The 72089-nt window shown below is 35.6% G+C and overlaps 4 protein-coding genes and 1 non-coding gene across 5 annotated transcripts in view; 2 read left to right on the top strand and 3 right to left on the bottom strand.

Moving 5' to 3' along the window:
• Positions 1 to 28100: 28100 nt before the first annotated feature.
• On the top strand, positions 28101 to 42176 carry LOC131660027 (uncharacterized). Its single transcript, XM_058929142.1, has 13 exons — positions 28101 to 28525; positions 28625 to 28704; positions 28787 to 28870; positions 28980 to 29111; positions 29233 to 29319; positions 40034 to 40087; positions 40262 to 40352; positions 40433 to 40503; positions 40591 to 40660; positions 41038 to 41090; positions 41263 to 41356; positions 41573 to 41670; positions 41840 to 42176. Exons 1-13 carry the CDS (start codon positions 28204 to 28206, stop codon positions 41948 to 41950), a joined length of 1347 nt encoding a protein of 448 aa, XP_058785125.1. The 5' UTR covers positions 28101 to 28203; the 3' UTR covers positions 41951 to 42176.
• TRNAD-GUC (transfer RNA aspartic acid (anticodon GUC)) lies at positions 38843 to 38914 on the bottom strand. Its single transcript has one exon. It is a non-coding gene; the product is annotated as a tRNA-Asp (tRNA).
• Positions 42177 to 43314: 1138 nt separating the features above from the next.
• Positions 43315 to 46128, bottom strand: LOC131654728 (protein PEROXIN-4). Its single transcript, XM_058924673.1, has 5 exons — positions 45909 to 46128; positions 45253 to 45372; positions 45016 to 45144; positions 43880 to 44009; positions 43315 to 43651 (listed from the first exon to the last, which is right to left on the bottom strand). Exons 1-5 carry the CDS (start codon positions 45912 to 45914, stop codon positions 43563 to 43565), a joined length of 474 nt encoding a protein of 157 aa, XP_058780656.1. The 5' UTR covers positions 45915 to 46128; the 3' UTR covers positions 43315 to 43562.
• A 5663-nt stretch (positions 46129 to 51791) lies between these two features.
• LOC131660026 (TOM1-like protein 9) lies at positions 51792 to 59857 on the bottom strand. The gene is made up of 10 exons (XM_058929141.1): positions 59388 to 59857; positions 58361 to 58439; positions 57945 to 58043; positions 57734 to 57847; positions 55948 to 56108; positions 54904 to 54985; positions 54683 to 54768; positions 54341 to 54538; positions 53093 to 53547; positions 51792 to 52859 (listed from the first exon to the last, which is right to left on the bottom strand). The coding sequence occupies exons 1-10, from the start codon at positions 59486 to 59488 to the stop codon at positions 52267 to 52269; spliced, it is 1968 nt and encodes a 655-aa protein (XP_058785124.1). The 5' UTR covers positions 59489 to 59857; the 3' UTR covers positions 51792 to 52266.
• Positions 59858 to 70641: 10784 nt separating this feature from the next.
• The window catches only part of LOC131660025 (uncharacterized), a 3475-nt gene continuing 2027 nt past the window's right edge, over positions 70642 to 72089 (top strand). Inside the window, exon 1 of the mRNA XM_058929140.1 lies at positions 70642 to 71273. Coding sequence (XP_058785123.1) covers positions 70895 to 71273 — 379 coding nt within the window. The 5' untranslated portion in view covers positions 70642 to 70894. The remainder of the gene's footprint in view (positions 71274 to 72089) is intronic.

The following is a 72089-nucleotide window of genomic DNA, read 5'->3' as shown; positions in this document are numbered from 1 at the left end:
ATCCATTTCATCACCGGGATCCATCACCGAAAATGTATGCCAATGAATGCAACATATAACATGCTTACAACATCACCAATCCGATGTAACACATCGTTTCATTATCATCACCAATTCATCACCGATAAGCATGCATAAGTCTAGCATTCATACAAATATATCACACGCATACATTCACCACAATCCACATGTTAATATTAACAACATATTAACATTCATAAATTATCAATCATCACCACGATTATTCATCGTTACATTTATCATCATTGCACACAATGTAATAAATTATCAAACAACTCAACAGCATAATCACAAAACATGTATCATCTACGACATGTTATATAACAAAATCACTCGTTGGATATCATAATCCCATCACCAACATAAATACATGCATCAATAATCATATATATATATATATAAGCATATATACATATACCATATTTCAATTCATCAACAATTAAATCGAGTTTTAAAAATAAAGTCGGCCACTGCCCATTTTATCACTTTATCAAATAAAGCATCTAATTAGCTTCGCAACGCCCAAAACGGCACACAAATCGGATACTCGGATCAAAAGTTATGGGTTTTTAAAAATAAAACATTTTTAGAAAAATGCTGCAGAACCCGGGTTGTCCCTACGTGGGAACCGGTTCCTGGCAGCTTCCAAAACACGCCTCTGATTTTTACTATGGGGAACCGGGTTGTACCTACATGGGAACCGGTTCCCAGCTGCCCAGAATCCATTCTTCTCTGTTTTTACAAGGGGGAACCGGTTCGTCCCACATGGGAACCGGTTCCTACGTACCTGCACAGCCAAATTCACCATTTTGACAGCATTTACCTTATCCCATTCCCCCAATTTCAGATACATACGAACATAGCACACAAATACCATTGATTTTCACACAATTACACATTTCAAACAAGTTATTGACATGTATTAACATCATATATCACAAGTATCAACAGAATCATGTCAATTCATACTAGATTATCAAAACCTAACAAAATTCCCAACCCGACACGTACGATTGAATTACACAATAATCCTAATCAATCTTACCACCTACAATCACATAAGGAATACTAACCCGAAGAATCCCCCCTTACCTTAGAGTCGAATCTTCGAAGTTCTCCTTCCCTTCAGGCTCTTCTCACTTTCACGTGTTCTTCAGTTCCAAAATCTGTTTCTACTGCTTCTACTTCCTCTTTTCCCATTTCCTTTATTTTATGAAAATAAAATAAAATATTCTTAATGGGCTTGCTTAGTTAGCACCCCCTTACTGCTAACCACCACTCTAGGCCCAAAGCCAATATTTCATCATTTTCCAAATAATTCCAAATAAAATTACTAAAATTCCAATTATTTAATTCAAATCCAAATTAAATTAATAAACTGAAATTATGGGGTGTTACACATATCACCTTCCAAATATGACTTGCGAATTTTCTCGTATTTCCACTGTTTAAACCATTTTTCACGCCTTTCTTCTTAAACCCATGAAAACTCTTTATTATTTTTCTTCAATTTTTGAATGACGAATAAACGTCATTATTAACTTATAGCTCAAATAAAGAGGGCAAATTTTGGGGTGCAACAATCGAGAAAGTTTAAAAGTGTGCAAACCGTGAGCCTTGGAGGACGACTCTGTGCTTTTTACTCGAGTGGGAGGACCTGGATAGCTTCAGAGCACCTTCAAGAACGCGTTGCAAGGCTTTGAATGCTTTGAATCCTTACCAATCTCCAAAACCGAATTGATATTATTGAAGAAGTTTTAGCTCTTTGATTAGGGTTCTTCTGGCTGCAGAACATGAACTAGGGGTCTGGGATTGGTTGTGTTCTTATAAATGATTGAATTAGGGTAACAAAACTGAATGAATCTTGTTAAATCTTTGAATTGAAATTTGGAGAAATTTGATTTATGGAACTTTCAAAATTAACCAATTTTCAATCTAATCTTGCCAATACTTGATTTGCACGAAATTGTATCAATTTGGAGTGTGATTTGGTGATTAAATTTGATTCAAATCAAATCTCTAATTGAATATTTGAATTTCACATGATTTATATAAATTAATCATCACTTTTAAATGATTAAAAATTCATATAAAAATCAAATAATATTCAAAAATTCGTGGCAATTAAATTTGGAGTCTTGGATAACTCGAGGATCAAGATTGGATCATAAAAAGTTGGGGCCCTTTGCAAGGAAATCCATTTTGAAGCCTTTTGTTTTACATTTTTCCTTTTAAAATTTCCCAACTTTGACAAGGCATATCTCTCTCAATTTTTAAGATATGGAGGAGTTCTAGGACTTTTTGGAAACCTCAAGATGTTCTCTACAAGCCACTTTGGAAGTTTTTTTCCATTTGAGGATTTTATCTTGATGATATTGCCTTTGACAAAAAACTGCTTTTGGTTGACTTTCAAAAAGGACCTATAATCTTTTGATCCATATCTCTCAAATGAAGCATTTTTGGACTTGGCTTGTGAGAGACAAAATTGTAGAGAATTCAATTTCCTTCAAAATGAGCTTTTGAATTTGTTGATTTCTGATCTTTTCTTGATGAATCATGATCAATCCTTGATCAAATGATGAATGATACTTCAAAACAAAGTTGTTGACAAAAAATCAGGAGTTTTGACTGTACTTTGACCACAGTTGACTTTTAGGTCAAACTAGTCGACTATTGACTTTTTGAGCAATTGAGCGGTCAATCCTTGGAATTGAAACCTGAATTTAGTCACGGAGATAGTTTGAAACATCATAAGCCAAATGAAATGCATTGGAGCCTTTGATTCATTGGTTTTCTTCAGAGAAATCAAAACCCTAATTCCTTGAGCTATTGTTTAGGAGGGGGTGTCTTTGAGCATTGCACTTTGATAAGAGCTTGAAAAGAGAAATGGAATGGGCAAATTTTAGGGTATGACACCTGCAAAGAGTTAGCTTCCAAAAATTCAACTTTTAAAAGATAAATTTCACTTAAGGTCAGTCTCAGTCAATAAAGAAACCAATTCCCCAGTAGAGTCCACTTTAGGTCAATCATCCAAACAAATCCCCCAGTAGAGTCAATCTTCAAACCTGGGTCTTTAATTCATCAATCCATGCTTAACAAAAGCACAATCCTCAGTAGAGTCAATCTTTAGGATAATCCTCAACAGAGTCAAAATCCCCTGAGTCAGAGATCCCACACTAGTAGATCTTTCCCTTTATTCAGAGTCAGCCACAACCTTGGGCTTTGTACAAGGCATATAATAGAGTTTCCCCAGTGAGTCCTTCACCATCAAGTAGCCACAACCTTGGGCTTTGTACAAGGCAGATAAACCACAGTTCTTGTGTCAAAAGATTCCTAACCTTTAGGATCTTTTCCCCATAGAGTCATCCATACTCAATTTTCTCAACAGTCAGCCACAATCTTGGGCTTCATACAAGGCAGAAAATAATGTCTTCCCTAGCTAAGAGTCAGTCATAACCTTGGGCTTCATACAAGGCACAAAATAACAACTCTCCAGCTAGAGTCAGCCTCAATTCTGGGCTTCGTACAAAACACAAAACTTCTTAGTTTAAGTTAATCCCCAGTAAAGTCATCTCCTAAAGTCATTAAAAACAATCAAAAGCTTCAAGCTTGGGCCTCATACAAGCCAGCTAAAAAATCAAATCTTTCAAACAGTAGATAGACATAGCTTATCTCTATAGAGAGATATTTCTCCTATCTCACCACATTCAAACAAACAAACATTTCAATTTCAATTTCAATTTCAAACATTCTCCTATTTAGGACTTTGAAAGGCATGCTCTAAGGAAAACACACCCAGACTTGTACACTTTCCCTAATTTGGATGAGAATCTTTCTTTCATTCAAGAGACACGCGACTGGCATACTTGCAAACACACAAGTAAGGACCCTCTCTTTAATGAAATGAATTCTGCTTTTCTATCACTCTTTTAAATGTTTGTGGTGGAATAGTAGAAATACCTCTCTGTAAAGATGATTTCATGTCTCTTTACTGTAAACAGAGATTTAATTCAAGCTTCAACCTTGAGCTTCAAGCAAGGCACCAAAAATAATTAATTTCCCTAATTAGTTCTCCGAACTACAAAAATCTCTGACTTCCATTAGGGATATGTAGGCATGAGGTTCACAAGGAATCTCAGCGAGCTAATAAAAAACCAAAAATAGTCTGTCTGTCTGTCTTTTTAATTCAATTCAATTCCTTCTCCTGACACAAAGGAGAAACTTTCCCAATCATTAGCAACAAACACAAACACATAGACACAGAGAAGGTTCCCGTACAGTACTACGGATATGTAGGGTGCTTAAAACCTTCCCTATGTATAACCGACCTCCCGGACTCCAGAATTTCTAGTCTAGGTGAATTCCCACACTTAGAAAACTCCTAGGGTTTATTTGAGATCTTTTTACCCTTCCTCCTCGTAGGATAATTAAAAAGTTCGTGTGTTATCGTAGGAAGAACTGAAATAAAATTCATCCCGTCACGGGCGCATTCTCCTTCCAAATTCCGCGTGAAGGGTCTAGCGTGTCGTCCTCCCAAGTGAAACGGGGAGGTAAAAAAAACGACACCACAGGTGGCATCTTTAATCTCACTTCATATGTTCTTTTGATGGCATCTCTAAGCCCATCCCTGACACAAGCGCAAATTTCTGGGTATTCTAGTGTTCAATCCTCTTCCACCTTCAAATATCGATTGGCATACAAACCATTCTACATCTTCAGGTTTAAGAAGATTGAACAGGGGCAGCTGTCATACCCCAAAATTTTCCCACTATATTTCAAGCTTCAATTCCCAAGATTACTCAGTCAATTGCTCAGATAGTCAACAGTCAACAGTCAACTAGTTTGACCTAAAAGTCAATTGTGGTCAAAGTACAGTCAAAATTCCTGATTTTTTGTCAACATCCTCATTTTAAAGCATCATTCATCATTTGATCAAGGATTGATCATGATTCATCAAGGAGAGTTCAGAAATCAACAAAACTCAAAGTTTCTAAATTAGGGTTTTTGACCAAAAAGTCAACTGAACTTTGACCAGCCATAACTTTCACATGGAACATCAGAAATTTTCCATTCAAAGCTCATTTTGAAGGAAATTAAATTCTATACAACTTTATCTCTCACATGCCAAGGCTAAAAATGCTTCATTTAAAAATGCTTCATTTTGAAAGTCAACCAAAAGCAGTTTTTTGTCAAAGCCCGTATCATTAATATAAAATCTTCAAATGGAAAAAAGGTTCCAAAGTGGCTTATAGAGGATATCTTGAGCTTTCCAAAAAGTCCTAGAACTCCTTCATATCTTAAAAATTGAGAGAGATATCCCTTGTCAAAGTTGGACCACTTTTAGAGAAAAATGTGAAACAAAAGAGCTTCAAAATGAATTTCTTTGCAAAGAGGACCAACTTTTTATGATCCAATATTGATCCTCAAGTTATCCAAGGTTTCAAATCTAGTTGCCACGAATTTTTGGATTTTTATTTGATTTTATATGAATTTTTAATCATGTAAAAGTGATAATTAATTTATATAAATCATGTAAAATTCAAATATTCAATTAGAGATCTTATCCTAATCAAATCCAATCACCATTCACACCATAATACCAATCAAATTTCGTGCATATATAATTTGGAATAATTGAATCAAATATTGGACAAAATTAGAAAGATTAGGAACCATATTTCAAATCATATTTTCTCTAATGAAAATCAAAGATTCAAGTGGATTTTCTCTATAATTGCTAACCTAGTTCGTTCTATCATAAATAGAGGACAAGTGCAGACCCCTAGAGAAGTTTTTGCAGCATCTGAAACCTTGCCCGAGCTCTCTAAAGATCAAGAAAATCTCAAGATCGTTTTTGGAGTTTGAGGCCGATTGAAAGCATTGTGAGTGTTCCAAACGATTCCCAGGAGATCATTAAAGCTGTACCAATCATCACGAGCCCCTGAAGCCTCAAGAACACGAGCCAATACCCTACGGTTTGTCAATTTTTTGTTTGAATCGAATTATATTATTCATGCATCATTGGTGTCATTTGATTGTGTATTATTGTTCATAACAATGTATAGATTGTTTCTGGAAGTTTAATTGGACTTTTGTGCGTGTTTACTACCAATTGCCATTTTAGGGTTCATACCTTAATTTTAGGGATTTTCGATTTAGAAAGGTTTGGACTGTGATATTGACATAGGTGTGTTCGTGTGAATGAGGTGATCATGAATATGGTTTTAGATTTTATTTTCTGTGTATGCAATTTTGGCTAGTCGCAGGTGTTGTAGTGACGGTTCAACAACCGTAGCTAAAAGTTCCAGGGGCTAAAACGACGGCCCAAGGTTGAAGATGACCTCGTGTCATCACGCGATTGGCCGATTTCAAAGAGAAAAGTGCGCGTCCCTCTTTTTAAATCCAGACGGATCTGACGTGCTCTCGCCCACGTGCATAGGATGCGCCCCCTCATATCAACCCTCAGATCTTCGCTCCATTCCATCCAATGTCTCTGGATGCGCAGGTCCGCCATGGACCCTCAGAAGCCAGTCACACCTGATCAGAGCTAAGTTTTTCCAAATTTTTTTATTTTTAATTACATAATCCTTTTATTTATTTATTTATTTTCTCTTCCTTTTTATTTTATTAATTGTTTTCTCTAAAAAAATTATATTTACTAAGAATGTTATTTTTTTATAATTATTTATTTTTTATCGAAAACTCGACTTTTTTCCATAATTCTGTCGATAATTGTTTTAAATACTAAAAATTCAGATTTTTGCATATGTTGTTAATCAATTAATTAATTAGGAATAATCTGGTAATTATTTAATTATTACATTTAATCGAATATTCGACTTTCTTAAACTTTTAATAGTCATTGAAAATATTAAATTATTTATTTTACATAATTTGCTTAAATCAATTATTTTAAATTAGGGTTTGTTAAATAGATCTTTATTGCACTAACCTTTCTCTTCTTCATTCTTAATTTTCAGGATTGATCAAGGATCATGAAGGTTCAAGCCAGTTGATTATTTTAAACTAATTATTCTCTTTTTTTTCTTTTGCCTTTATTTTTCTGCCCATAGGTGTTTATTGTAATAGCGTAGGAATTTATTTTCTGCCTTTTATTTCGCCATAATATTAATTGTCGTGGTTAGTAATCCTAGGGAGTGCAAGTCTGTTAATTGAATTAGCATCACTAAATTACAAGATAAATACTTGAATTTAACCACGTGATTGTGCTACACACACACCTTTGGGGTAACCTCTCTTGTTGCCTTGTTTGTTGTTGCCTTATTATCTGCTGCCTTTAATTATGATTCTGAATGGTCATGTCCCTCGATTCCGAGGATACCTAAGCAAAATAGATGTTGCCTTCAGTTCATTATCATCATCAGTTTTGTCCCTCGAGGTTGCCTTATAAATGATTATCGTCCCCATTGCTAAGGTATCCTCGCATGTTGCCTATAAATGACTATTATGTCCTTCCCTAAGACTACCTGCCCCCTTTATGGCAGGGACAGTCTTGTGGCGAACGATATTTTCCACGACCCTTTTCAAATCCAATGAAAGGACTACCTGCCCTCTTTATGGTATGGATAGCCCTTTCCCATTCAAGTCTAAAAGAACAATTTTTCTAACTTAAGGGTAATTGCTTTTTAATTGCTTGCTCTGGTTTAAATTCAAACTTTCTTTCACACTATCTTTTCAAAACAATTCAAAAAGGCTACGCTTATTTACAAGCTAAAGTCCTTATTCAAAACTTTTCTTATTCACACACGACACTCCAAACATTTTGAAAACAAAGTGAGCTAAGCAATTAAGAGCCCATGGATAACCATGGATACAAATGGTGCTTACACCTTCCCTTTGTATAACCTACCCCCGAACTCAAAGTCTTTTAAAAATGTTTTTTTTGTTCTTTTAGCCTTTCCAATTGGATAAAATAAAAGTCGGTGGCGACTCTTGCTATCTGCAACATTTCAAAAAGTCAGTTCTCCCACCGTATTACACTGACCATGATGATCAGAGGTTGGAGTGAATTTGCTTTTATATTTGTTTTTGGAAAAGATGGGGAAGCAAAGGATTCCCACAAGCGGCGTCTCTGATCGTACCCGATCAGACTGGATCGTCAATGGCCTTCAACAACTGGACTTCGAATGAATGGAGGGGTGTACCTGCAATGTACTCTGATGCCAAAGTGAGAAGACAGAGCAATCGGAGTGCAAGTACAAGGTAAGAGTGAGAATGAATGAAGTTACTTGACCCTATAGTGAAAAAGGGTATTTATAACCCCCAGCACTGGGGCAAGATCCCCACATTAGACTGGATGCCTAGGCCCGAAATGAAGATTGCTAGGATTCTACGTGTGTACTGGAGACCAGCATGTAGTCTCCATCCTGGGTCAACCTGTAACACCCTTCTAAACCCCCGCGGAAAATAGAATAATATTCAGAGTAAACATGAAATACAAGGATGTCACAACTTCTTTAACATAAAATACCATAGTCATTTGTCATGCTACACGAGGAACCATTTAACATAATTACAATTCATGTTCAACACAGCGGACAATAATCCATAACATTTCATATTCATTATCCATGCAAGTTATTCTAAAACAATCATAAAACAACAAGACCGACATAATAATTCGTCTCTAAACTAGCGTTCCCCAGTGTTACAATCAGAGCATGACTCGACACGAACTACGGGCTAGCCTATAAGCTATCTTCACCCAATCAAGACGCCGCTACATCCTTAATCTGAAATCATCAAAGTAAGGGTGAGTTTCATTCGAATTAATAAGCATTATGCAATCATAAGCAATAAAATCTCATAGTAATTATCATCCACTCAATCATACATATAATCAGAATTATTACAACAAGTAAACATCAATCCAACAATATTGGCCATCGACCCACAACTCATCAATTATACCAATGATCAAGTTATATTAACAACATATTCTTAATACATCAATCATATAAACACACCAAGGCATAACACTGAATTCCATCCAATCATGTTATAACCAATGCATATGATTAAACTGACACTATGCATGTGGTACCATACATGGGATATACCCATCCAACTGATATCCTCATCACTGAGATACAGTTTAACCAGCACCGATTCCACACACAGGGAATCATGCTCACCAAAATATCCAACACCGATTCCACACACTGGGAATCATGCTCACCAAAATATCCAGCACCGATTCCACACACTGGGAATCATGCTCACCAAAATATCCAGCACAGATTCCACACACTGGGAATCATGCTCACCAAAATATCCAGCACCGATTCCACACACTGGGAATCATGCTCACCAAAATATCCAGCACCGATTCCACACACTGGGAATCATGCTCACCAAAATATCCAGCACAGATTCCACACACTGGGAATCATGCTCACCAAAATATCCAGCACCGATTCCACACACTGGGAATCATGCTCACCAAAATATCCAGCACCGATTCCACACACTGGGAATCATGCTCACCAAAATATCCAGCACCGATTCCCCACACTGGGAATCATGCCCACCGTTTTGATCCACTTTCATCACCGGGATCCATCACCAAAAATGTATGCCAATGAATGCAACATATAACATGCTTACAACATCACCAATCCGATGTAACACATCGTCTCATTATCATCACCAAATCATCACCAATAAGCATGTATATATTCTTAGCATTCATACAAACATATCACACATACATTCACCACAGTTCACATGTTAATATTAACAGTATATTAACATTCATAATTCATCAATCATCACCACGTTCATACATCGTTACATCTAACATCATTGCACACAATGTAACCAATTATCAAAACAACCCAACAACATAATCACAAAATATGTATTCATTTACGACATGTTATAAACCAACATCACCCAATAAATATCACAATCTCATCACCAATACAGAACATGCATCAATAGTCATATATATAAGCACATATACATATACTATCTTTCAATTCATTAATAATTAAATCGAGTTTAAAAAGTAAAGTTGGCTATTGCCCATTTTATCAATTCATCAGATAAAGCATCTCATTAGCTTCACAACGCCCAAAACGGCACATAAATCGGATACTCGGATCAAAAGTTATGAGTTTTCAAAGATAAAACATTTTTAGAAAAATGCTGCAGGAACGGGGTTGTCCCTACGTGGGAACCGGTTCCTGGCAGCTTCAAAGTCTCGTCTCTGGTTTTTACTATGGGGAACCGGGTTGTCCCTACATGGGAACCGGTTCCCAGCTACCCAGAACCCATATTTCTCTGTTTTTACAAGGGGGAACCGGTTCGTCCCACATGGGAACCGGTTCCTACGTACCTGCACAGCAAAAATCACCATTTTGACAGCTTTTACCCTATCCCATAACCCCAATTTCAGGTACATACGAACATAGCACACAAATATCATTGTTTTTCACACAATTACACATTTCAAATAGGTTATTGACATGTATTAACATCATATGTCACAAGTATCAACAGAATCATGTCAATTCATACAAGATTATCAAAACCTAACAAAATTCCCAACCCGACACGTACGATTGAACTAGACCACAATCCTAATCAATCATACTACCTACAATCGCATAAGGAATACTAACCCGAAGAATCCCCCCTTACCTCAGAGTCGAATCTTCGAAGGTTCTCTTCCCCTTTGGCTCTTCTCACTTTCACGTGTTCTCCTTTCTTCAGACTCAGTTCCTGCTTCTCCTTCCTCTTTTCCCCAAATTCCTTATTTTATGAAAAATAAAATAAATATTATAATGGGCTTGCTTAGTCAACACCCCCTCTTCTGCTAATCACCACTCTAGGCCCAAATGTCAATATTTCACCATTTTCCAAATAATTCCAAATAAAAATACTAAAATTCCAATTATTTAATTTAAATCCAAATTAAATTAATAAACTGAAATTATGGGGTGTTACAACTCTCCCCCACTAAAAGAGTTTTCGTCCTCGAAAACATACTTCAAGTAAAGTCCCAGATAAGAGTACTTCATTTGACTCTCCCATTCTCCGTTAACACCTTCTTGGTCGAGTCTCAAAATTCATCTGACATAACCAACACCAGCATATCTCATGCATTCAATCTCCGCCCTTACTTCGCATCTGACCATCCCAGGGTATACCACTCGCTATACTCCAACGATTAACGACAATGAAACTTCGAGGTGCGATCCATACAACACGCTCAACAACTGAATAATACCATTACACAATCCATGGTATGATCGCAACTGATCAACACTGTAGTAATGGATTCCATTTACTCACGTACCAACCTTAGGCACACTCTTGCAATTGAGCGATAAAGTAATACTTACACTTACTCAAAGCAAATTCCCGAGTTACTTCATCTATTAAAAACATTCCCACTATCGGAACAAGCACACATCAGTAGTTATAATTACATAGCTCATCATCCTCAATATACCATTGCTTACAAGATAGCTCAACTGAGTCCCACTCTCCACTAAGAATCAAATCAGCTTCATCCTTCATAGAGTATAATCCCTCATTACATTTAGAAATCTACATAACACCTTACAACATCACAAGATTATTATAGTATCATGTAGCATCAACTCTTCGTCTTAACTTCTCCAAATACATACTCGTTAACTACATTCAACCATAATAGGATATCCATCATCTCGGCAATTATTCAAAAGGGTTCTAATCCTTGGGCACGACATCCTTATGTCTATGAGATTCCAAATTCAACCTATAGATCAACACATATTCTCCATGTAGAACCCCGACATATTAATTCCTCACTGCTCACGAGTAGTACTCATAACACCACTCTACATCATACTTTCGCTGTACGACTACGATTACTCGTCTTAAGTCACCGTCCAATGCTTTGCACTCCTTCATATTCACTTCCTCATAAGTTCCCACAATATGGTGAGTGGTTATTCTCACCTCTCAACCTTCACCACATCTTATACCATTAAGGTAACAAGCAATCTCATACTATCTATATGACTCCGCCTACTATCAACAAGAGATTAAGGGTGATCAAGTCCTCAATTTGTCAATAGATAGCCGACAATCATATTTAAGCATAGACCGTTGTTACTACATAATAGCGTCTTTTCCGAGTTTGCACCCAAACTCATCAACATTGTCATAGTCTAATAATTCTCTATGGTGTCCTTCTTCTAGAATATTCTTTCTCAACTCGGTAACACGCGGAACACAACAGCAACCACCAACCTCATTATACCATCCTCGTCAATTCTGAGTCCGTCATCTTTACCTTGGTAATCCAAAGTCGACTTATCGATCAACTCAGCATCAGCTTTCTGACTTTCTCTATCCTCGTCAGGAATACCATTAGTCAGTTTCAGTATACCCAATCTAACATTAGTAGGAGCACCTTCACATACCAAACTTAATTCTCTGAATTGTTCAATTCAATCCAACTCTTTCACCATCAGCATCGACATTTTTAGAGGCAACCTTGAACCATACAAATAATGTCACTGCAACATCAAAACAAAACCATGGCTGCCAAATCTAAATCATGAGTCAGATAATTCCTTTTCTGCGCTTTCAATCGTCCCGACGCATAAGTTACTACTTACTGATTTTACATCAATACACCATCCAAACCCATCAACGACGCATCACAATATACCACAAATGGTTCCAAAGTCTATTTCACTTTTTCTACTGATTCCTTCATCACTCAAATCCATCAATATTTAAATCATCTTTATCATCTTATTTATTAAGGACATATTCTACTCGACTTCGTTCCGAACAATCGCGGTAATAAGCATTCCTATTTCAACACTGGTCTAGGCCTCTTTATCCAACATCATAATATCTCCTCATAGGACCACTCTACTGTATTTATAACTCTTCCACAAGTTATAACATAATCTCACCTCTTCGTAGTCTCAAACGACACCCTAATCCGATACTCAAGGTTCAAGATATGAATGTTTCCAACCGTTACCCAAGATACAATACCGATACCATGCAACGAAACTCTATACGACATCTCCAAAACTTCTCAATTGGCACATTTAATCTCTAAGATTGCTTCTCAACAAGCCCCCTCATTATTCCTTTATTCTGTTTAACTCTGACACTGACATCCCATGCCGCACCAACGAATAGTCTAGTTCTAAGGACAAGTGTAACCGTAACTTCACCTCTTTCCAACAACACCCTGTCACAATTAAATATGTTACAGCTGCTGCAACCATTTTTATAACAAACTCCATCTCTTTAGTTTTCCGACGCTTCAAACGGAACTCAAATCGGATGTCCAGAACTCCAGTTATGAATTTTCGAAGTTTCATAACGATTCAGCAATCTTCCTGCGATTTGCTTACGGAAATTTTGCTCCAAAACTCATCCTTTTCAAATTAATCTCATTATTAACATCATCTTATCACATCTCTTTGCTTCCAAACTTCTTATAACTTAAACAACACATTTCATCGCTGAAGTTCGATTTCTGCAACATCCTGAAACCAAATTCATGTACGCCATCATCAACCTTCTTATCCTTGAGATCACACTCGTCTCTTTGCATTACTCGCACTTCGAAACTTTCTCAACAACATCGATAACCTCTCCCATCATCTCAATTACTTACTAGTAATCCTACGACAAGGTCTACGACAATACTTCTTTTAATCACTGCTTCAACAACAACCTTTTACATAGGGCTACTCATACAACAACATCGCAGTACGTCAGTAGCACTTGAGGCATCACAACTTCCAAATTCCATTTCTCAGAAATAACCATCATCTACTCCGAGACACTCCGACTGAACAACAACCACGGTCTTCAGTCCATGTCACCTTCGCTTCAGAAAACAATAACTCCACACTCTTGTACTACTGCCCCACGCATCTCTCTAACATCTTGCATCTGAGACATATCCGAGAAGCATGACTTCTCCCCCACTAGTTTCAATCCCACTTCTGCAAGCAAACATTTAGAACACACTGAGTACCGACAGTGTTTCACACACATGTCGCATACCGAAAGGAAATTAACAACAAGACTCTGGTCGCAAGGACCGACAATGCTCTGATACCACTATTGTAACACCCTTCTAAACCCCCGCGGAAAATAGAATAATATTCAGAGTAAACATGAAATACAAGGATGTCACAACTTCTTTAACATAAAATACCATAGTCATTTGTCATGCTACACGAGGAACCATTTAACATAATTACAATTCATGTTCAACACAGCGGACAATAATCCATAACATTTCATATTCATTATCCATGCAAGTTATTCTAAAACAATCATAAAACAACAAGACCGACATAATAATTCGTCTCTAAACTAGCGTTCCCCAGTGTTACAATCAGAGCATGACTCGACACGAACTACGGGCTAGCCTATAAGCTATCTTCACCCAATCAAGACGCCGCTACATCCTTAATCTGAAATCATCAAAGTAAGGGTGAGTTTCATTCGAATTAATAAGCATTATGCAATCATAAGCAATAAAATCTCATAGTAATTATCATCCACTCAATCATACATATAATCAGAATTATTACAACAAGTAAACATCAATCCAACAATATTGGCCATCGACCCACAACTCATCAATTATACCAATGATCAAGTTATATTAACAACATATTCTTAATACATCAATCATATAAACACACCAAGGCATAACACTGAATTCCATCCAATCATGTTATAACCAATGCATATGATTAAACTGACACTATGCATGTGGTACCATACATGGGATATACCCATCCAACTGATATCCTCATCACTGAGATACAGTTTAACCAGCACCGATTCCACACACAGGGAATCATGCTCACCAAAATATCCAACACCGATTCCACACACTGGGAATCATGCTCACCAAAATATCCAGCACCGATTCCACACACTGGGAATCATGCTCACCAAAATATCCAGCACAGATTCCACACACTGGGAATCATGCTCACCAAAATATCCAGCACCGATTCCACACACTGGGAATCATGCTCACCAAAATATCCAGCACCGATTCCACACACTGGGAATCATGCTCACCAAAATATCCAGCACAGATTCCACACACTGGGAATCATGCTCACCAAAATATCCAGCACCGATTCCACACACTGGGAATCATGCTCACCAAAATATCCAGCACCGATTCCACACACTGGGAATCATGCTCACCAAAATATCCAGCACCGATTCCCCACACTGGGAATCATGCCCACCGTTTTGATCCACTTTCATCACCGGGATCCATCACCAAAAATGTATGCCAATGAATGCAACATATAACATGCTTACAACATCACCAATCCGATGTAACACATCGTCTCATTATCATCACCAAATCATCACCAATAAGCATGTATATATTCTTAGCATTCATACAAACATATCACACATACATTCACCACAGTTCACATGTTAATATTAACAGTATATTAACATTCATAATTCATCAATCATCACCACGTTCATACATCGTTACATCTAACATCATTGCACACAATGTAACCAATTATCAAAACAACCCAACAACATAATCACAAAATATGTATTCATTTACGACATGTTATAAACCAACATCACCCAATAAATATCACAATCTCATCACCAATACAGAACATGCATCAATAGTCATATATATAAGCACATATACATATACTATCTTTCAATTCATTAATAATTAAATCGAGTTTAAAAAGTAAAGTTGGCTATTGCCCATTTTATCAATTCATCAGATAAAGCATCTCATTAGCTTCACAACGCCCAAAACGGCACATAAATCGGATACTCGGATCAAAAGTTATGAGTTTTCAAAGATAAAACATTTTTAGAAAAATGCTGCAGGAACGGGGTTGTCCCTACGTGGGAACCGGTTCCTGGCAGCTTCAAAGTCTCGTCTCTGGTTTTTACTATGGGGAACCGGGTTGTCCCTACATGGGAACCGGTTCCCAGCTACCCAGAACCCATATTTCTCTGTTTTTACAAGGGGGAACCGGTTCGTCCCACATGGGAACCGGTTCCTACGTACCTGCACAGCAAAAATCACCATTTTGACAGCTTTTACCCTATCCCATAACCCCAATTTCAGGTACATACGAACATAGCACACAAATATCATTGTTTTTCACACAATTACACATTTCAAATAGGTTATTGACATGTATTAACATCATATGTCACAAGTATCAACAGAATCATGTCAATTCATACAAGATTATCAAAACCTAACAAAATTCCCAACCCGACACGTACGATTGAACTAGACCACAATCCTAATCAATCATACTACCTACAATCGCATAAGGAATACTAACCCGAAGAATCCCCCCTTACCTCAGAGTCGAATCTTCGAAGGTTCTCTTCCCCTTTGGCTCTTCTCACTTTCACGTGTTCTCCTTTCTTCAGACTCAGTTCCTGCTTCTCCTTCCTCTTTTCCCCAAATTCCTTATTTTATGAAAAATAAAATAAATATTATAATGGGCTTGCTTAGTCAACACCCCCTCTTCTGCTAATCACCACTCTAGGCCCAAATGTCAATATTTCACCATTTTCCAAATAATTCCAAATAAAAATACTAAAATTCCAATTATTTAATTTAAATCCAAATTAAATTAATAAACTGAAATTATGGGGTGTTACACAACCGTCCAGAAGTCTCAAGGGAGACGCAGTCTTCTCGAGAGTGCGTAGACTCCGCCCGATTCGGGAGGTTAAAGAACATAAGCAACCCTACGAGGATGAGGGTCCTCGACGGGATGACAAAAGGTAGTGCTCCCTTCATCGCCTGCTCGAGACCCTGAACACGATATTGCTCGGCCCAGTCCAAAACACACACACGCATGCATATATATATATATATATATATATATATATATTAAAAATGTTGTTTTTTATTTTTTTTTATTATAAATCCATTTCTTTTAAAAATATAAATAATAAATTAAGTGTATAATATTTTTAGAATCGATGTTTTGAAAAGATATTCCCTCCATTCCTAAATATAAGACTCCATAGAGTAAATTGGAGAAAACAAGAAAGTTCGTTAGAGTAATAAATTTAAGGCAAAATACTCATTTTAGTCCCTTAACTATAGGACATGGTTCACTTTGATCCATTATCTTTTTTTCGTGTCAAATTGGTCCCTTAATTTTCAAAACAATGCAAACAAGTCACTTCTGTCAACTCCGTTAGTCAAAGTTTGTTAAAAATCTACGTGGCACATTTGACCAACTATTATGAAGGATTTAGCGTCGGAAAAATCGATGCTAAAACTATTTCTTGATTTTATTGTTCATCTTCTTCCCCAAATTTTTCTGCATTTTAATTTTTGATGGCTTATTTGCATATCTAACCCCTACTAACTTAACACATGAAACTAGCAAAAAGAAATCAACACAGATCTAGCAGGCGAAAAGAAATTAACACAGATCTAGCGAAAAATGCAGAATAATATTAATTATTTATGTAGTTTCATCTACAACAAATGCAGCTGCTCCAATAGCTCCGGTATTGGTTTTGAATTCTGTCGTCGTTGCTCGGAGACTTCCGGTTTCAGTTTTGTTTTGATTACCTCAAGCTCAGTCCAACCATCATTTTTGTTCTGACCCATTTTTGTTTTTCTTTTTTGTTTTGAACCTAAACAAACCTAACTCAGTCCAGCCACCATGCTACCGAACCCGACACGACACCATCGCGAATCAACCTTCTGATCACCACCCTACTTTCCTCCCAAAATCCCGTTGTATAAATGTGATTTACCCATTAATTTTTCTTTTGCAAAATTGGTTTTTCACCAAGAAATAGTGAACCTTAGACCATCTCCAACCATGGTTCTTTCATACCGTTCGCCAGCTTGGAGCATTGGAAAATGGAAAAAACATTGCCAACTGGATGGTTCTTTTATTGATTCAGCTACACGTGTATTCAATGACGTGAGTTTGTCATTCTCTGTTTTACTTTCAAATCTACTATCTATTCATTAATAATAGATTGACCAAATTGCCTAAATTACCCTTTCACCAAAATTTATTTGCACTAATAAAAGGTCATTTTTGTAACTAACAAATTAAGTATTCACTCTTTCAACTTTATTGAATGGATGCACCAAGTGTTAGCTTTTCATTGGTCCGAATTAAATAACATCTTCCCTACAACTTTATTGCATGAATGATGACATCACATGTAAGCCATGGATGATGGAAGTCATATTTAAATTTCTTTTACATTTCATTTTCCCACACTTTCTTACTTTCATTTTAATTTTTCTTAATTTATTTATTATCACAAAAAATATTAATAATCTATTTTTAAATTTTAATCTTACTAAAAATTTCAAATTTCTTTCGCATTTCATTTTTCCATACTTTCATTTTAATTTTTCAACATTTATCTATTATCGCAAAAAATATTAATAATCGATCATTTAATTATTATTCCCAAAAATATTTAATTATTTCACGGGCCACTATCAACTCAATATTTAATTTTTTTTAATCGATCATTACACATTTTCTCTATCTTAATTAAAATTTCAAATTTCTCTCACATTTTTTCACACTTTCTTACTTTCATTTTAATTTTTTCTCTATTTATTTATTTATTTATTATCTCACGGGTCACTATCAACATAATGTCTATTTTATTTTAATCAATCATTGTCTTTATTTGAGAGATAATATCTTTATTTTTATTTTTTTCTCCATCTCACGATTTTTTATCATTATTTAATACAATTAAATTTCCATGATTATTGTTTATTTTACATTTGTTTTTAAATATATTTTATATCGCATCAAATTATTTTTTATTTCACGGGTCATTATCAACATAGTAGCTATTTTGTTTTAATCAACAATTACTATTAATTGAGAGATAATTTTTATTTTTAAATGTTAATATTTCATTTTTATTATCTCCATCTTATTGTATTTTTTATATGATTATTTAATATAATTGAATTTATATGATCATTTTTCATTTATAATTAAACCATAGTGATCTATATCATTTTCTTTTAATTGTTGTTGGACCGTCAATTATTAAATTATCTGACCCAATTTTGCTATTGTGTTCTTAACCTATCTTAAACATTTTTTTGTGGATCATTGTTTTCTATATAATTATTGTTAAATTTACAATTAAGTAAATTATTTCATATTTTTCATTTATATTTAAAATTTTACATTTGCATTTGTTAAAATTTTATTTTTTTCTCCAACTCACATGTTCTTTTTTATATGGTTCTTTATTACACACAAAATTAGCACATGAATACGATAATAATGTTTAATCTTAAGGGTCACTTTCAATACAATGCCTATTTTATTTTAAACAATAATGACTTTTATTTGAAAACTAAAGTATTTATTTTCAAATTTCAAAACGATTCCTATGGATATTCGGTTTTCAAAGAATTGGGAGTATAACAGAGCAATCAATAAAACTCAAACTCTATTCAAGTAAAACAATTCCTTTTAATTATGCATATTGCTTATAATTCCTTTTATTTATATTATTCATATCATTACAAAAATACTACATCAGAAAAAAAATCACCCGTGCGGAAGCACGGGTCTCTGACTAGTTTAGATTTAAAAGTGGAGAATCCATTAGTGATGGTTTTGGCTATTAAGGATCTATTCAATAAAACTAGGCAGAGAAGTTGTGATGGAAGCCATGTGGTTCATCTCTCCTATCTTGAGGTTTACAATGAAACTGTCAGGGATTTGCTTTGCCCCGGAAGACCTTTAGTTCTTAGAGAAGATAAACAAGTTCTATTTCTTGTATTTTTAAAATGAAAATTGATAATTCATAAATATTCCTTTTTAAGTTACAGTATATGTGATGATTAGTAGGGACTAGATCTGTAAATGAGCCATCAAAAATTAAAATGTAAAAAAATTTGGGAAAGGAGAAGAACATTAATTAAAATCCAGAAATAGTTTTAGCGTTGGAACCAACGCTAACTCCGTCACAATAGTTGGTCAAATGTGTCACATAGATTTTTAACAGACTTTGGCTAACGGAGCTGACGGAACAGACTTATTTTCATCGTTTTGAAAATTAATGGACCAACTTGGCACGAAAAAAAGATAAGCACCAAAGTGAACCATGACCTATATAGTTAAGGGACCAAATTGAGTATTTTGCCTAAATTTATGGACTATTTTGTATAATTTTACAAGTTTATCTTTAGGAAAGAGAAATAGTTAATTTGTATGTAACTTATTTACTATGGATTATAAAAAAGTAGGTGAATTCTTATCTTACAAACTCAAAAAGTTGGGTAAAATCATCTGTGTAAAATGGTTTGATAACAACAAACAATTATACTATTTAATAAATGAGTTTTTCTAATCTATGCAACATTGCATAGCAATGTTTTAAAAACCGGACCGGACATCAAACCGGTGAGGGTACTGTGTCACTGGTTTATTGGTCGAACCACTGAATCACTGGTCGAATCGCATGACTAAACCGGGTTAAACCGGATAACTCGGTCGTTATAACAAAATTATATAGGTATAAAATCTATCGAACCGAATGATTCAGTCCCTACAAAATATAACTAGTACTTAAATTTTTTGATAACATCATATTATAAAAAAATTTACAAATTCATAATTTAAATTCAAATTTTACACATAGGTATCACACAATCAAATAGTACATAATTATAAAATATAAACAAAAGTTTAATTTTGCAATATAATTTAATTGAATAATTTATAACAAAATAATTCCATTGTCTACTAAATTTAATTTCAATAAAAGAAAAATTATTTCAATGTTGGGATCTCCTTCAATATCAAAATTATCTGTAACGAAATCAACCATATCTACAACCATTTTTTTAATTTTTTAATTTTATTTTTAATTAAAATAGTCAAAATGACATTGTTTTAATTTTTTAAAGTAAAAAAATAAATAAAAAAATTGAAAAATGCATTTAAACCACCGGTTCACAAAAACTGTCGGTTTTTCTGATTTTAGCGGTTTACACCGGTTTTGACCGGTTCACACCGGTTCAATGACATTACCGATCCAGCTATTAAACCAGACCGGTTACCTGGCCGGTTCCCGGTTCGATCGGTCCGACCGGCCGATCCGGTCCGGTTTTTAAAACATTGTTGCATAGGGTAAAGCACAATTAATACACCACTTTTTTAAATATAAATTACCATATTAATTATTATTTATGTTGATCCATTAATTGGGTGAGGAGAGAAAATATAAAAGATTACTTTACAAAAGAAAAATAATTAATATGATAATTTATATAGAAGAAAATAATGTATTAATTACTTTTATCCTATGCAATGTTGCATAGGTTAGAAACACACTTAATAAATAATTAAATATATTAAAATTAAATGATACTATGTGATTGAATAAATGTATATAACCTAACTACCTATTTTTTTAGGTAGAGAAGTTATAAAAAAAACCTAATACAATTAAGAATATGTTTGAAAAGAAAAATTAATTTATTTTGAAAATTGAAAAGATTCATATAAAAAGCCTCGGGTAGGGAACTTTAGTTCTCCCTATTAATATAACTTGCTTAATATATATATATATATATATATATATATATATATATATATATATATATATATAACAAAAAATCGCTCTGGTCAAGGGAGGGCGATTTGGGGATTAGGGTTCTCTTCCATGCGCGGCGATTCACGGCAGCGTCCTGACGGATGGACGGTGGTCAGGCGACATCAAGGCGGGAGACGGTTGTACTCCTGGGATTCTTTTCCACCATCTTTCAATCTGAAACGTGGTAGGGAGGAAAACGTTGTTTCTTTCTACTTCTCTGCTTTTCCGGACAGGTACACGGCCAAGGAGTTTTTCGAGCTGTTTGGGTGCATCGGGGAGGTGGTAGAAGTGTCGATTTCACCAAGAAGAAACAAGTTCGGGAAAAAGTTTGGCTTCGCAAGATTCGTGGAAGTGGAAGACGCTAGGCTATTAGCAGTGAAGTTAGACAATGTCATTGTGGAGGGGAAGAAGATACATGCCAACATTCCTAGGTTCGACAAATTTAAAGATAGAGAAGCGGCGTTTCAGTTCAGGGGGAGGGATAATTTTGGTGCGGTCGAGATTAAAAGTAGAGATCGAGGGATTGGTAGAAGGGAGGGGCTGTCTTACGCAGGGGCAGTGGCAGGAGTGGTGGGAGCTTCAGTTTCTGCTTCAGCTCCGTTAGCTTCTTCGGCGCGACCCTCAGTTTTGTTGAGTCACGTTACGAGTGAGGAAGACAGGAATAGGTTCGCCAATGCTATGGTGGGTGAGATTCTGATCGCGGGGTCGGCGCATAGAATACAAACCATGATGGATGCTGTTGGTTTTCACAGTATTAAGGTGTCGGTGTTAGGGCCGAACCTCTGCTTGCTCGAGGAAACGGAACAAGGGGCTTTGGGGATTCTGTTAGAGGAAGGTGTTTCTTACTGGAAGTGTTGGTTTTCTGCAATCAGGAAATGGACTTCTGATTGCGTTGACTCGGAGAGGACAGTTAAGATTAGAGTGTTCGGTATTCCGTGTTTTGCGTGGAACAATGATTTTCTTATGTCGTTGGCGAATTCATTGGGAACGTTTATCTGTTTGGATGGTAGGACGTGTGAAGGGAATTTTTTTGAGTTTGCTAGGATCACTCTGAAAGTGAAATTTGATTTCGCTTCTCAACAATCAGTGTCGATAGATATTGACGGCGCTCTTTTTACTTTGCTGATCTTGGAAGAACTGGAGTGTCATTCTTTTCCTTCCGTTTCCATTGCTTCTTCTAATTCTATTTCTGAATCTTGGTCGTCGGATTTCGTCGATTCGGAGGAGGCACGGTCCGTTGATTCAAAAGGCAGCAGGGAGGATAATGTGAAGGTTTCTGTTTCTGACCCTATTGAGGAATTTTCGTCCAGACATTCCTTGGCTGGCAGTAATACCAGTCGTTCAGCTTCTGGGCATACTGATTCGGTCGTTAAAAATTCTTTGTTAGAACCTTGTTCCCCATTAGTTGGTGTTCAGCCCGAACTGGGAAGTTATGATAGGGCTCTGATGGCTGCGAAATCGAAGGTTCCCCCTTTGGTGTCTGTAGGTAATTCTCTGGCTGGTGCTGTTCCGTTGGAGGTTGAATATGGTTCTGTTCCGTTGGAACGGGAGTTTGCTCAGTCAGCAGCGATGTCAGAGGCTGGTTTTTCTCAGGGACGGGTTTGTTCAGTGGTTGGCGGAGGAAGTCTCGTGGGCGCTGGTCAGGACAAGGTGTCACCCCACAAGCGGTCAGCAGTGAGCTGCACAGGCCTTGTTGGAAATTCTATCTTTTTGGACAAGTGTGGTAACAGGGAGGTCAATTCTGTTTTGAAATCAAAAAAGATCAAATTGAAGAAAATTTCTGAGTTGGGATCTGTCAAACTTTTGGTAGCTTCTAATAAGTTTAGGAAGATTAAAAGGAAAGCGACACTGCATCATTGTTCTTGTTCTGATTTGCTGGCAGTAAGTAGTGGTAAAACTGATATGTGTTATGGGGATCATGCTGAAAACTCTGTTATTTCAAGGAACAACAAAAAACAATGGGAGTTAGTGGAAGACGAAAGGGGAGGTAAATTGAAGGAGTCAATTATTGCCTTGGGTGTTATAGGTAGGGAGGAAGCTAATTCTAAAAATGTCCCGACAACGGTAGGAGGGGAGGAGAAAACAAACCGGTTTTTATGATTATTGGCACGTTGAACATAAGGGGGGGAGCAAATGCTCTTAAAAGGAGAAGAATTAGTTCTCTTATTAATAAAGGTGGGGCGGATGTTTTCTTGATTCAAGAAACGAAGATTGCCAACATGCATGAGTTTCGTGCTCTTAGTTTTTGGAGCAACACGAATATTGGTTTCTCTTTTTCCAACTCTCTCGGATTATCGGGGGGGCTAATAACGCTTTGGAATAACGATGCTATGGAGGTTATTCACAGTTTCAAGGGGGAAGGATATCTCGGAATAAAAGTGATATGGAAGAGTTTTATTTACTACATTGTGAACGTTTATTCGTCATGTATTTTATCTAAGAAGAAGGAGTTGTGGAGTAAGTTGTTAGAGTTAAAAGAGACCTTCACGGATGGCGAATGGATTATAGGAGGGGATTTCAACGCCGTAAAACATCGTGGCGAGAGGAAAGGGAGAATGCTATATGATGACAATAGTGGTATGAGGTTTTTCGCCGAGTTTGTGGAGAAGAGTGAATTGGTAGACATACCTTGTAAAGGCAAGAAATTCTCGTGGTATAGTGGAGATGGAAGGTCCATGAGTCGCATTGATAGATTTCTTCTTTCGGAAGTGATAGTTGATAGATGGAAGGTTATTGGGCAAAAAATAGAAGATAGAGATTTATCGAATCATTGCCCCGTTTGGCTCGTGATGGACAATCGTGATTGGGGGCCGAAGCCTTTTAGATTCAATAACGAATGGTTCTCTTTTGATTCTTTTATTCCTTTTGTGGAAAAATCTTGGAATGAGATTGAAGTTGAAGGAAGAGGGGACTTCATTTTGAAAGAAAAACTCCGTCGCTTGAAAGATTGTTTGAGGTGGTGGAACAAGAATGTTTTCGGGAAGATTGATTTGATGATGGAGGAGGATGTGAGAGAGATTAATTTGGGGGATGAAAGGTTGGAACAAGATTCTTTTGATTCTTACTCCGATGTTGTTTTAGATAGGAAGAAGGCTTCTAGTAGGTTTTGGTTGAATTTGAGGATAAAAGAAAATATGTTAGCTCAAAAAACCAAATTGAGGTGGTTGAAAGAGGGGGATTGTAATAGTTCTTTTTTCCACAAGGCTATGAAGGAGAGAAGAAGAATTAATCACATTGGCCCTTTAACTTCTTCGGGATTGTTGTTGGAATCGGTGTGTGAGGTTAAGGAGGAGGTTCGTAGTCATTTTTCCAATAAATTTGTGGAAGGGGAGCGGTTAAGGTCGGATTTGGGAGGCATCAATTTCAACAAAATTAATAGCGAAGACGTGAAGGAACTCGAGAAACCTTTTCTTGAGGAGGAAATTAAAGAAGCGATTTGGAATTGCGGTGATTCGAAGAGTCCGGGCCCGGATGGATTCTCCTTTTTGTTCATCAAAAAGTGTTGGAATATTGTCAAAGAAGATTTTGTGCGGTTTTTTAATTGCTTTCACTCCGGCGAGGCTTTATCGAAAGCGGTCATCTCCTCTTTTTTGGTGTTAATCCCGAAGTCTCCTAATCCGGTTTCCTTGGATGACTATAGACCTATTTGTTTAGTAGGTTGTATGTACAAAGCCATAGCGAAGCTCTTGGCCGGAAGATTAAAAAGGGTGTTGAACTCCATTGTTTCTCCTTGTCAAACCGCGTTTGTTCCGGGCCGGCAACTTCTCGACGGTGTGCTAGTGGCAAATGAGGTGGTTGATTATGCTAAAAAAGAAAAGAGGAATTGTCTTCTTTTTAAGGTGGATTTCGAAAAGGCCTATGATAAGGTAAATTGGAATTTTTTAAGATCTATGTTAATTGAGATGGGTTTTGAATCGAAGTGGCTTAGATGGATGGACCTTTTGATTTTTCATAGTAATATGTCCGTCTTGGTCAATGGTAGTCCGACCGATGAATTTGTGGTAGAGAAAGGCTTGAGGCAAGGTGACCCTCTTTCACCTTTCCTTTTTGTGTTAGTTACGGAAGCCTTGGCGGGGTTGGTGAGGAAGTCTACGGAACTAGGGGAATATAGTGGTTTCAAGGTAAATGGAAGATGTGAGGTGGATATTCTACAATTTTCGGACGACACTTTGTTGGTTGGGGAAGGTAGTTGGAAACATGTGTGGGCTATTAAGGCGGTTTTGAAGGCTTTTGAAGAGGTGTCGGGTCTTGGTATAAATTACCACAAGAGCAAACTGATTGGAATTAATACTGATCCTTATTTTTTGGAAGCGGCGGCGCATGTTCTCTCATGTGGGAGGGAAGACAATTCTTTCAAATTCCTTGGCATTAATATTGGTGCTAATCCTAGGAAGTCTTCCTCTTGGGATCCTCTCCTTGCTAAAATGAGGAATCGTTTATCGGGATGGAAAAATCGCTTCTTGAACATTGGAGGTAGATTGACTCTCTTAAAATCTATTCTTTGTTCTTTATCTATTTTCACCATGTCTTTTTACAAGATGCCGAAGAAAGTAGCCAAGGAGTTTTCGCAACTTCAAGGTAACTTTTTGTGGGGTGGTGTGGAGGAAAAAAAAAAGATTCATTGGGTTAGTTGGAAGAAGGTTTGCCTTCCTAAAGATTTGGGAGGATTGGGTATTAAGAATGTGTTGGACTTTAATCTTGCGCTTCTTAATAAATGGAGATGGAGAATTCTTAAAGGTGATGATAATGTTTGGTACAACGTGCTAAGAGCCCGTTATGGAGACATTTCGACGACGGTATTTTGTGGGGATTTGAAGGCGCATTCATCTTTATCCAAATCTTTGTGGTGGAAGGACTTATTCAATATTGGCATGGCGACTAATAGAGATCCAATGGCGAATCTTTGTAAATTCGAGGTTGGTAACGGTTTTTCTATTCCTTTTTGGGAAGGTAGATGGACGGAAGGCAATATCCTAAGTCATGAGTATCCGGACCTTTATTTTTTGTCTTGTTTCAAGAAGGTTTCGGTGGGAGCGATGGGAGGGTGGAACAATGGAGTATGGGGTTGGGGTGATTTCGGTATTAATTCTAGCCTTTTGACTACCGACATTCGTCTTTCTTTGAATTCCTTTCGCTCCTCTCTTCCGTTGATGGCTTCTGGTTCGGATAAGGGAGACAAAGTTGGATGGTTAGGGACCAAAGGAGGTGAGTTTTCGGTAGCTTCTTGTTACATTTTTTACGCTTCTTTTCGTACTCCGTTTGGTCCGTGTAATAAAAATGAAGAGTTGGTGGCCAAAATTTGGAAGTTGGCGGTTCCTTTTAAAATAAGGATTTTTGGGTGGAGACTTTTTGTTAATCGATTACCGACAAAAGATCTTTTGAAGACTAGAGGTATTCCTATTCCTTTAAACTCTTTATGTTGCTCTTTTTGTGAGGTGGATCTAGAAAGTAGAAATCACTCCTTCTTTAATTGTAAAGTGGTGGATTTAATTTGGAAGGATATTGCGATTTGGGTCGGTAAACCGGTTGGTAAGGAGGAGGATTGTTTAGCTAATTTTTTGGATTGGTATAGTTTTTGTAAAGTTAACAAAGTTAGGGAAAGCAAGTGGGGCCTTATTTGGATGGCAACCACGTGGTCGATTTGGTTAACTAGGAATGGTATATGTTTCCGGAATGACGGTTGGAATGTTGATAATACGGTGTGGAATGTAAAGTTGCTCGCTTGGAAGTGGTCCTTTTTGGGAGATAATTCTAATTCCAATTATAGTTTTTACGATTTTGTAAAGGATCCTCTTTTGTTCCTATCGTAGCTAGAATTGGTTGGTATTTTCTCTTTTTTGTGAGGACTTGTCCGCTTTTGTGTAAAAAGGATTGGAGAACCCTTTGTTCTTCCTTTTATTGAATCTTGATTACTCAAAAAAAAAAATATATATATATATATATATATATAAGAGAAAAAAAATTAATAATAATTATAAACGGGTAGTAATATTTATAGGTAAATTTTTTGTACGGTTATATGTGAACCTATCAAATGAGAATTTTAGTTATTATAATTAAGAACTAAGAACTTTTAATAATAACCGTACGATTTAAAATCAATGCATCAGATTTCACTCAAATTTTAAAAGACAATAATTAATAGATAGATTCTGATTTAAATACATATCATATAAATACATATCTGAGCATTGATTTTAAATCGTACGGTTGTTATTAAAAGTTTTCATTCTTATAATAACCTAAGTTCTCATTTGATACGTTCCCGGTTGAATATCATCATCTTCAATATAAATAATTTTTAATTTTTAATTTATTTTAAAATAAAATAATATTAATACCCAACTAAAATCACGCGCAGAATGTTCACCTGATTTATGTTATGTTTGGCTATGGATTAATACCAATAACTGCCAATAATAAGAAGGAGATAAACAAGGATCACGAATATGTTACTCAAGATAAAACGACGAGAATGGATAAAATAAGGAGAAAGCTACCCCTTAACAGTACCACCGTATCTGTATGTTGCAAAACTTGAGCTATACGATGAAATACCTACCCGCGAGACCCCTCCGAGCACTACACGTGCTAACTCTGCTCCACACGTGTCTCCTTGTGCCTCTAACTGCATCCGTTCCAGACACTAGACTCAAAATGGTTGATTATAACGACGAAACGCGTGCCATGCATGTAAATAGAACCATAGCCGCTCCAGCGCGCGCTCACATGGAATTTCCACATCACGAAACCGATACAAAAATGGAAGAAAAAAAAGCCAAGAAAATTGCGAGCGAGTTCCGATCAGAGTTCCTGCAAATGCTCCGTAAGAGACGAACTCCTCGAGGTACAACAATCAAATTCGATCGTTATGTATTGAATGCGTGCGTTGATTCTCTGTTTCTTTCTCTTTTATAAATGAAATTCGTTTGTTAATTATTTTCAGTTCCGTTAACCACTGAAATCGTAAAACCAGTGGAGAATGCTTGGTATCAGAAGAACTCTCCTTCATCGAAAATCGATGAGGTTCAATTCAAGTTTCAACACTCATTCGATTATCTTCTTCACCTGCTTGTTCAAATTCAATCTACTAACAATTTTATAACAGGAGATTATGAAATCTTGTCCAAAGAAAGACATTGAGAATTTCAAAGATTTGCTCAAGGAGGAGAATCTGTATTTAAATACAGAAGTAAGTATTCGATTTCTCTGGGATTTGAATTTCAAATGGTTCTTTTGTTATTCAGAATTGAATTTTAGGTCTAGAGAATAATTGATTGAAATGATCCTTGATTTTGTAGGAAGGAGAACAAGGAAAGTTGCCTCTGTTGATTTTGAGTTTGAAGGAAAGTGATAAACAGATAAAAAGACCTGCAGTTGTTTTCCTTCACGGTACAAACAAGTATAAAGAATTTTTGCGTCCATTGCTAGAGGTTGCTAATGCATTTTCTGTGTTTTTGTCATTGCTCATTCTGTTTCTATTCCTATGAAATATGAATTAGAATTTCTGGTTGATTATAATCGTGGAGTTTATTTGTGTTCTTGGTGTTTCAGGCATATGCTTCGCGAGGATACATAGCAATCTCGGTTGATTCCCGTTACCATGGTGAACGAGCAAAGAGCGCCACCACCTATCGCGATGTATGTGTTTTCCTTGCTTTACTTTCTCGTTTTGCTCTAGTTGAGACGGACACACACGACACCATATATATATATATATATATATATATATATATATATATATATATATATATATATATATATATATATATATATATATATATATATATATATAATTGTTTGGCAAAATATCTTTTTTTTATCTTTTATCTCGGGTACATTTTGATCCTTCAGTTTTAAAATTCAATTTCAAAAGAGGCAACGTGTCTTAAAAAGCCTTTTCCATCTAATTTTCACAAATGGGTCCATTTTTGCATTTGTGTCATTCAACAGGGTAAAATTCCAAAAAATTTGCCTCAACCTGGAATTTAACATTTTACTAGTACCACTGGCCCACTTCACCACTGTTGAGTTATTTACTTTTTGGTATGCCAAAATCATTATTTTCAAGGGGATAACTTCTCTACCGGTCTCAAAAAATTTGGTAGAGTAATTTCGACCAATCAAAAGATCTCATTTAATTTTAATATATTTAATTAATTATAAAATAATATAGCAATAAAAAACAAATATTAGGGTCTGAGTTTCCTTTTGAAACAACAATGGTGTTAATTAAGTATGTATATCCAATTTTAAACTAAAAAACAACACCTTTAAATAGAAAAACTAAAAAAAACAGTAGCATGGATACCAAAAAAATGCAAAATCAAGAATGTTTGGTTTCATAAGTTATTGATGAGGTTTTATTAGGAAGGAAGTTTATCAGAATACAAATATGTGTGAGGCATATTGCGGCATGTAAGGTGCTTGCCCAAAATGAGAAAAAAAATTCTAAAATTATTAGAATCATTTATAAGAATTATTTTTTGATACTGGACCAAAAAATCTAATTTCTTTATAGATATTATTTTAAGAGAAAAAGGAATATACACTGACAGTGTAAAATATTTTTACACTGTCAATCAATCACAACCATGCATCCAATTAAAATATAATTTTAATTTTAAAAAAACTAATATGACATGGCAATATGTTTACCCTGTCAGTGCACTACCTTTAAACTTTTATTTTAAATCTGTTTTTTTTTTCATCTGAGATTGTGACGGAATAAGTGTAACTATTATCTACAAAGGTGATTGTGATCAAATAAGAAAGGTGTCTAACTAATTAATTGACCAAATCTCGGTTTTAGTTTACATATAATATGTTCTGTGGGAAAATTCTTATATATTGAAAACTTTAATATATTGAACTGTAAAAAAGTGAGGCTTTCTCAATAATTCAATTCAGGTACCCTATTAGTTTTAAATTTAGGGGAATTTTTATATACTCATTTTAAAAAGTTTGGTAAAGTTACATTCAATATAAATAACAAATAATTGTACACTACCCAATTTTTTGTGATGGATAGAGAAGTTGTCCCCTTAAATTTAAAGAAGTTTTGTTAATATATTTTTGGCTAAATTACAGTTTTGGTTCCCCTATTTTAGTATTTTCACTATTTTAGTCCATCTATTTTATTTTTAAGCACTTTTGGTTTTTCATCCCCATTTTGGCAAAAAAAAAAAAACACTTATGTGTCACTTTTTAAAATAAATAGCTCATCCTCAAGTGGAGATGGGACTAAAAATGAGGATGGGAGACCAAAAAACGTATTTTAAAATGTGAAACATAAGCCTTTTTTGTAGCCAAAGTGTGGATGAGAGACCAAAAGTGTTTAAAAATAAAATAGAGGGATTAAAATCGTTAAAACATAAAAATAGGGGGATCAATATTGTAATTTAGCCTAAATTTTTTTAGCCTAAGTTTAGTTTGAAGTTAATTTTAATACAACTGATCCAGATTGAGAGAAGATTGGTTAATAATTTTTTTTTGAAAGTATATCTTTTTTGGATTTTTTTTAAATAATCATGTATTAGAAAAAAATTACGCAAATAACGATATTTCGAAAAAGGTTTCAGAAAACATTGACACCAAGGCGCCATGTGAGATGACGCCACCATTGTATCAGATGAAAGGAGGCGTCTTTTGGGATGGCTCCTATGTACAACGTTTCTGCAATAAGCCATCTCAGATGGCGCCTTGGTGCATTTTCAAATGGACAATTGAACAAATATATACAAGGAGGAGGCATATGAGATGGCTCCTCCTCCTAAAAGTTGACGGGAGGCGCCATTTGACATGGCTTATTGGGATTGAGTGTGCCATGTCAGATGGCGCCTAGGGCTAAAAAAAAGGGAATAAGCCATGTGAGATGGCGTCCTGGTGTTAAGGGTTTCAGAAACCTGGTTATTTGCGTAATTTTTTTCGAAACGTGGTTATTTGCGTAATTTTTTTTAATACATAGTTATTTTAAAAAAAATTCTCTTTTTTGTTTGCTTAAAATTATAAAATATTTTCTTTAAAAAAAATGTATGCCTCATTTCTATCAAAAATAAATAAATTAAAAACTAACCAAAATAACTTTTTATTTTCCTAGTGAAAATCATTTTTTAACAACTGTTTTTAAAAAAAAAAAAAAAAACTTACACATACATATAAGATAACGGACCCGTTTGTTTTGGCTATTTTTAAAAATAATTTTTATAGTATTATATAATTTTGTGTAAAAAAATTTTATAAAGATATCTTTTATAAAAATTTCAAATAAAATTTTTATTTGAATAGTTATTCTTAAAATGTTATTTTAAGTATTTATTAGAGTAGAGTATTGTGTTGTAGTGTAGGACTGCCACCTGTCCTTTGTATTTCTCTTTTACCTGTTATTGCAGGTCACCTGTTACTCATATATATAAGTAACAGGTGCTTCTCTCTATCTTGTAATGAAAATCAATATAACAGATTTCTAACAGAATCAGTTACAGCACCATGAAGTGCTTCTCTCTCTACTTTCTTTCTCTTTCTAACATGGTATCAGATTAAGCCTAATATTCCTTTCAATAATAAAGAGTTCATTTCATTTTGTACAGCTTGTTGTATAGGAAAGTCTCACAGACTCCCCTCTTCACCTTCACACACTATTTACACTAAACCTCTAGAATTGGTCTATGGAGACCTTTGGGGACCATCACCTAATGTGTCTACTCTTGGTTTTAAATATTACATGTCATTTGTAGATGCTTATTCCAAGTTTACTTGGATTTATTTTCTCAAGAATAAGTCTGAAGCTTTAGCTATTTTTCAACAATTCAAAGTGATGGTTGAATTGCAACATGGTAGCCCTATCAAGGCATTCCAGTCTGACTGGGGGGTGAGTTTAGACCTTTTAATAAACTGTTATCTGAACTGGGCATTGTTCATAGAATTTCCTGTCCCCATACTCATCACCAAAATGGTGTGATTGAGAGAAAACACAGACATATAGTGGATACTGGCCTCACATTACTCAGTCAAGCCTCTCTCCCTCTAGCTTATTGGGATTTTGCATTTTCTACTGCTATCTATTTGATAAATAGATTTCCTTCTGCTTCTGTCCATTCCCAGGTTCCTTACACTTTGCTGTTTGGTGTTAAACCTGACTATAACTTTCTCAGGGTTTTTGGCAGTGCCTGTTTTCCCTTACTCAGACCCTACTCCACTCACAAATTCAACTTCAGGTCTCAAGAGTGTCTGTTTTAGGGTATTCCACCTCTCACAGAGGTTATAGATGTCTTTCCCCTTGTGGCAAACTCTACATCTCAAAAGATGTGTTATTCAATGAGTCTAGGTTTCCTTACTTGGATCTTTTTTCTTCTACCAAACCTAAACTCAGTCCTAATGCCTCACCCTCTCTCTCTCTCTCTCCCCTTTACCTATGTTCTCTGTTCCTTCTCCCTCATCCACCTCTACATCTCCTCAACTTGGGGCTGAATCATCTTCCTCAGCTCCTATTTCTCCTACTGTTTCTAGCCTTATTCCCTTGGCTTTTGTTTTAAGCCATATTCCCTTGGATTCTGGAAGTCTATCTCCTTCTGCAGTCTCATCATCCTCTGAGCATAACATTCAGGTTGCCACTAGTTCTCAAGAAATCTCCTTCAGTGGCACTGTTGACTCCAACAATTCTACCAGTCAGTCTACCTCCTCTAAGGTTGTTGCTGTCATACCTAACAGTGTTGTTCATGTAGATGCTATTCCTGTCAATCATCATTCCATAACCACTAGAGCCAAAGCTGGTTTCAAACATCCCAGACTTGAACCTAAGGTGTTGCTTACTGTTGCTGAACCAAAATCTGTCAAACAAGCTCTCACCAATCCTAAGTGGCTGGCTGCTATGCAAGCAGAGTTTAATGCCCTCTTATCTAACAAGACTTGGACACTTGTACCTCTCCCACCTCACAGACAGGCTATTGGCAGCAAATGGGTGTTCAGGGTTAAGGAAAACCCTGATGGTTCAGTAAACAAGTACAAGGCCAGACTTGTTGCAAAAAGTTTCCACCAAAGAGAAGGTTTTGATTTCAATGAGACATTCTCTCCTGTGGTAAAGCCTATTACAATCAGAATCATTCTCTCCATTGCTCTTTCCTATAACTGGTCTGTTCAGCAACTTGATGTGAATAATGCCTTTCTCAATGGCTTGCTTGATGAAGAAGTCTACATGGTGCAGCCTCAAGGTTTTGAGCAGTCTGATCCCTCCTTGGTATGCAAACTGAATAAGGCTATTTATGGCCTTAAACAGGCTCCTAGGAAATGGTTTGAGAGACTGCAAACAGCCCTGGTGCAGCTCAAATTCCACCCGAGTAAATGTGATCTCTCCCTTTTCACTTACTTTGAAGGTGGCCATACAATTTATCTTCCGGTGTATGTTAATGATATTATCATCACTGGCAGTTCTGGTCCCCTGTTGCAAACTATTATTACCAAGCTGAATGTTGCCTTTTCACTCAAACACTTAGGTGATTTGGATTATTTTCTTGGAATTCAAGTTACCAAGGTTGCACCTCAGGCTCTGCTTCTTACACAGTCCAAGTATGTTAAAGACTTACTGCATAGAACCAATATGCTTGACTGCACACCTGTCACTACACCTATGCAGTCTACTTGTAAACTCACCAAGGTTGGATCTCCTCCTCTCAATGATCCTTACATGTATAGATCAGTGGTAGGTGCCCTCCAGTATGCCACACTCACTAGGCCAGACATTGCCTATGTTGTAAATAAGGTCTGTCAGTTTATGGCTCAGCCTCTTGAAGCTCATTGGGTGGCTGTTAGAAGGATCTTGAGGCATCTTAAAGGCACTATCTCCCATGGGCTGCATCTCACTGCCTTACCTTTATCCACTACACCTTCTATTAAACTTTTATGTGATGTTGACTAGGCCTCTGACCCTGATGATAGGAGAAGTACATCTGGTGCAGCTATCTATTTTGGGCCAAACTTGGTCTCCTGGTGGTCCAAAAAGAAGCATGTGGTGGCCAGGTCAAGCACTGAATCTGAGTTCAGAAGTATGGCACATGCTGCAGCAGATGCTTTGTGGATTCAAACACTTCTTCAAGAGTTATTCATCACTTGCAAGACTCCTCAAATTCTGTGTGACAATCAATCTGCAATTATGCTAGCTCATAATCCTGTTATGCACACCAAGACCAAGCACATGGAAATTGACCTTTCCTTTGTAAAGGAAAAGGTCCTTGCCAAGCAACTGCAGGTCATACATATCCCTGGTACTGATCAGTTGGATGATGTTCTTACCAAGCCTTTAGCTTCTACAGCTTTTCGGACTCTCAGGCACAAACTCAGGGTAGCAGCCTCCCCGTGAGGTTGGGGGGGTATTAGAGTAGAAAATTGTGTTGTAGTGTAGGACTGCCACCTGTCCTTTGTATTTCCCTATTACCTGCTATTGCAGGTCACCTGTTACTCATATATAAGTAATGAAAATTAATATAACAGATTTCTAACAGAATCAGTTACAACACCATGAAGTGCTTCTCTCTCTACTCTCTTTCTCTTTCTAACATTATTTTATTATTTTATCGAAACTTTTTTTTTTGGATATCAAAATTTTAAAAAATTTCTTAATTTTAAAACTATTTCAAATAGATTTTTATAAAAATTATTTTTAAAATACAATTTTTTGAAAAAATTGCAATTTTACACCTTTGGGGGTCAAAAGTTTAAGCAAAATCGAAAGTGCTCTAGGGACATCATAGGTTACGATGAATGTAATGCTAATAAACTCAGAGTGAAGGGAGGTAGATGACTAAAGAGGGAGAATACGAGTGGAAACCGCTGTTCTGCGACAAATGTCAAAAGTTTGGCCACAAGTGTGGTGAAACTAAACCTAAAATGCAGTGGAGGCCGAAACCGAAGCTACCAGAAGAGAACAAGCTCAATGCTGACCCAAGGACACATAAGGAAGTAGACCCTGAGGAAATTATTCAAGAGTGGACAAAGGTGTGAATCAGTGGCAAAGATAGAGGAAAAAATAAGATTCATGAAGAGACACCACTGACAACTCATTGTATGAATGGTTTTGAGGCACTAGGGATTTTGCCTGATCCATTAGTGATTCAAGACTGTGGAACACGATAGTTGCTTGGAACGTACAGGGGATGAATAAATTAGGTAAGCTTAGGGAGATAAGCTCTCGTTTCCCACAGGTTCAACCTATGATTATTGTTTTGCTGGAAACAAGAGTTAAGAAAACTAAAGCTACTAATATAAGGAATAGGTTCAACCATGATAATAGTAGAATTTGGATTGTCCGAGATACTAGTATAATAGATGTTATATATGTCCATAGTACTAGCCAAGTGTTGCACTGTGGTGTGTATGGTTTGGATGAAATATTCAAGTATTGGCTTACTACTATTTATGCTTTAAATAAGCTCAACACAGAGTTTTATGGAAAGACATTGAGAGATTGCATGGCCAACAACAAGGGCATTGGTGCTTACTTGGGAACTTTAACAATGTGGCTAAGGCCAAAATAGGATTGGTGGTAAAATGGTAACTGAAGCTGAATACATTGATTTCAACACAATGCTGGAGAAAACAGACCTAGCTGAAATGGATAGTAGAGGTGACTACTATTATACCTGGTCAAATAAACATGTCGAAGGAACTATTTACTCTAGGATTATTAGAGTTTTGGGTAGTGTATCTTGGTTTCAAGACCATCGGACATTACACTAAAGATTATGCCCCCGAGTGTTTTTGATCATGCTCTTTTATGGCTGAAGAACCATGAGAAGGTGAAGTTGAAGAAATCTCAATTCGAATTCATTAATATTGTTGTGGATTTGGTTGGCTATGCAGAAGCTGTTTCCAAGTAGTTGGAGGGATCCTATTTTAAGTAGGCCAATGTATGTGGTTTGGGAAAAGCTTAAGAGACTACAAAATGTCTTAAGGGATTTGAGCAAACCTCTGATGCACTTGAAGCAGGATATTATCCAATCCAAGACCAAACTTATGCAGGCCTAACAAGACCTCACCATTGACATGATGAATTGCTAGAAGATAGAGAAAGTTAAAAGGTGTATTGAATCTTGTTAAACTTAATGAACTTGAGGAAAGCACCCTTAGGAAGAAGGACAAAATAGAGTGGTTAAAATTGGGGGATGGTAACAAGTCATACTTCTATGCTTCTTTAAAGGCCAAAACCAATGCTAAAAGTATGCACATGCTTTGTGAGGCTGATGGTACCAGCGTTACTATCCAAGAAGAGATTAAGGATCGGGTCTTGGAGTATTATGGTGAGCTAATGGGGAAAAGTGCTTGTAATATAAAGCACATAGATGTTGCAGCTATGAGGGGTGGAGCCCAGCTGAACATGGAGCAAAGGGAATATCTTATTGCACCTGTCAGTGGACAAAAGATCTTCAAGGCCTTAAATAGTATTGGAGATTTAAATGCGCTTGGAATAGATGGGTATGGGGCTAGATTTTTCAAAGCCAGCTGGCAGAGCATTAAGGATGATGTTGATGCTACAGTCATGGATTTCTTTGATGAGGAGAGAATTTATAAAGCTTTTAACAACATTGTAGTAACTCTTATTCCAAAAAGTGTGGAGGCTAGTTCCATGAAAAACTTTAGGCCTATTGCAGATTGTACAAGCTTATACAAAATATCTAAAGTTCTCACAACCAGACTTGGGAAAGTTCTTAGCAGTATTACCAGTCCTTGCCAAGCTGCCTTTGTGCCCGGACAGCAGATCCATAACCACGTGATGCTTGCTTATGGGCTGATCAAAGGGTATTCTAGGAAGAGTGATATCCCCAGATGTATAATTCAACTTGACCTCCAAAAAGCTTATGATATGGTGAACTGGAGAGCTCTGAAGAGTATCCTTAAGGAGATTGGCATTCCTAATCAATTTGTTAGGTGGATCGTGATCACTGTTACATATGTATCGAACAAGTTTAATATTAATGGTACCTACACCAAAGTGTTGCAGGCTAGAAGGAGAATTAGGCAAGGTGACCCTTTCTCCCCTTTGTTGTTTGTTATCATCATGGAGTATTTGAACAGGCTGCTACATAAGATGCAAAAGATTCCTAATTTTAACCACCATGCGAAGTGTGAAAAGCTAAACATTACTAACTTGGCTTTCGCTGATGTGCTCTTATTTGCAAGAGCCCATTTGGCCTTGGGCTCTTAGATCCCTCCCAACTTCAAACTGAATCTTTAATCTCTTGATCAGAGAAATATTCCTCCAAAGCTTTCACATCTCTCTGATCAAGAGTTCTGAATGTTAATCCCTCCATCAAAGGTCTGTCAAAATCAATCTCTAAAATCTTCAACTTAAAGTGACTACGGATTTCTTCCTTGACCTCTTCAACCGAATCTAAAACGCCCATATCCGTGATTAAGGATCCAATGAAGTTTCTCTTGTTTCTACGTTTAACAAAATTGTGAAAGAACCTGCTGTTTAAATCACTATCTCTAGTCCACTTCAGCCTGGCTTTTAGTATCAATATGTTATCTTCGATAGCTAGATTCCTCCACATAGAGCTAACAACATTACTTCTTCTAATAACCAATTCGTCCACCTCATTCTCGACACAGCTAGTCAATAACTTGTTAACTTCATTTATCTCTTCCATCCCTTCATTAACCTTCAAATCAAACCAACCAAACACCTCTTTATACCATCTTTTTAGTATCCCTTTTAATAAATGTCCTTTTTCCCTATGATTTTCCTCATTAATCCGTGCCTCTCAATGAGAACATTAGCCACCTCAATAGCTGTGTCAAAATCGCTGCCAATACTGCTCTTGCCCACCTTTTGAAGAGAGTCTGCTTCATACATTCTAAAAAGTGTAAATGATAAGATACATTCATGATTAAAAAAATAATTGAACATATTAATTGGTAAAGAGAAATAAGAAAAATCTCATTAGGTAAAAGAATACTGCTCTTGCCCACCTTTTGAAGAGAGTCTGCTTCATACATTCTAAAAAGTGTAAATGATAAGATACATTCATGATTAAAAAAATAATTGAACATATTAATTGGTAAAGAGAAATAAGAAAAATCTCATTAGGTAAAAGAAAACGCCGTTGCAAAAATAATTGAACATATTAATTGGTAAAGAGAAATAAGAAAAATCTCATTAGGTAAAAGAAAACGCCGTTGCCGGGGATCGAACCCGGGTCACCCGCGTGACAGGCGGGAATACTTACCACTATACTACAACGACTTGATGTTCACAATTCCTTTTTTACTATTATGGAGATTTTCTCGATGTAGCCTTCTTCAAAGGCAAGTATTAGCTGCCTTTGTGGCGCCAGAGTTATGCTGCCTTTGAGTCTTTCTATCTCTACATAAGATTCTCTCATCCCATTTTTCATATTTTATGCAATTTCTCTTTCATCAAAATGGTTTAAATTAACTAAAGTTACCGTGCCTTGCTGCCATAAAGGCAGCTAATCCTTACCCCTTCTTCAACTCCTTTTCTGGATTAACCATCTGAATGACTTCATCATCTTCCTTGGGAAGGAAGCCTTTTTCAACTCCTTTTGCAGAATTTCTGGAGCTCTTCTTTGATAACCAGTCTACCACATCCTCCCTATTTTGATTACTCCATCTGCTAACTGAATCCGAAGTTATCTCCAAAAAGTGCTTCTTTTTCTCCATAGTTTCAATGAGATTCGCATGGGACAATGAGAATCTTCTGTCATCTTGATTCTGCAAGTTTCTTCGTTGATCTTGATGTTGAAAGTCTCATTTAACACAATAGTGCACCTAGTCCTAATCAAGAACCTTGCAACATCCATGCAATCCAACTTTAATGTATTTTCATCTGAGCAAATGTAAGTCCCGACTGTAGTGCCAAAAACTCATAGAAAGTGGGGTTCCATGCATGAAATGGAATGCCAAAACACCTTAGCCGTGTTAGTCTTTCCTTGTCTACATTTTCTTCCTTCCATTTCCTTATGTCCGAGAACCATTGACTCCACCAACTCCTGCCTTCCCAGATCCTGCTGGATAAGAGTCCCATTTCTGAACGAGCTTCCTACAGAATCCTCTCCTCTGGGCTTTTTGACACTCCATAGATACTAGGTGAAAGAAAAACAGGGGCTCCAGTGATAACTGGTATAAAGAAAAAGTGGACTAGGGTTTGTTTTGGTGGTGGAAAAGTTAGAGAGAAGCAGGAGTTTCTACTCTAACCCATTTTATCTTCATCTCATCTTTACATAAAATATAAATTAATTATTTTTCACAAATTTACTACTACTCACCATCCTTCACATACAAAAACAATAAAAATTCAAAACTGATCATTTGTTTCTTGCTTTTGTGTTGGTTAAAAAAACAGGCTCTTATTTCTGCATGGAGAACTGGAAACACAATGCCATTCATATATGACACGGTAAATTTCTTACATTTGTATCATGGTGCTTTGCTTTGTTATTTAGCTGAACCATTTTATACCCACAAAATGGTTTGGTTGACCTGTAGTAAAGTTGGTGCCATTAGCTTAAGGCAGTTTGAACTCAGGATTACTTTGATTTTGAAACTGGTGTACTATTCCTTGATCTGGCAGGTATGGGACTTGATTAAATTGGCAGATTATCTAACACAGAGGGAAGATATAGACCCCTCTAGGATAGGAATCACTGGAATATCCCTTGGAGGTTGGTTGAGAGAAGTTGAGAGGAATAAGTTAGATACCAGGCTTGTTGTGACTCATCACTAACATAATTTCTTGCTTCAGGAATGCATGCATGGTTTGCTGCAGCTGCTGATACTCGCTATGCAGTAGTTGCTCCTATAATTGGTGTTCAGGTGACATTGAACATTGATTGAAGCCTATCTTTAACAAGATTTGCTTTTGAAACAACAACTTAAATACTATGAATCATATACTTGCAGGGATTTCGATGGGCCATAGACAACGATAAGTGGCATGACCGAGTTGATAGTATAAAGCCTGTATTTGAAGGTATGATGATGATGCATTATTGCTGAAATTTCTTTTTGAGTTTTTGCTTTACTTTAGTTATTGCTCTTGTTATTTCATTAATTACTATATATTTGTAATGAAAGTCACTAATTGATATAATTCTAGTAATCATATAGTATCAGTTTCTATGGGTAGTGCTTTCAAATATTATAGTTAGAATTTCATATATATATATATATATATATATATATATATATATATATATATATATATATATATATATATATATATATATATATTCTCAAACAATCTAATATATGAGTCGTATGGGTAAGCATACCAGCAATAAACGACTGTATTTTGAATGTGCCTTGAAAATCAATTACATTATAATGCTCTTATGCTCATGCATGCAGTGGCTCGTCATGATTTGGGTAAAAGTGCTATCGACAAAGACGTAGTCGAGAAGGTAAGCTAAGTTTTTTATATTTATAATTTCAACTATAATTGTCTCAAGACGACTCGAACTGAATCGAAATATTGCTTTGATATGTTTACTATTCTAACAAAGCATGCAAGACAATGGTTGGTACCATAGTACTGTACGTAGCAGAATCTTCACTTTATAATTTTTGAATCAGGTGTGGGATAGGATTGCTCCTGGTTTAGCTTCCAAGTATGATTCTCCCTACTCAGTTCCATCTATTGCACCCCGTCCTCTACTTATAATCAATGGTAAGATTCTTGTATTTATTATTTATTAACACTTTCAAATTGTAGTTGCAACAATATTCATATGCAAATTGATGTTTTGAGCATAATGTAATACAGGTTTTGCACTTCTTCAATTATTTATTAGACCTATGGATCTCTATTAATTTGTTTAGATATTTATGGGGTGTTTGAATTTAACTTAAATTGAAATATTAACTTGGGTTTTTGTAACACTAGGTGCGGACGATCCTAGGTGTCACCTTGCCGGATTGGAAAATGTAAAGTTAAAAACAAGTCAGATATATGAAGTGTTTCAATGCTCAGATAATTTTAAGGTATAAAATCACATTTTCTTGTCACTATTTAAAAGTTATTTGGAACCTGTAATTTCTATTTTTAATGTTGTAGTGTCCAATATCAATGGGGTATAATTTGATTTTAAACCACTTATAATAATTAAGTCTTTTGAACTAAAGTATTGCAATTGATTGCTTTGACATGCAGTTTATGGCAGAACCTGAAATCGCACATCAAATATCAAAATTTCAGGTGAAAGAGTCGTCGGATTGGTTTGACAAGTTTCTAAAGCCTCAGCAACTTAAGCCTAAACTGTAAAATGATAAAAAAAAGCTCTCTCTGGCTCATGTTACAATTTTGTACTTAATATATATCTCCTAGTTCATGTATCCCATAGTCCATGTTAATTATGTTATAATTTTCTAATTAATGTATCATCCCCTATTCCTTGTAAATTATGTTAAAATTTTCTAATAAATGTATCCTTCCCTAGTCCATGTTATCCTAATAAAATGTAGAACCATAGTTTTATGTGTCTGACTTATGCAAGGAGACATGATTTTTTTTCTATTTTGGATGTACATGACTTCAGAATGTAATTCGTTAAAGGAAATAGTAGCGAAATATTTATGATGGATGGACTACGCAACATTTCTATTGATTGGCATGCTAGTGGGAAAGTGGCTAAAATAATGTGACCAGCAAATGATGGTTGGTGGAAGCTTTAAAAATGTACATCTAAAAACGTATTAGGTTTAGAAGTGTAGGTGTGAAGAGTATTAACAACCAGAGACCTGGGGAAGACATGGAGATTCAAGGTGAAGAGTTAATCTATTCACAAATGTCTCATGAAACAATTTCTATGCTTGCAACTCGCCATAATAAGAAGAGAGGTTAAAGGATCCCAACATTTTTGTTGGGATTAGATCAAGAGACTACACGCGTGAAAGCACAGTTGACAGCCATGGAAATAGAGCATAGTTGTGGGATGTCCAACTTCGTGACTGTATATGTTAAAAATTACCTAAAATACTTGAAAGAAAAATTTGACTATCAAAATATACTGTCCATGGTTGAATCACTTTGGTGTTGATCCTTGTAAAGTAGATATCATGGTTGAATCACTTTGGTGTTGATCCTTGTAAAGTAGACATAGGACCTGTTTGTTTCAGCTTTAAGTTTTAAAAAAATAAATTTTTTATTTTTATTTTTGAAAATAGATTTTTTAAAATCGTTTTTCAAAATATTACAGATTTTTTTAAATTCATTTTTCTAAAATGAAACACTTATTTTAACATCGTATAACATAAAGACACATTACATTATTGAAGGCTAAAATTATGTCAAAATCCCAATTTTTTTAAAAAGTTGCATTTCAAATATGATTTTTATGAAAATCTATTTGAAATAGCTTCAAAATTAAGTGATTTTTTGAAATTTTGATATCCAAATTTTTTCTCCATAAATAGACGAAATACTTAAAATCACATTTTAAGAATAACTATTCAAACAAAAAATTTATTTGAAACTTTTATAAAAAGTTTCTTTGTAAAAAAAAATTTCACAAAATTATGTAACACTGTAAATTAAATTTTACCGGCACATCATTGCCTTGTAAATTAAATTATCAAATGCACAGCAGAAAGCAAAATGTCTTCACTGAAATATGGCATTCATAAAAATTGAAGCAAACAAGGATTATTCAAGCATGTTAATTGTTCAGCTCAATTCTAGCTCAAGTCCAGATACATGAAGTCACATTGACACTTTGTACAAGTCATCACTTTAATACATATCTTAAAACATCGAAAAATCATATCTTAAATAAAATGTATACACTTAAAACAAATTAAATTTTGAACAAAGAACTTCTACGTTAACTGCTAACTTATTAACTCGACAACAGAGAACAGAAGTTATCAGAAATTAATCAGCCTTTCTTTGGCATTGCTGCAAGCCTTGTGTACATTCTTGCCATGGACTGGTACCCTCTAACATCACCTGAACGCAGAAGATTACCTTCACAGCCAAAAGGAAATTAATGAGAAACGCATTTCTTTCCAACTAGAGTACAAGTTTTCAGCTCACTTTATTTTTGTTTCAGTACAAAGAAATGAAGGTGTATATGTTAATTTTTATGGCAGTTCTATTTATCATTTGGAAGAGGGAGAAGAATATAACTTCTTTCTATTCCACAAACCTATAGACAAATAAGAAAATGGTATGAAATACATAGAGTTTGACAACCTGAGTCACAATTCAGCGGGCTGTCAGGTTCTGGATGAGCCATCAAAGCAATTATTGCCCTACAGACAGACTGCAAAGTCCAAGCAGGGCTCCAAGCAGTTTTCAAGATATCTAGGCAAATCTCCCCTGTCTGGAAAATTACTAGAGGTTAAAAAATATTCATGAAAAAATGTTGAGAAAAACAAATCCAATGCAATGAAGTTAATAATCAGACTTATCCAGAACAGAAGGAAAGCAAAAAAAAATGGCCAGGCGTTCAAATCAATATTGGTTTCAGTCTCAACTGATTTCTTATGAAACTCAAAGAGGAGGCAAAATAGTATAAACAAATTAGTCTCTAACATATCAGCCTCCCATAAACTGTTGAAATTAGTAGCAATCATATTCCCTCTTCAAATAAAAGTAGTAATCATATTCAGATTCATGTGCCTAGCTAGTCATGGATAATTTGTTAGTTTTGACTTTCGCATCTAGTGTTTGTATAGGTAATGTTTCTTATCCAACCTTGCCATCATATTATGGGTAGAGGTATTAAAAAAACAGAGGAAAAAACTAAATGTGAATTAGATATAATACCAACATTTGAAATTAGTTTAAGTATAGTCTTAAAACTAACCCAAACAAGTGCAACATGTTTCGGTTTTTCAATACCACAAACTCAAAACAAGCCAACTTGTGAACAGTATTGTAGATGGCAGATGGCAGCCATGGTGGAGAGCCAAAATCTCAACATACCGGTCTATTTGTGGTGTCATCGTAGCGGACTATGGCAGAAAACCCCGCAATATCGGCCGATATTTACCATTACGGCGATCCCAAAAGCAGCCACTGATATCCGTCATGACCGATGTTTGATAACACTGCTAGTGAATAGCTCTAACTTCAGCCTGGCGGCTCATAGCACTAATAGAGATGACTAGGGTATCAAATTCCATTTACTCACATGTAAATGACTTCTAAACAGTTTTTACTAAACCACTATGCATCACTTAGATGGAAATTTTGAGAAAACCATTCATCACTGAAACAAATCAGGATGCCAAAATTCACTAAAGAAATCAAACAATTGTGTTCTAAAAGGGAAAAGCATCAGGAAACAACAAACTGCCATTCACTACCAGAGGGATCCGTCCTACCTTAAAATGCACATTCGGGTGAAATATTTTAGTCAAAAACCGGACTTGAGGCGGTTGTAGAGGATAATGCTCTGGAACAGAAAATGCAAGCTGGAAGATACCCCCTTCGAAAGGAGTCTCTGAAGGTCCCTAATTGTAAACAAAGTAATCCAGAGCAAATGTATCAAATATAAGCAACCAGTTGAATATACATGTGGCCGAATGGAGTAGTTTCTTCAAGAGCATCAGCTATCATACCTTGATAAGAGCTGTCCACTTAAAAATGTTAGAATCATCACACACCAGTTGAATATCAGGATCAGCCGTCTTCTCACGTTGCACCTCTTTGTACTCCTTGAAAAGCCTTGCTCGTGATGCCTGCGTTTATAACACAACCAAATCCAAAATCAATGCTAAGCTTGCTACAAAATTGCTAGAGATTACAATAAAATCAGCCACAAAACCACGCTGCAACAGAAACAACCGAGCCTTATCCCACTAATTGGGATCATTTACATGAATCAACTCCCGACATAATATTCTATCCAGAACTATACTTCTATCCAAATCGTTAATCTAGAGAATTTTTTAATAACTTCTCTCATAATTTTTCTAGATCTTCCTCTACCTCTAACAATTTGACTCTCTTCATATGATATACTCTAGTTGCAGAATCTACTGATCTTCTCTCTACATACTGAAACCACCTAAGTTTATATTTCTTTTTCACCGTTTTTTCAATTGCAATAATAACACATCATCATCATCTTGCAATTTAATTCAAAAACAACCTAGTTTTTTTTTTCTTAACCCTAAGCATCTACCAGAACTACTCGATTCAATACAGGTTAATTCAAAACAAAAAAACTTCCATCCATTAAATTAAAAGATGATGGTGGTGAGAAGTAACGAACCTGCATGTTTGATAAGCGCGAGTTGGAAGATAATACTTTGGGTGAATTAAACTCAAGGATTGAAAAAATTTGAGAAAACGTAAACAGGATCTACGAAGAAACAAAAGATCGAAGCGAGAAAGTGTTGATTGGTGTATTCAGATTTGGTGATTTGGAAAATGAAATGATAGATGAAACGTAGAAGACGATGGCATTCTCTAATGGAAAGTGTCGAATTTTTTTTTATTTGAATCCTCTCCGTCGGTGTTTCATACTGCATTCTCTAATGCAATGATATCAACCGTTGGATTAATCCAATAGAGGAGAAATTAATAGTAATAACAAAACCTTAAAAATTCAAAAATAATAATAATAAATAAAAAGCATCTTCTCAATTTTTTTTTTTTTGTGTAAGCAAGAATTTCATATATGGGAGAACTAAGGGTTCTCCAAACCTTGATACACAAGAGCGGAAAAAGTCCGACAAAAAGACAAAATTACAAACTAATTCCAACTACGACATAAAATACAAAGGATCTTTGCAAAAGTCGTAAAAATTGCAATTGGAATAAGCAATGTCGCCAATGGAAGCCCACCTCCACACCAAAAACTTTATATTCCAAACTATATTGTTTATATTCCACTTATCATTCCTAAAACAAAAACCGTTTCTTGTTAACCAAATACTCCAACAAACGGCAAGCCAAAACACCCCCAATTTACCGTCTTTAATTCCCTTTCTCCGACCGAAGAGAAACCATTCCATAAAAGAAGACATTCCCTCCTCCTCTCTCCAATCCGGAAAATCCAACCAAACACCAATTTCCCTCCAAACAACTTTGATCACAACACATTTAAAGAAAATATGATCTTTTTCTTCCAAGTGTGTGTTACAAAAAATGCAATTTAAACTAGAATTAGAAGAAGCAAAAGAAATACCTCTATACACTAAAAGATCTTTAGTGGGTAGCCTATTCACAAAAAGCCTCCAAGCAAAAGCTTTAATCTTAAAAGGGACCTCCAATTTCCAAACAATTTCCAAAGCCTCCTCAAACCTTTTGGATGGGCCAAACGGAGTACGAAAAGAAACATACCGGTGGTAACACGAAGCTACCGAAAACATTTTTTCCGACTCAAGACTCCAACTCACGGAATCTCTACCACCTTTCAACCCCCCAAAAACCTCAAGGAGGGACCGGAGCACTCCCAACTCCGACTCTAAACCCGCTTGCACCACTTCCTCCTCCGAAATTCCTAGATCACCCCAAAACCATTCCTCCTCTCTCCAACCTCCCATAGCCGCAACGGACACTCTTTTAAGAGACGAAAGCTCAAAAAGATCCGGAAAGTTATCCTTCAAAGAAATATTATTTAACCAAACTACTTCCCAAAAAGGTGTAGTAAAACCATTTCCCACGACAAAACTACAATTGGAAGAGAAAGGGTCCTTTTGGAACGGAGTAGAAATACCAACCTTTAATAAGTCGCACCACCAAAAAGAAGAAGAAATAGGCTTGAAAGCATCTCCACCGGTAAAAGCATGCATACACACATCTCCATAACGGGCTTTTAACACCTCATGCCACAAGGATCCTCCTTCTTGCGCTATCCTCCATTTCCATTTATTCAAAAGTGCCGAATTGAAATCTTTTATATCCTTAATAGCCAAACCTCCCTTAGAGTAAGGTAAAGTCACCTCATTCCAACTAACCCAATGAATGCTTCTTTTTTCAACCGCCCCTCCCCATAAAAAATTGGCTTGAATCTTGGTGACTTCTTTAACCACTTTAGACGGCATCTTGTAAAAAGACATTATGAAAATAGATAAAGAACTCAATATAGATTTCAAAAGAGTAATCCTACCTCCAAGATTAAGAAAACGATGACTCCACCCCTTTAAACGATTCCTCATCTTCTCCATAAGAGGTAGCCAAGTAGCCTCCTTCCTAGGATTACAACCAATAGGAACACCAAGAAAAATAAAGTTGCTATCTTCGATTTTGCAAGAGAGGTACAAAGAAGCGGCCTCCAAAAATTGAGTCGGAATATTAATCCCTATCAATTTGCTTTTGTGAAAATTTATGCCTAAGCCCGAAACAAGCTCAAAAGCCCTCAATACAATTTTTAAAGCCTTTATGTGTTTCCAAGAGCCTTTACCAACTAAAAGGGTGTCATCCGCAAATTGAAGAATGTCGACGGCACATCTTCTATTTAGCACTATACCCTCGTATTCACCAACTTCAATAGACTTTCTAACCAATCTAGAAAGGGCCTCCGTCACAAGAACAAAAAGAAACGGAGATAAAGGATCGCCTTGCCTTAAACCTCTCTTAACCTCAAACTCATTGGTAGGACTCCCATTAACCACCACCGACATGTCACTTTTAAAAACCAACAACTCCATCCAATTTCTCCACCTTTAAAAGAAACTCCATCCACTTTTATAAAGTTAAATTATTTTAAGTATTAAGTTTAATTACTATTTAATTTTTTTTATTAAGTTAAAAAGTATTAAGTTTAATTATTTTGGCCATTATTTTCTATTACTTAAATTTTTTATGTAGACAAATAATATAACTAAAAGAAACTCCAATTTTAAAGTAATAGAAAAACTAAAATTACATTAATCATAATAAATTTTGGAGGACCTAATGCGGGAGCCCCTGGTACGATCTGCACGACAGAGGTCTAATAACTCGTCTAGATGGCTCACGAGTTGGTAGTGCTCCCCTATTCCTACGACGCCCCCCTCTATCTGGTTCCAGTTGTGGTTTGGTCGATGGCCCTTCAATGCACTCCGGGTCTACAAAATCTGTCAGCCGACCTTGACCTCTAGAATTCCCGCTATATGAAAGGCAGGTGCCCGCGGCACCTTCAAAGCTTTGTCTTGGTGGGACAAAATGGCTCCTAGTGGGTGCGGCCTCAAAGTTTTGTCTCTGGTAGTTGGTGGTTGAATCGGGTTGATTAAAAAACAATGGTTATGGTGATGTGTTGAAGTCCAATGGTTGGTTGGGATAGTGTGATGTTTGTTGGTTAAATGAGTTGTATGGCTGGTATTCTTCATGTATGCTTGTGTCGGGGGTAAGTGGTGGTGATCTGGAGGAGCCTGCCATATTGGTGTCTTGGAAGCGTTGGTGGTGGGGTTGAGTTTGTGGTTGGGGTTGAGTTTGTGGTTGAGTTTGAAATTGTTGTTGTTGTTGGTAGTGTTGGAATTGTTGTTGTTGTTGGTGTTGATAAATTGGTTGTTGTTGGTATACTGGTTGTTGGTGTTGTTGTTGGAAATATTGTGGTTGTTGTTGGTCGAAATTTTGTGGTTGTTGTTGGTCGAAATTTTGTGGTTGTTGTTGTTGGAAATCTTGTGGTTATTGTTGTTGGAAATACGGTTGTTGTGTTCGCGGGTCTTCCGAATAGAAAGGGTCAAACGCAAACATTTCAGGATTTGTAACCGTTTTGTACCAATTGACATATTCAGTTGTTGGTTTCATTTCGGTCGGCGCCACAGGGAAATGCAGGACATGGTTGGAACGACGGGCCCATATTTTACGGAAGTCTTTAGCGAATGTCTTCCAATTTGCTATGTACCACTGCTGGCTGACCTTTTGCAGATGCCAAGGTTCCAAACACATGGGGGGGTCGGGGATATTTTGATGCATGCCGAATTGGAGTTTGACACGGTCACTGTGGTGCATCTCAACAGTGGTGAACCGTATGGTAGGCAATTTTGTCGTCCAAACAGCTGCCTCTTCTCTCTTGGGTTCATGGCCCAATTCCAAGTATGGTCTCCAAATAAACTGCAAAGTAAAAAAAAATTATATTACAAAATAGAGAAGATGCTTTATTTTACAAATATAGTTAGATAATAGAAAGTTTAGTGGTAATACATCTTGTGGTCAAAGTCAATCCAAGAGTTGGCGATAAAAAATTATTTTGTTTTTAGGCGTTCGGCTGTAATCCAACCCAGTTGCATTAAACTTAAACACATCAAAAAATAGAAATCAAATTAGTTACAATTAATAATAGAATAAATATATTAAATGAAATAATGTCATTAAGTTACCTTGACGCGTACAGGAAGATGTATATGTGCGGGTTTTCAGGGGTTAGTCTTGGCATTCTCCACCATCCTCATGCTTGTAGTAAAAATGCACATCCATAAAATGTAGAACTTTCGTTTTTTGAATTTTTGCACAAGGAGCTGTAGAGGTAAGCCAATACCGCAGAATCTCAACTGTATGTCTTGATGGTATCAATGTCCTCAAGCAAATACAGGTACATAAAATTTATACTATTCCCCGTGCCATCGGGAAATAGTAAGTTAGCAAATAATAACATTATATAAAATCTAGTTTTCATTATTTTTTGTTCTTCGGTTGAAAACTCGTTCTACCTCTATTCGTCATAATGTTCTTTAAGGACTGATAGCTTAATACCTTGGTCCCTCGCTTTGTCTCGCCTCTCACCCTCGACCAAATCTACGACCAACATTTGCTCGCATAGAGCATTAGGTTGTTGGACGTTTCCATACACTGTTTTACCGTTGATTGAGAGACCCAATAACATGTACATGTCCTCTAGCGTGACGGTACATTCACCCGTTGAAGGTGAAAAGTGTGAGTCTCGGACCTCCAACACTCACACAATGCCAATATGAATTTAGTATCAATTGTAGTATGTACCAAATTCATTACGTACCCGAATCCTGCACGTTCAATATAAGGCACAATCCAAGGTTCGGGAGCATCCATCGAGTGTGAACGAATCGGAAATCTAGTGAAATCCTATTAAAAAAATAATTGAATTGAGTAAACATAAACAATAAACAATAGTGTACTTAATTACCTTAATAAATAAATAATTGAATTGAGTAAACATAAATTTATGTATGTTGCAATGTTTGCAATAGTTCCCCGGTGTTCTTGACCCATAGTTAGAAGAGACATGTTTGCAGGAGTTATCGACTATTTGCTCTGATGAAAACTGTTTGGTGATGATGAAAATGAACAAGAGTTGCCAACTATTTATAACCAAATTCACATATTAAATACATATAAAAAAAGTTGACAAGACAAATGCATATTTGTAATTTATTTTACCAATAATAAACAAGTGTCTCAATCATGGATCTAGTTCCACAACATAGTTTTTAGGTTTAATACTATTTGTAATTTATTTTACCAATGAAATGAATTTTTTTTTCATTAGTCAGATGAATAACATCATACGTGGTAAACAACATAAAAAATAACACGAAAAAATTTCAACTAAAAGCAACAATTAAAAAAACAACACAATGACTAAAACAACAACACACCAAACGATTAAAATCTAAGAAATTACAACGGTTAAAAAGCAACACAAAGACGGAAACAACAACACAACAAACGATTAAAATCTAAGATATTACAACGGTTAAAACAATGTCATCTAATCCATGCATCATTAGAGTGTAATCCATGTCTCATTTCACTTCATCCCACCAACGTTCCTTTTCACTTCATCCCACCAATTTTTGTGCGGATCTCCTTGCGAATCTAGGATTATCCTTAGGTAGTTTTAATTGGTTTTCTTTTATCCATTCTGTTCCAATTTTTGTGCGGATCTCCTTGCGAATCTAGGATTATCGTTAGGTAATTTTAATTGGTTTTCTTTTATCCATTATGTTCCAATTTTTGTGCGGATCTCCTTGCGAATCTAGGATTATCCTTAGGTAGTTTTAATTGGTTTTCTTTTATCCATTCTGTTTTAGTTCAGGATTACCTTTTAGACAAGGAAGGTACCCCTAAGCATAGACTCTATTCTTAAGGGGTCTTGGCTTGGTTCTCCCTTGTGTATTTTGTTTTCCGTTTTAATGATATTTTCAGTTAAAAAAAAAAAAAACTTTTAAAGTCGTTCCTTTAGAAGGAAAAAAATCACATAAGGTCCCACTATTTTATTTTTAATTTAATCCATTTACTCTTTTTTTTCATTCCGGTTCATGTAATATACATTTTTTCATTTTAAGACCCGTTTTTCAGTTTGAGACCATATCATATAGGCCTAATTAAACATCACCAAATATTACACTGACAAAAAGAATTACACGAACCAAAACAAAATAAAAAGAACCATAATGAAACAACCACATTTTATGGAGACCACTGCATAAGAAAAACAGGGACCAAAATGAAAATGTAGGTATATTACAGGGAAAAAATATTAAAGCCTAAATCTATCGCCAATTGGCAAAGAAAAACAATATGGAACAGTAAGAAAAAACATATACATATATTAATTTATAAGTAAAATGTAAAGAATAAAGAAAAAAATATGGCAAGAGTTGGCAAACAGGAGAAAAAGAAGAAAAAAAATTTAAAAAGCAATCGTAGTTTTTCAAGTGCTATCAGCTTGGGCCTGTAGTAGGTTTTGGTTTCACTTTTGCCATGTCAACAAGGTCTCCAAATAACTTATCCTCTGGCTTGGAAGGTTTTCCAGATGGCGCATAAGATGCAGCAGAAACCTGGTATGGATTTCTTAGAGCATTATCATCCTTCAAAGATAAACCATACATTTGCTGCTCAGCATATTGAAGCCCTTGTTGCTGACCATATCCATATCCATTGAATTGGTTACCATACATCTGTTGAGGATACATGGAAGCCACTGGACCATTTTGCATTTGAGGTGGAACCATGCCCATATAAGGAGGACCTGCAACCCCTGGAATATACTGAGGCTGCAATCCCATTGGGTTATTTTGAACCTGGTTATTGAATGGAGTGATATGGTTAGCATTTGGCTGTATATACATTCCAGAAGCCTGATCATATCCCGTTGCTTGAGGTCCCTGAGGAAGTCCGCCAGTTTGTACATGTGTCATGACCATTTGAGTGACTTGCATTGGCTGCGGGTATTGACTGCCTGCTACTGGACTACCGTTGTCTGCGGGCTGAGTTTCCCAAGGAGGAGGTGGGAATGATCCACCACTTTGTGCACCTGTATACAAAACAAAAAGGTGAATTACAAAAAAATGTTACACATAAGTCCTATATAGACATTCTTATCGATCCAATTAGTTACTGCTACTCGGCTCAGAAAGAAATACTGAAGACTTGTGAATTTCCCATGAACCAACTTATAAGCAGAATTCATCATAAAAATTATTAAAAAGAAGAGAACATAAATATGAAAGGATTTGAGCTAAACAGGAGTTAAATCTAAAAAGACACCATAAACGGGTGAAGGTGGCTGCTGCTGCTGCTGCACAACTTGACCATTCCAGGCGGGACCTGTACTTTGAGTATATAGTGATTGCTCGTACCGAGGTGACCCTCCATTTGGCATACCTCCGTTGGGGTAAAATACACCTTGAGATATGATAGTTTGCTGTTGAAATTGAGGGGTTGTTGGCTGGGTATTAACAGAAAGTGGCACATTGTTTCCATTAGAAAACATATCAAAAAGAACAAGGGCATTTTGTTGAGACGTAGGACTGGCTGCCTGTTGTTCTCCTACAGGAACAAGAGCAAGTGAATTATCTGCTTTTGGTGAGTTAAATTCTTCACCACTGAGCAGATCCCATTTGGGATCAACCTTTACTGGAGGAGCTGAACCATTTGATGTAGAGGGTGCAGGAAGCATCAACTGATTCAATGTTTGAGACCCTGCTTCAGCACTAGAAGATCTGCAAAAACATATTAACATCAGAGCCATATAATACAACCAAAAGACACTAAATAGGTTTAGTCAAACTTGAAATGCGATTCAACCAATATATTTCAGCATGTTTATACTTTATATACACAAGTCTGCAGCCAAAACTAAGCCTGTGACTCATTGTCTGGCATAGAGTAAAACACAAATGGAGACTTCTTGATAGTGACACATAATGCATCCAAGTCAAAGAAAAATGAAAAAAAATTAAGTGTCCGTTTGAGTCCCATATTAAAATCAGTTTTTCCGTTTTTATTTTAAAATAAAAACTGAAAAACTTGTCTGGTTAAGTTGATTGGTAAAACTGTTTACAAAATGGTTCTTATTCTCTTGTCTTTAAAACAAAAACCAAAACAGGTAATACTTGTTTCAAAAAAAACTAAAAAAGCCAAAACATAATTCCTTACAATTCAAATGATAATAAGCAAAGAACTTCACAAAGCCCTAGCTTTAAACCCAACAACCAAAACACATCCTCAGTTCCCCAACAAAGCAAAGAAATCACGACACTAGAAACAATATAAACAAGTGACACTAGAAAGTAGAAACAATATAAACAAGTTTGCCGGCTTCATTGGCAAATATAATTTTGAATTACAATTCTCATTGTATCAAGAAAACAGCAAAAAGAAATGAATTGCATGTATTATAATAGGGTAAAAAGTAATTACTTAATTTTTAATTGGGCAAAAATTAAGACTGATAGTATCCTATGTTAATGAATGCAAAGTATTAATGGAGAGCAAAAATAGACACTGGACTACCTTGCATCAGTTTGTATACCAGTATCTCCAGTATCAATCAAAGGACCATCAGCATCTACACGTGCTCCAGTAGGTGCGGAATTTGATTTCTCTGTTTGATTTTTGACAGTAGGTCCGGAAGCTATGGATTCATGCTTGGCAAGTATACGCTGCAGTTCATCATTAAGAGCTAGTCCTTGGCATAGTAGTGACTCATCCCTGGAGAAAAGTCAAACCATAATTAATTAGTTTTTTCTCTTGATTTAATAAGAAAAGTTATCAAGAATACACTAAAATAATTAAACATGTAAAGAATTTGATAGTGGTTATCCTAAAATCATGGAAAAGATCTTCAGGCCTTACGAAGTTGAATTAACGAGGTGTACCACTCTCTGCTTGTATGTTCGACATTGCTCCACCAAATCAACAATAACTTCCTGCCGAAGCCCCTAAAACATAAAAGTAATGGTCATAATATTACATATTCAATAAAATCAATGCTTCCCATTGATAAAGCACTCAAGTTTCACGTAATATTTTTGTTAGATACATCATAATTTAAAATCCCAAACTGAACATCTTACTTCTTTGTTACCAGGCTCTATAGCACTGAGCATTTCTGTAAGAACGTCCATAATACCACGAGCATTCTGAATTTCAGTCAAACTGGCAAAAAGCTCAATTAAAACAAATCAATGCATAATAATGAGATGTGGAAATCGATCCTACATAGAATAATGTATCATCATCTAACAGTATTTAAAAATACCAACAATACACTTTTCTCAACATTCAATATTATTGAGTAGTTTTTATGTCAGTGTCCCTCTTAAAAACCTGGGTTCACTATATTTAGTGAGACCAACATGACATTAACAATAGTGTATTGGAAAATTGTCAAAAGTGTTCCTCGAATAGCTATTGTCAATAACCTATATTTAATAGAAATATCATCATCACAGTATGTAATTTCGATCCATTTAAATTCCTAAAGGTTAAGTTTTTACTTCTTTTTCTTGGAGGGAGGGGCTGGTCTTACAAGAGTAAGCCCAGTTATATATCAAACATCTATGGTAATATGCATGGATCTAGAAAAGAACAAACAATAAATATGAAAATTGAGTGACAAGTGATTTGGGGGAAGGAACATAGGGTTGGAGAGATAACGTGTTGTGGGTTTGAATCCCCACTAACATTTTTAACAACTAATTACTAAAAAGATGAAAACACGTTTAAAAATTATAAAATATTGTAAACTAACATTTTCCGTTCTAAATTTTTAAAAAGAGTGAAAAACTCATTTAAAACTTGGATTGCTTCTTTAATATTCTTGATTTATTATAGAAAAGAGATGATGTGATGTAACAGCCATCTTAATTGAAAAAATAATATGCAAGGCTTTACAAAATGAAAGAACGCATGTCTTCCAAATGTGGTTATTGAGCCTAGAAGAAAAAATAGACAGATAATGGATATGGTTATGATAATGTACTACACTAAAATTACATATAATGAAGAAATTCCATTAAATAAAGATACGAAGATAGCATGAGTTAGAAAATAGAAATTAAAACATCCAAGTTAACTTCCTTTTATATGATAACATGGAGAAAGAGAGAGAGAGGTACCTAAGAGTCGGAAACTCAGACTCCGCTGAGGACTCAGCTGTGTGTTGCCGAGTATCAGAGTCACGTATGTTTTGAGGGTATGATCCCAATGGTTGTGATTGTAGTGGCGTGAATATGGGTGCAGATTGCTCAGACCTTGGAGGGAATACAGCCCCCGCATGCTAAAACAAAATAATCCTTTATAGAATTAAAGAAATTAATTTAAAAAGTTTTATGCAAATATTCTGAGTGCAATCACTCATTCTCAAATCCCATATAAGCAAACAGATGAGATTTGAGAGCATTATATCCTAAAACAGAAGTGTAAAATGCTTCTCAACATAAAGATATTAAAATATCTTTTAATTTCTTAGTATTCTCTAAGTATCTTATTTAATCTAATCTCATAGGACTAGCTATTATGTTTCATCTTAGATTCCCCATATTTCTTTTATATTATTGTGATTTGTATCCCAATAAATAAGGGTGGGTGTTTAATCTTAACGTTTCAATCATATAACATCATAACCATAATCATCAATCATATAACATCATATTCATAACTGAGACTCTATTCTTTCTCTTCCCTGCTGATCTAAAATCCTATAACTTTAACATAGACTCAGAGCCATCCTCCCTGACATCTCATCACTATTCCACCACCAATTCCCCTAATGCTCGGGACTCCACAATAATAATTGTTCAAAATCCTTTAATGGCCATCATTGTCTTCCATCATGGAGGCCGGTCTTTCTAATCTGGTTGTCATATGTCGAAGGTGACACACCATTTTTTGGTGCAGATCCGGACAATTGGGTGTTCCCTCAAACACGGCCACTGGAGGAGCTCACTGATCGTTGCGCAGATAAGTCTCTGGAAAGCATCTAGTCGGCACGCGAGGTCCACAGTACACAGTAGTGACAGTACCTTTCTGCGGTCAACTCATTGTGTCACTGGCCAACTTTGGTCCGAAGTCCTTCCTCGTTCTGTTGAAAGTAAGACCACTTTTAGCTTGTGGGTGTCAGTCCTCACATTCAAATTTAACTTTCCCAGTGTTAGCATGCAGCTGTTGTGGCTCCTCCACATTATCTCCCTAAATATACTCTAATTTCTCCAATCCAACCTCCAATAAGATGTGTTTCTTTATAGACACTGGCCTTTTCTAAATCGTAGTTCTTCATAGACTTTATCTCAGTTGTGGCTTGGTAGTTGGTATTGGTTTTCTCTAAACTACGGTTTGGCATTGGTTTTGCCCCAGTCACAAATCACTATTTGGCACTGTTTTCTGTCTTTAGCTTCACTTTGGTATGCTTTTTTGTCCCAATAATGTCTCACCAACAGCTACTATTTGGTTATTTTTCTCTTTTAAAGGATACACCTATAACAAGTAAAGCTTTAACTTTTTTCTAAATAAGCTTTAACTTGAGAGAGATTGTTAGAAGAGACAAAAATATTATAATATCTAGATATTATTAAGAATGACATCAATTATTTTGTAAGATTAATTTTTATCTTAGGGTATCTAGTCTTCATACCTTTGGGTAATTATCGTGATTAGTTTCCCTATTTAATTAGGAAGTTGAGTCTTGTATTTGCATAAATAAGGGTTGGTATTCAATCTTTTTGTATTAAATCATAAATCCTAAACCATATTCAAAATTCCAAGTTTTTCTTCTTTCTTTTTCCTCTTTATCTATAACCGTAAAGCTTCAACATCAACCGACTGTTTCCTTCCTATTCATAATGGCAAGTAGAGAGCAAATACTTGGTTGAAAATATCTCAATTAAAATAAGTTGGTAAACGTACCAACAGTTCCTGGTAGGCAGCATAATACTGTGTATATCTTGCCCTTGGGCCTCCAAAAGCCTCTTGCCAAGTATCAATAAGAGTCAATATCTTCTCTCTAACATGGGCATCCGGCTACAATTTGCGTGACAAATATTATGAAAATATTTTGCATGATGAAGGCAGAGATCAAAATAAGAAGGCTACTGAAACATGCAAGAAATATGAATACCTTCTTCTTTACTATTTTCACCATCTCATGAAGAACATCTCTCTCCGCAACATGCATGTGGACAATGTCGCCACAATTTTTTATGATCGTCTCCAGCAGCTAAAATATAACAGAAACAGACCAATAAAAAATAAGTACTCTAATTGTTAAAGATGATACAGGCTGTTAGACCAGTGATTCAAAAGAAAGGATATGTGTATTATTCATTCATAAAGAAATGGTTAAGCTCAGGCCAAGAGCTAAACAAGAATACTGTACTTGATGAATACAATCTCACTAAGACATTCGAGAAGCCTTTCCTCTCCTAACCGAATGTCACTTGCAACAAGACTGATTGTATTGTAGGTTCTCTCTATATACTTGTGGTCGTTTAAAGTGGTACGGAAAGAGTTATATAATAAAGTATATGAGCTTACAGTTAGTGCAAGAAGTTGAACTTTAGAATTTCTACTTCCAATCCGCCTCTTTAAACCTTTAACAACATCCTTTGATTGCCTGAAAAATAATAACCAAGCTGAGTTCTCAAAATATTCAGAAACAATACTCCGAAGTTATAAATAAGATTCCTGTTAAACATTCATACTCATTAAAAAAAGTGAAAATAAAAGAAACAGTCAGTTTCAAACTGTATAGACTCGGAACTCAAAAGAATAGAGAAACATGAATATGTAAAATTAGCGATACATATCATCCTTTTCTCCGAATAGTAGAAGATACAAATAACTCGTAAACAACCTAAAAAAAACAAGAATGACAACATACATATATGGGATTTATAGAATTTGATACATAACCAGATGAAACGCAGATACAAAACTAATGCTTCCTGAAAGCTAATGTCCTATAGAAGTGAACCCACTCCTCTAAGAGCCCTGAGCAAAGTTTTCTTCCTCAACATTAAATAACCAGTTATGAATGTTTACAAAATAAATGTGAAAATCTCATAATAACCTATGATGCAAAGAGAATGACGGATAACTTACAGCGACCAAGAACAAACTATAGATGCTACAAATACAAAAATACACACACGTGAATAACATAAGTGGATCATGCACATATTTTCAGAATCGATAATAACCATACACTATCCCCATTCCCTAATGGATCAAACAATCTATAAATCAACAGCAGTCAAAAGTGAAAACGTCTAATTCAAATTCAAATTTTCCTATCACGAATTTCCGCTGTTCCATCGCAATGTTTATCATTATCACAACAATCAACACAAACTCCACTCTATAACATATCTATCAGAATCCATTCATAACAGAAAATCAAAGAAACTCAATCTTCTATTCTATTTACTTTTTTCCGTAATTCTACAAACGAAAAAAACAACTATTCGATCAAAATCCACATGAAAGAAGAACAGGATGAAAATTGCAATAACAAAAGAAACTCTCAATTTTCAATTCTCAAATTCCGAAGCGCGATTCGTACCCTGGTTCACGATTGAGTACATCACAGATCTCGATATTCAACGCCCAATCAGGACCGATGAGCATGTCGCTCGTAGCGCGTTCAACCAACGCATTCACCATCTCAGTTCACCAACGCGTTCAACCAACCGTTATGGTGCGATCGAAGTGTGATTCCAGTGATACCACAGAGATAAAAGTAACCGTTTCTTTCTATCCCTCAAAGATTGTGAATTCCGTTGAGGAAATGTCGTAGGAGTAGAATTGGAAATGAGAATAGTGTTATTATGAACGAATGATGATATTACACGTGTTGGTGCTGATGTGGACTTCGTGTTGATCCAGCTATGCCGACCAAGTTTGATTGAAGTTGCGCTTAAAATAATGGCAAGTAGTTTCGAATGTTCAGTTGCACCGCACCTGACTCAACAAGATTTTGGGATCTTCTATTTCTTTGTTCTTTGGGATCTTCTTGTTCTAATCGGCCAAAATTTAAATATTACTAGTACTTTTTGTTCGTCTTTAACTAGAAAATATATATTCGGTCAAACAATAAAATATTTATTTTTGTATCAGTAATAACTTAGAAGTAAGTGTAACCATTCCTTTAACCATGGAAGCAGATTCTCTAACCATCTTCAATGGTGTAACCCATGTTTTAGTTTTTTATGGGTCCCACTAACCATGTCATCTCAAAATAATTTATTTAATTTGTATTTTATTGGTATAATTCTAATGGGTCCCACAACTTTATCTCATAAATTAATTTGATTGGGTACCACAATTTTTACTAGTTGCATTGCAATGCAATTGTACTATGACATGGCAAATTATTTCAATATTAAATTATTATTATATTGATGTCCAGCTAGAGAACTCAAAGGAAAATACTACCATTGGAGATGCTCTAACGTTCTACGTTCTGACGGGAACATTAGAGTAACTTTAACTACTTTTCAACCTTACGATTTATCAAAACACTCAACATGTTTTCACGTGTTTTTTTCATCAAATAAAATTGGAATTGAAAGAGGATAGAAAACAAAAATTCTGAGAATGATGAAAACTTAAAAATTCTCAACTCTCCTCCTTTTATCTCCGTGACCCACCACACTGCCACTTTCTGCCACCGACTATCCATCTATTTTTGACTTAGACCAAAATTGCTTTGTTGTTGTCGCCTCTTTTTGTCGTCGTCACCTACCGTTACTTCCACCTGCCGCCTCTGATGGATGCTCCGGAATGAAAGTGTGGTGTTTCAATGATGTTTTAAATGCTTCTCTTTTGGCTCTTTTTCTTAATTTTCATTTGAAAAGTTATGCTAATTCTAAGAAGAATAAAGATTCGTGACAGTTATTTATTTTATTGTGCAACATTTTTTTATAGTAGTTGTTCTTTTGTTGATGTTAAGGAATTGCAATTGCTATATATTACATTTTTCCAATTCTGTTGTTCGACTAATATACTAAGCTGAAACAATACATTAGTGTTTGGTGTTTTTCTTTTTGATGTTTTCATCACAATTCAAGGGACACAATTGTTATTACTCAACCTTGATTCTATTTTTTAAACTTAAAACTCTCCACCTATATCATGTAAAAATTAGACTGTGATATGTTTGGTTTGTATTATGCAGGTATTGTATCATATCAAGAAGAATGGAGTGTATGTTTGGGTTATATTATGAAGACATTGTATCTAACAAGAAGAATGAAGTGTATGTTTGGCTTATGTTATGCAGACATTGTATCAGAACAAAAAGAATGGACTGTGATATGTTTGGTTTGGGTTATGCAGACATTTGTGAAGTATTACATATAAACTTAATTTTCGACAATATTTGAAGCAAAAAGAAGACAAATGCGCAAATTTGATTTAAGTGCTACACTTGTGAAGCAAAAAGAATACATGATCTCTATCCATGTAATGAAATCTTATGAATAAACAAGTTCTCATTTGGTTTTTATTATAATATGCAATGTTAAACTATTATTGTCATATAAGTCATGAGTTGCTATTGTCTAAGCTCCATTTTGGTTACAAAATCATGTTTGAAATCATATTGTTAAGTTGCAAAATCCTGCTTCAAATCATGTCTAAATGCATAATTTAACTAATAAGCATAATCACATGCAAAATTTTGGTTTCCAAAGTTACAAAATACTGATTCAAATCATGTGTAACTGCTGAATTCAACTAAACAATCACATGCATAATTTTAGTTTCCAAAGTTACAAAATATTTCTTGAAATCTTGTCTAACATCTTGCTTATGACATAATTCTACATATCAATAACAACTTCATGATACTACATATCAAATTAACATGACCTACCAAATTACAATTTGCAATTCATCAAGTAAGTTTTATACCAAAGAATAATAACAAAAAAATATGAACATAATGTATTCTCAATAAAAATGAAAGTAAAAATGATACACACTGTCATGACTTTGAAAAGAATTCACACATCACAAACCATCATGAAAGTAACAATTTATAGTTGCAAGTCGGTATGGAAAACAAATGAGAACTTGTTTATTCATGAAATTGAATTACATTGGTAGAGATCATAAATTGATCCCCTTGAAAAAATGAATAGCTTTACTTCAGCAGTGTCCTAAAACTATCAACTTGTACATTATATCCTAATATTACGGCGTTCTTTTATCTTCTTTATTCTTCACAAGTGCTTCAACACAAATGTAGGGCTTGAATCAAATTTTTTCATTATTTATCTTGTTTATGCTTCATAAGTTGCTGAGAATTAAGTTGGCTTCTTATATTAAACAAATGTCTATATTAAGTGCATCAAAATTTCAAAATTTCTCCAGCATGCTTCAGAAGTACATCAAATTTTCTTCTTATACTTTAGAAGCCCCTGCATAAATATAACAAACCAAATATGTCATTCCAATTTCGACATGATACTTAGGAAATATTTATGATTTTTTTATAAATTTGGTATATTCGCGAGTAATTATAAAGATTAAATTTTAAATTGGGAAAGATCATAACAGATGGTAAATTTTTTTTTAAAATTCTAACACATTTTCAAGACTAGATTCGAACCCAGGACCTTCTAGTCATTTGATTTAGTTTACTATTTTATATTTAATATTGTTATATATAAATATTTTTCTCGTATTTTGCAATTTCAAAAAAGTAAAGGGGTTATTTTTGCTCTAATTGATTGTCTAAGACCTTAATCGATTAGTCGTTGTATATAAGGCTCGTAAATATTTAGGAACATCGTTTATCAATCTCACAAACACTTTGATGGTTCCTCTAAGGATTTTAAAGAGTTTTAACAAATAGAAAGGTTAAAAATACTTTTAGGTGAGTGTGTGTATTGCCTTAGTAGTTTAGAAACTAATCTATACTCCCTCTGTTTCTTTTTAAGTGTCGTTTTAGCAAAAAGCTCTTCAACCAAGATAGTTGATTGTTATGATTTTTTTTTCTATTATACCACCTTTTATTATCTCTTTCCAAATAAATTAAATCATACAGTCTCTCTTTTTTCAATAACTAATTGAGAAAATAATTAATTTTATGGAAAATGTGAAGTGGAGTTATTTAAAAAGGAAGGGAATAATTGATAAATTATAACATTAAACTTTAAAAACAACACTTAAATAGAAATAACAAATTTCTTCTAAAACGACACTTAAAAAGAAACTGAGGGAGTATCTTTTAGAAGACTGTGTCACTCAGACACAATTAGACAAGCTTTCATATTTCCTCTTTTTCATAAACTTTGAAGCTTCAATATTTATTGCTTGATACATCAAACATTCAGTACTTCATATGGCTTGACTTATTCAATTGATCATGCTTGATAAGACTTATTGATAGACATCATCAATAGATATATTTTCTTGACTAAATATCATTAAGGATTCCACCAAACGTCATTTCACATTAGGTGTTGTCCTAAAGAGATTGACTTTGACATGATCTCCCAAGCATAACAAGGTGATCATCACTTCAGTTGAAGACTTCACCTCATTGTGTTGTCATTATCAAAATTATATAGGTCAATTAATTGTTTCAAACATTATACATGCAACCATATAGATCCATACTATCTTCCTAGATTTTTAGTCGAGTAGCCTTGTGATTTCCCACCCTTACCTTGGCCATATTACAACTTGAATAAAGTTATTTTAATATTTATGTGCTTGTAATTCAAGTCTGTATGTTATAATCTTGTCAATTTTATGGTAGTGTTAGATTTCATGATGTGCTTTGAGTGTAAACAGATAATCCAAGCATAAGAGTTGAGAGAATTTTTATAACATGTGGCCATTTTATCACCATGATGTATTATATGATTAATTTCCTCTTATTTTCTTTGGTTGTCCAAGAAGTTCTTCATGATTTCCAAATTCCATAAAGTTTAGGATGAACATTTGCTAAACACATTGCATGTTTTATTTTGTTTTTATCTTGTTTTGAGTCATCAGCTAAGATTTTGTTCAGATTGCAAAGGTTTAAGTGTGGGAAAATTTGATCAGTGCATTTTGGCATATCTTTTCAAGCTTTCTACTTTTGCATTTTGAAGGCTTCTTGAGTTTAATTTTAGTATTTTAAATATTTTTTTAAAATTAAATCATAATTAAGTTTTGTTTTATCTCTTTTATTTCTTTTTGAAATAAACTATATTCGGTGCTTGCTCATTGCGCAGATCATAACTTGAACTATGAGGATCAAATCCACACGTACTAGTAGGCATTGGAAGGACATGACCACTCCGGCCCAGGTGGTGTTTACCCTGGAAATTGGTAAATATCGTTAGTCTCTTATTAAAGGTTGCTTTGCAGGATCGATTAGTGAATCCCATAACATTATACTTTAAACTTTTTCATGTATGATAAAAATGGTGAGTGTTTTAAGTGATTTTAGCGGTGGTCGAGATCACGTTGCATTAAAACATGTAAAAAAAAGACTTTACTAAAAAGATAAATATTACAACTCGAAAATATAAAGGAAATTGAAGATAAACTCTGAAAATCTTTGCATTAATGGAAATTCTGTGATCAAACGTACATTGCACTCGTAAGACTCATTTTGCACTTCCTTGGGTACTTTTGAGTTTTATGTGAGTTTGGTTATAAGTTTGAACACCCCTAATCTAACGATGAAATTCTTATTTATAATACAAATGAATAACTTCTTTATGGAGGAATCTCCTTCAGTAAACACCACATATCCCTACATGTTTCTTTGTCTTTGTTAATCGCCCATGTACGTCTCCATGCTAGGGGCAAGGTAACAAACGGTTACTGCACCATTTTTATTCATACTAACTACTTTGGTTTAGGTAACTTGCTTGGTCGAACTGTCCCTCTTTTATCGAAAAATATCCTAAGTCTACAACTCTTCTACATCAGCATTTCGGCCTCTAACTTGCTTGTCCCGTGTCGGGCACTCTCCTCTACGTGCATCAACCAACTCTTTTGCCTTGAAAAACGTCTTTGCCTCCTTCTCTAGTTTTAAGCTGGATTTTAAAGTTTTGTCGAAAATCCCAACTAACAAATTGTCCCCCAAAATGTCTCTTTTGACTAGAAGGAGATGAATTTGAACCTCATTGTTTGATGTATTAGGATGACGTCACTGACATCATAGCATTCTTTTCAAACGTCATTTCAGAAACATGCAGCTACTACCCTACTTCCTAGATCCAATTTCCTAGGATAATTCTGGCCCACACAATCGAACCACCTCGCCCCACTCAACAGGCGTTCCACATGTTTCCTTTACTTGGGTGTCAACCGTTTGTATTCTATTATCCAAACATTTTTGCGTTATGGTATAAATACCTCTTTCACTTCATTTTTGTCTTTTTCTTCCACTTTCAAACTTAATTAGCTCTCATATCTTCTTCCATGATCTCCACTCTCATGTTCTCCCTACTTCAACAATGGCTTCCTCAGTTAAATCTAAGAACAAGAAGAAGGCTAATAACTCTCTATCTCTGGTCACCAAACTCAATGCATCGGTGACTGTCGAAAACCAACAATTTATCTTTGAACCACTGCTATAGGAAGAAAATCTTTGTATTTTTAAATATCAGGTATTCCTTCTTTTCTATATCATTACCACTCATGCCCTAATAGGTCTAATCCTTGGCCCTTATAGAGATGCAAAGAGAATTAAGGAGTTTTTCCTCGTGTATCATCGCACTAAACCCAAGTTTAAGGAGAAAAAACCCTTCGATTTTGATTACTTATTATGTACCTCTAGGGTATTTCATTTTGCCCCTTTAGTCAATGTCTACTATCTCGCTTGGTTACATAAAGTTGAAAAGGAAAAAAAGCCAATTCTGGAAGGATAAGGGATTTTTGACTTAATCCAGTTATCCAGGGCTTGTCCTCCTTACTGCTTAGACTTATTGGTCACTTCCTTGTATTTTTGGGAGGATTCGACCAACACCTTTTAATTCCCTTGTGGAATGTTTACCCCAACTCTATTCGATATAGCACTCGTCGTTGGCTTTCGTCCTACAGGAGAAATTTTCGATCCAACGGATAATTATGATGACATCATTGACTTAGACAAAGATTACGTTGTCTTTACCAAGTACACGGAGCATTATCATGACAAAATTATCGCTATGGTGTCTGACACTAACACATTTCTTTCTTGGCATTATGGATGTCAAAATGTGCTTTTGCTGTAGATCCCTAAAAGTGGCTAAAAGGTTTATTGCTCTAGCAAACCAGCTGCATGAGGGTCGTGATATTTTCTTGAGCCAACTGATCATGGGTTTGCTTTACGAATCCATAGGCGAGGGTGTGTTGACCATGGAGACCCTAAAACTAACACTAGTTACTTGCTTACTAGGTCGTTATGGTTGCTTCAACTTTGGATAAAACACCACTTTTAAACATGTTCTAGGCATCGAAAAACTTAATGACCGTGATGATACCCTTCAGAATAGGACTATTGAAGGTACTCTTCTGGCCCGGATGACTCCCAATGACTCAACTCTCCGTATGCAAGACGCTCTGTAGAAGTATTTCCTAATATTTGTGAAATGCTAAAAGTTTTCATCGACATGGCTCCTTTTACCCATCGACGCCATGGTCCTAAATGGTTTACCAAAGAGTTCCATCCATATAATCTTAACTAACTGGCTGAATCTAGGGGAATTTGGGAAGCTTTTCTCACTCCCGCACTTATCACCACAAGACTTGGCCTAAAAGAAGGCGTGAAAATCCTATGTTATCATCCAAATTTGGTATCAAGCTAGTTTGGTCTTTGCCAGATTTACCTCGATGTTCTTACAATTGAGAAAGTGATATTTGTCTTTGGTCAGCTACTTTTGACGAAGATGAATGTGTTAATCGCTTTGAGCGTCATGCTGTCGATCGACCCACTCTTACTCCTCTTGCTTTCCAACCCTCTTTTTTTTACTCAATAAATCCATACTTAGTGGAATAAATATCACAATGATGAATTCGACTCAGTTACAACCTTAACTCAGCGACTAACTGATGATTTATCCCTTATGCAATAAAAGTTTAGGAAAGGTAAAAGTCAACATATCAAAGAGATTCTATCCTTCCAAAAATACTTTGAAGTTGTGTATAATCTCACTTGTATTAGTCAAACCATCTACGATGCCGCCATTACTTTAAAGGAAAAGCTCATGAAGAAACTCCCTAATCTGAAAATTCCTTCTTATGTAACAAAAAAAGACAAGTATGAGTTCGCCTTCAACCTTTACCTGTTGAAATTCCCACCTTTGCCAAGTTCTGATATGGCACTGGCATTTTGACAGTCATTCTCACAATGGTTCATTTGTGGGTCTTTTCTTAAAGGTAATTGCAAATGAAAACTTAAAACTAGCTTATCGAGTGGTCGCAACTAAACACAATATATACAACTTCAAAGGGCATCTTCATGTTTACATAAAACTTGTCAAGGTTTTATCTACGATACATGTGGGAAGCAACCAGAATTTTTGCTTTATTTACACCCTTTTTATCGACCTTAAACTTATTTCGCTACCTTATTTTCCAACCATCGAACTTAAGAAACAAACCCGGGACACGGCTAGTGGCGCCACTGCTTCCCACAAAAAGGCTAATGAAGAGGCTTTAACCCATATTCCTTAGGTTTTTCTATTGCTCTTGAGCGTGATTTGTATTTATATTGCTTATGTAGCTTATATTCTCCTTTTCACTTTATTTTTCAGGTATAGGTTGATGACGACCCTCAGACGTTCCCAAGAAATAGTGCAAAGGTATCAGGATTTAAGAAGTCAACATTGATACTAATACTCGACACTCTTCGACTGATACTCCAAAGAAAGCAAAGAAGTCGAAAGCCACTCGAGCTGCCCCACCCACAAAAGTTGTTATTTCTTCAAAAGTTGCTTCTGTTACCAAAGAAAAGGAGTCGAAGAATAGGAGGGGAATCATTTTGAAAGCCAATCCTAAAAAGCCAACTATGGCTCCGCATAATCCTAAAAGCATAAATTCAAGTTCAAATGGTGGATTCCAGGTACTTCTAATCTTGACGAGATACTTATTAACAACGGGAATTATTACTAACACTATTTTATTTCCTCTTTACAAAAAGGCCTTGCAGAAGCTGTTCTGACAACCACAAAAAAATTTATGCCTGCAACCACCACCTCTCCATAGTTCGTCACCCTTTTTGTTGATGAAGGAAATCAACCCTCAGATGTTTAGAGCGACCTTCAATCTTTGATGTCGAACTCTTCTTCTTCCGCTACTAAGAATAAAGAAACCCGAATATTCTCCAGAGAGCAGAGATTTCAATGATGAGGCCGACAATTAAACCATACCTCCCTGATGGCCAACCCCAACATGATGATGCTGAAGCTCAAGGCGACATGGCTTTCACTAAAGAGAAAACTGCCAAGGATAATGCTACCGAAGGCAAGGATGACAAAGACAAGGTTGGCAACGACCATGCTATCAAAGACACTTTGTGGAACTCTGCTACCATTTTGAAATACAAACCAAAGGATCCTCCTCCTTTTGGTACCATTTCAACTATTAAGACTCCCCCAACTATTGAAATTACTATGTCGCAAGATGAGCTGGTTACGCTCAAGTAAATGAAACCTTTTGAGTATTTGGAAATTATGATGAGCACCCAGGGGCACTTCGACTGACAAGTGTTCGAGCTTCTCAACAGTTTTTGGTGGAGCCTCTTCAATTGATACTCTGGATGAAGTGTTCCACCAACTTAAGGTTAAACTGTTCAATGAAGACCTCTTCAGGATGTTGGAAGCGAACCATATGGATTTCTATAATGTCAAGGATTTGCTGAAGAATGTTGATCTTCTGACTGCTCCCCTAGCCATCGTTAGCTTCATAGTGGAGTTCACCCATTTCTTCGAGCAAATTCTTGCAGACATCGCCAGAAAAAGATGATGCACAGGCAAAAATCAACCAAAACAACAAGTTCGATCTCAAGAATGGGAATTAGTCAACACATCTCAGGGCAAGGTCAAGAAGTTGGAAAAAAACTCTCGAGCAAGAAAAAAAATTATCTGAATCTCGTGCTACAAATATTTTAAAGTGGAAACAACAAATTGAAGAATTACAAGAGAAGATGAAAGTGTAAAAAATTATTTAGTCCAATGCATCCAACATCACTTAACAAGCTTTGGACACTGAATCCTTAATAGGGGTCCAACATTTCGATCGGGTCAGAGACTTGGACGTGGAACTGGAAGAGTTCAACTCAAACATCTCTAATTGATCGCCAACTTGTCATTGCGAAATAGCAATATGAGAAGATGAAGGCATCTTTGCCTTTCTAGCTTTCACTTTTTTGTCTTTAACATTTGTAATTTTAATTATGCCATTTATGGCACTCTTGACATTCAGGCAAGGTCGTGTTCCTTAGGCCTTTTAATTTTCAAGTAATGCATTTTACTCTTTGTTGATCCTTAATTCCTAATTACCGTTAATTCGTAGGACTCGCCCCCCAGAGGTAAGTTCATCGATCTCATAGGTGTTGTTAGAAAACACTTGCGCAACTAGAAATGTCCTTCCCAATTTGGGGACCATTTTATCAGGGTTCGGTCTGTCTTGTCCATGGGCAAGATGACTTTCCACACTAACTCCCATGGGATCAATGTTTTTATTTTGACTTTTTTTTACTGTACTCTCTAGCCACATATTCCTTTTGTTAAACTAGAACATCTAGAGCAACTAATCTCTCTTCGTCTACGTCGACCAATATATTAAACATCATTCCCCATTAATACTCAGTTGGGATTTTCGACTGCCTTTGAATTCTAATCGGTTGTAAATGTATCTCCAGTGGCAATACTACGTCATGTTCATACACTAGTCTAAATGCTGTGGAATTGGTAAATTCTTTAGGAGAATTTTGACACAAAGTGTCAAGGTTCAAATACTAGAAAAAATATTGAGAAATAAGGTGATCTATTAAATCGAACTGGTCAGTCTCAACCATTTTAGTAATTTGTCCAGTCGAAGGGCAAAATAACTTTGGTCAAACTTTTAGCAGTACAAAAGACCAAAGACAACTTTTGTTTAAAAACTTTCTAAATAAACACATTCACAATTATTTACCAAAATAACTATGTTTCAAACAAACAAAAAAAATCGCATGCAAGAGATGACGTCAATTCTTCTGGCGCATGCACTTAAAATTTAACTCATGCGCCGTTGTCTTTGGCGCATGCTTTTGTGTATTTAAGAGCAGGTGTCATTTCCTCTAGCATATGCATTAATTTTTTCCTAACACGTGTGGCAAAAAGTAAAGTATGCGTCAGAGAAAATGACGATGACTCTTAAATACACAAAGCATGTATCATATGCATTGGCAAGATGACACTTCATGCGCCAAAAATATTGGCACATCCTTTTATGATAAATTTGTTTAAGTTTGAAATATGATTACTTTGATAATTATTTAATAATTAATTTAGAATGTTAATTATTTAAATATTTTATTTCAAAATCTTAGTTATTTGAAAATAAATTTTAAAATTTTAAAATTGCACCCGATAAAGAAAATCAAACATTTTACAGTTAATTATTCTAATCTGTATTCCAGAAAAGTGGACATAATTATCCATTTGTACGAGTCCTTATTAAAGTAAATAAAACAAATTTCACACCAGACCTTTTCCAGTAATTCTCAATTTTTAATCAAATAATCTCTATAAAGAAAAATACTGTTCTACTCTTTATAAAGAAATTTATCTGAAAAAAAGTACTCTCAAGAAAGTAATTCTTCAATATATCTGAAAAAAAGTACTACTTCACGAAAGTAAAGAATTTATTATTTCATCAAATATTCATTCATTTCACTTCCACCGTTTATAATATTTTAATTCGATATTCAAACCCTAACCCCGCAATTACAATCTTGAACCACTCTCACTTCAGTGATCAAGTTAATCGCAGCATCAAATTACTATTAAGGGTTTCGAAAAACCAATTCCGAAAAAATTCGAAACCCTAGATTGCAGAAATTTCGAACCAGCTTGCTGATTGCTGTTTCCGTCTATGTCGATCATCAGCGACGCGCTTCGGCAAGCGTTTATGCCGAAGCGCGAGTACGAGAGCCTCCGGGAAGAAGAAAAGGCCTGGGGCAAGCTTCAGAGACCGGTGACGGTTTCTGTTATGGCCGTAATCTGGCTTGCAGTCGTTGTGTCTACGGTTATCAGTTTGAAAATAGTGTTTCCTGGTAAAGATGGGAAAAGACCGCTCTGTGTTGATCGGAGGGTTCAACCGATTCAAATTGAAATGAAAGGGGATTCTGATTCGGATCTGTATCCTGGTGCTTTTTATCTTACGGATCAAGAAATTGCTGATTATTATTGGATGGTTGTGTTCATTCCGTCTTTCGTTGTTTTCGTGATCTCCGGTGTGTATCTTGTTGCTGGTAAGAAGTCTAATTTGATTGTTGATTTTGATGAGGTTTTCTTTTATCTGATTGTTGTTGTTGATAGAAAGAATGTGAATTTTGTTCTTGTTTAATTTCGTGCTATCGGTAGAAAAATAAAATGGTTTATGAAGTTTAGTCTCGTAGATTGTATGTGTAATAATTTACTACTCTTCAACTGTATTGTATCTTGTTTCATTGCAATGTGGTATATTAATTGAGATAATATCATGGGTAGTAGCAGCAACTCCTTAGAGATGATGATTTTACATAACAGTTGCGGTCACGTAAAGGCTTTTGCAATTTTGGTCGGTATAGGTGTTGCAACAATGATTGTGGTCGTCGCCGTGTGAATTAACCACAATTTGTTCTTTAACTTTAAAAACGGTATCAGTGTCGGCACATGCTAATACCGTTTTGTTGCATTCGCAAACTGTTTTTTAAAACCTCAGTATCTTTTGGCATTAAAGAAAGTCAGGAATGTGCTGCTAGAAATTAGGGAGATTTGACCTGTAGATACAATCATGGTAGAATTACTATTCATAATTGCTGTCAAATCTTAACTCACTTTTGCGGTGATGAAAAAAGTAATTTTTTAGTCCTTACGTTACAGCTAAAAGGAGAAAATGAATTAAAAGTATAGAAAGCCTGGTGAAGATAGTTAATGTCAATAAAATTAATAAAGAAGGGGGGAAAGGGTTGCTTTACTTGATGTGAGTTGGGTTGGTAAATAATTGTGATGTTTAGAATGGACATTGTTTTGATTTCTCTATAAACTTGTCTAGTTTATGCTGGTTGGAATACACAGACAATCTA

The sequence above is a fragment of the Vicia villosa genome, linkage group LG3 (assembly GCF_029867415.1).
Source record: "Vicia villosa cultivar HV-30 ecotype Madison, WI linkage group LG3, Vvil1.0, whole genome shotgun sequence".
Taxonomy (NCBI): domain Eukaryota; kingdom Viridiplantae; phylum Streptophyta; class Magnoliopsida; order Fabales; family Fabaceae; genus Vicia; species Vicia villosa.
This window is presented reverse-complemented; position numbering and strand designations above follow the sequence as displayed.

Bases quoted from the DNA above. Each gene is read 5' to 3' on its own strand.
- LOC131660027 (XM_058929142.1), top strand. From the start codon at position 28,204: ATGTTGCAAAACTTGAGCTATACGATGAAATACCTACCCGCGAGACCC. The intron at 41,091-41,262 runs GTAAGCTAAGTT...TTTTTGAATCAG, and splicing joins ACAAAGACGTAGTCGAGAAG to GTGTGGGATAGGATTGCTCC. The intron at 41,671-41,839 runs GTATAAAATCAC...TTTGACATGCAG, and splicing joins AATGCTCAGATAATTTTAAG to TTTATGGCAGAACCTGAAAT.
- LOC131660026 (XM_058929141.1), bottom strand. From the start codon at position 59,488: ATGGTGAATGCGTTGGTTGAACGCGCTACGAGCGACATGCTCATCGGT. The intron at 54,539-54,682 runs GTAAGGCCTGAA...ACTTTTCTCCAG, and splicing joins CACCTCGTTAATTCAACTTC to GGATGAGTCACTACTATGCC. The intron at 52,860-53,092 runs GTGTCTTTTTAG...TTTTGTATACAG, and splicing joins GCCACCTTCACCCGTTTATG to GTGCACAAAGTGGTGGATCA.
- LOC131654728 (XM_058924673.1), bottom strand. The intron at 45,145-45,252 runs GTATGATAGCTG...GTTTACAATTAG, and splicing joins AGTGGACAGCTCTTATCAAG to GGACCTTCAGAGACTCCTTT. The intron at 43,652-43,879 runs GTTGTCAAACTC...TTGGCTGTGAAG, and splicing joins CCCGCTGAATTGTGACTCAG to GTAATCTTCTGCGTTCAGGT.